A 71061-nucleotide genomic window follows, 5' to 3' on the forward strand; every position below is an offset into this window, starting at 1 on the left:
ATCCTCCCAACTCAAGGAGTCAAGGCTGGCTCTGCACCTGAGCGGGGCCTTGAGGAAGGTATAGGCTTTGATTAGCAGAAACTGGGGATTAGAGGTAGGAGAGAGGAAAAGGACATTCCAAACAGAGGGACAGATTTCAGAAGCACAGAGTCAGGGAAGTCCCCGGCCCGTCTGGGTGATTATTGGTAATTTCGGGTCACTAGATCTGAGGTTGGCAGGAGGAGTGGTGGAAAATCCAACAGGAAAGGTGGGTTGAAACCTGAACACACAGCTCCGAAGGGCATCCTCGGGGTCTGAAACCTGATTCTGTCATCAGCAAGGAGTGACACGTCACATCTCTGCCCTTGTTAAGCGGAACCTGGGCTGACTGCGTCCTTGCTTTGTGCCCATGCAGAGGATTAACTCAAGTCAGGGGACACTGAGGCAGGAGGCAATAGCAGCCGTGCAAGAGAGGTGCTAGGGTGAGCCCAGCAAGGGAAGGATGGAGATTTGAGAGCCAGGTTAGACTCCATTGGCCTTGAGTAATTGAAGAGAGGGGGCAGAGGAAAGGGAGATTCAAAGCTTCGCTGCTCGCTGAACCTCTAGGACAGAAAGCTGGCCAGCATATGTGTGATGAAGACTGAGGACTCAGATATTCACCCACCTGGACTTATGTCCCACTTCCAGTTTCCTACCTGCCAGAAGCCAAGATCTCAACCTTTCTCCCATCTGCAAAATGGAAATAATAATAGCATCTTCCTGAAAGGATAATAGTGTGGCTTAAATGAATTAATCCATATAAATACTAACCATAGGGCCTGACACATAGGAAACACAGCACAGATGTCTGTGAGTCTTGTTGATGGTTTTGATGATGATGACATTGAGTGAGAAAGAGGTCTCAAAAGATGTTTTCATTCTGGAATTGTATATAGATTGACTTGTAGTTATAAGGTCATTTGAGGAAATGACTTTTGACTATTTAATATTCCCAGCTGCTTCAAAAACATTTATGTAGAATAAAACAAAAACCTATTAATATTCTTCAAGACATATCAGGCCCTGTGGTTAGTATTGCTATATGAATCGATTCATTTAAGCCAGGCTATTATCCTATCAGGAAGATGCTATTATTAGAGAACTGTTTCCTGCCTTAAGATAGCATGCATACTCTATACCCTTGTCTATTATGTGTACTTAAAAAATTATTTTAATTGGAGGATAATTACTTTACAATATTGTGATGGTTTTTGCCATACATCAACGTGAATTGGCCACAGCTATACATGTGTGCCCCCCCCATCGTGAACCTCCCCCTCACTTCCCTCCCCACCCTATCCCTTTGGGTTGTCCCAGAGCACCGGCTTTGGGAGCCCTGCCTCATGCATGGAACTTGCCCTGGCCATCTACCAAACACTACTATTTATTGGGAAGAAATTTTTCTAGATGGGGTGGTTGCTGTAGACTCTAAGGTGATGGTGCAGTGAAGAAAATGAACTAATAGACTTTCATCAAGCGGAAATTCAAAGAACTAGTCACAGATACTCAAAACGGTATTAGCAGTATGGCCAATATAGAAAGATGACTTGGAATTTCAATGTGGTTGGAGGGCTGCCTTCACAAGAAGACCTTTGTGTCTTGGACTCTTTAAAATTCTTCGAGAGAATTGCTTAGCCTTCTGGATAAAAAATACCATCACTGGACTCACCCCTATGGGGCAGCATCCAGATCTCCTGAGTTTAGGTCAATGACCTTGATGTTCAGCCAGCTCTGGAGCAGAGATGTGATCGAGACTTGTGAATGTCCTTAAGAAAACATCACAGGGAAGCGGGCAGAGTTGATATAGACGTCTTTCGAGGTATGTCTGAAGTGGAAACTTAAGCAAACTGTTAAAAACCCTCAAAAGTCACTCCCCACGATCAAGTACTGAAGAAAGAGTTGCGATTGCTGCAACTCTAGGTAGAAAATTCAAGTGCAGATTAAGAGACGTGTGGGAGTGTGGTCCTGCAGCAGTTAAACCCCATGTATATTAAGTTACACAAACTTACGAACATGTGGAATGAAAAACCAGTGTTCTCTATAAAACACTTTCTCTTATGTGCCATCATCTTTAGCAAAATGGAAAGTGTCCTGCATTTGGAAGGCAGTTTCTTCTATGTGAAGAATGGAAGTTTTCTGATATATAAGAAAACATTATTGTATTCTCTCGAGTTAAAAAATGTTTGAGGGGCTTCCCTGGGGGGATTTGCTTCCCTGAAGCAAAATTATTTGGGGGGACTATGACTACAGAGTAGTAATGGCAAGCATATAATATAATGTTATATTTCCTCATGGACCCCTGTATTTTGGAGGAAATGTGTTCTTCAGTGGCTTTAATATTAGAGAGTCCAATTAACTCAGACTTGTCTCAGCTCAAATAAGGTAAAACCCAAATGTTTTTTGAAACTTTGTGGTATAGGAATTATTTTCAGGAACCTAAAGCCATTGATTATACAGTGGAAGTGAGAAATAGATTTAAGGGCCTAGATCTGATAGAGTGCCTGATGAACTATGGAATGAGGTTCGTGACATTGTACAGGAGACAGGGATCAAGACCATTCCCATAGAAAAGAAATGCAAAAAGGCAAAATGGCTGTCTGGGGAGGCCTTACAAATAGCTGTGAAAAGAAGAGAAGCGAAAAGCAAAGGAGAAAAGGAAAGATATAAACATCTGAATGCAGAGTTCCAAAGAATAGCAAGAATAGATAAGAAAGCCTTCTTCAGCGATCAATGCAAAGAAATAGAGGAAAACAACAGAATGGGAAAGACTAGGGATCTCTTCAAAAAAATCAGAGATACCAAAGGAACATTTCATGCAAAGATGAGCTTGATAAAGGACAGAAATGGTATGGACCTAACAGAAGCAGAAGATATTAAGAAGAGATGGCAAGAATACACAGAAGAACTGTACAAAAAAGATCTTCACGACCCAGATAATCACAATGGTGTGATCACTGACCTAGAGCCAGACATCCTGGAATGTGAAGTCAAGTGGGCCTTAGAAAGCATCACTATGAACAAAGCTAGTGGAGGTGATGGAATTCCAGTTGAGCTATTCCAAATCCTGAAAGATGATGCTATGAAAGTGCTGCACTCAATATGTCAGCAAATTTGGAACACTTTGCCAGCAGTGGCCACAGGACTGGAAAAGGTCAGTTTTCATTGCAATCCCAAAGAAAGGCAATGCCAAAGAATGCTCAAACTACCGCACAATTGCACTCATTTCACACGCTAGTAAAGTAATGCTCAAAATTCTCCAAGCCAGGCTTCAGCAATATGTGAACCGTGAACTTCCGGATGTTCAAGCTGGTTTTAGAAAAGGCAGAGGAACCAGAGATCAAATTGCCAACATCCGCTGGATCATGGAAAAAGCAAGAGAGTTCCAGAAAAACATCTATTTCTGCTTTGTTGACTATGCCAAAGCCTTTGACTGTGTGGATCACAATAAACTGTGGGAAATTCTGAAAGAGATGGGAATACCAGACCACCTGACCTGCCTCTTGAGAAATCTGTATGCAGGTCAGGAAGCAACAGTTAGAACCGGACATAGAACAACAGACTGGTTCCAAATAGGAAAAGGAGTTCATCAAGGCTGTATATTGTCATCCTGCTTATTTTACTTATATGCAGAGTACATCATGAGAAACGCCGGACTGGAAGAAACACAAGCTGGAATCAAGATTGCCGGGAGAAATATCAATAACCTCAGATATGCAGATGACACCACCCTTATGGCAGAAAGTGAAGAGGAACTCAGAAGCCTCTTGATGAAAGTGAAAGAAGAGAGTGAAAAAGTTGGCTTAAAGCTCAACATTCAGAAAACGAAGATCATGGCATCCGGTCCCACCACTTCATGGGAAATAGATGGGGAAACAGTGGAAACAGTGTCAGACTTTATTTTTCTGGGCTCCAAAATCACTACAGATGGTGACTGCAGCCATGAAATTAAAAGACGCTTACTCCTTGGAAGGAAAGTTATGACCAACCTAGATAGCATATTCAAAAGCAGAGACATTACTTTGCCAACAAACATTCATCTAGTCAAGGCTATGGTTTTTCCTGTGGTCATGTATGGATGTGAGAATTGGACTGTGAAGAAGGCTGAGCACCGAAGAATTGATGCTTTTGAACTGTGGTGTTGGAGAAGACTCTTGAGAGTCCCTTGGACTGCAAGGAGATCCAACCAGTCCATTCTGAAGGAGATCAGCCCTGGGATTCTTTGGAAGGAATGATGCTAAAGCTGAAACTCCAATACTTTGGCCACCTCATGCGAAGAGTCGACTCATTGGAAAAAACTCTGATGCTGGGAGGGATTGGGGGCAGGAGGAGAAGGGGACGACAGAGGATGAGATGGCTGGATGTCATCACTGACTCGATGGACATGAGTCTCAGTGAACTCCAGGAGTTGGTGATGGACAGGGAGGCCTGGTGTGCTGTGATTCATGGGGTCGCAAAGAGTTGGACATGACTGAGCGACTGATCTGATCTGATCTGAAAGCCATCAGAAGAAAAGTTATGTTCAACAAGCACTTGGAACATTTAACCTTGTATTAAATAATATTCTACACAGATGCATGAATATTAAGCTAGACAAATCGCTGCAAAGTTAAATAGTCTATCTTTTTTTCTATTTTTTGCCACATGGCTTGCCTTGCAGGATCTTAGTTCCCTGAATAGGGATTGAATGCAGGCCATGGCAATGAAAGCCTGGAGTCCTAACCACTGAACCCCGGGGGATTTCCAGTAGTGTATCTTTGAATAAGCTTTGTCTATGTATGGAAAGTTAAGTCAAGACCTGTACCAATGATCCAGTTGAAATAAGCTGCACTCTCCTTTCCTTCCCTTTTATCTGAAATATCCATGCAAATTTTCTTTTGGTTTTCAGTTTGCTTCTTTACTATATTTTGCCTGTATAGATAGAACCCAAAAGATGATTAGAGGTTTACATTATTAAAATTAATATGGAAGCACATACGTGCAAGCCAACCAGGAAAAAATCATTTTACCCTTTAAAGCTTCAAGCCTATTTACATAACATCTAATTTGAAAATATTGCAGATAATGGGATTAGTGTACTTAATTTTAAAAACAAATCTCTAATCTTAACAAGAAATCTCAGTAATGAAAAGGAAATATAAAGAAAGCTTCAAATAAATGAAGACACTGTTTCTGAGAAGGATGGTTAATGGCCATGAGTAATGAAACTTACTTCTTCTTAAATTAGATCATTTATTTAAGGCGATTTAAGGTCTGTTTTTCAGGATCTTGAGGAAGTAACACTAAAGTTTTATCTGAAAGGGATAAAAAGGCAGATATTGTCAAGCCAGTGATTGGAGATCCCATATAAAAGCATGTGTTAAAGCTATGCTATTTGAAACAGAGTGGTTAAGGCATTCAAATAGATGAGTGTAGCAGAACAGCTAGCTACATGATTGTAATTGTACTTGAAAACAACATTTGATAAGAGAAGCATCATGGATCAATAGGTATAAGAAGAATAATTCAATATGTGGTTTGAAAAAGTTGACAGGCTATTTGCAGAAATAGCAAAGGAAAATATAGATTCTCCTTCTCTACCAAAACTTTATGTATAAATTTCAGATAAATTTAGAATTAAATATTTAAGAAAATTAAGTAATACTATTTGAAAAAAATTGATAAATATGTAACTGATCACTAGAAGAAAAGACCATTTGCTAAACATAATGAAAAATCACAAGGGAAAATATCAGTATTTTTGAGTTTATAAATTTTTATCTCTATGCTTAAGAAATGATAAAATACTAAAAGTAAGCAAAATGTATGAAAAAATATGACTTTCAAATATGACTTTAAATTATAAAATGTTCATACATTAGAATCTTGATAAATTCATGGCTAAAGAACAAGAATAGATAATATGAAAAAATAAAAGTAAAAAATAAATTTGTGAAAAAATTCAGACTCATCTGTAATGAAATGTCAATCAAAACAGCCATGAGATACCATTTTGCTGATGAAATTATGAAAGATTGAAAATCAGTGATGTTATTGAGGCTTCAATTAAGATTGGGGCTTCCCTGGTGGCTCAGAGGGTAAAGCATCTGCCTGCCATGTGGAAGACCCAGTTTCCATCCCCAGGTCAGGAAGTTCCCCTGGAGAAGGAAATGGCAACGACTCCAGTACTCTTATCTAGAAAATTCCATGGACGGAAGAACCTGGTAAGCTACAGTCCATGGGATTGCCGAGTCTCACAAGACTGAGCAGCTTCACTTAAGATTGGGGCTTTCATAATGGCTGGTAGGAAGTGAATTGGTACAAATAATCTGGAAAAGGATTTGGCAATGTGAACCCAGAGTAGGATTACTGACAAATTATCCAAAATTCAGTCAGAAATACAGGGTTGTTCGCTGCAGTATTATCATTATTGTTGTCATAGCAGCAAGTGTCGTGATTTGGTTTATTAGAAATACAGCACATTATATTTGCATTTTACCAAATGCCAAATATAAAAAAACTGAAATTGTCGTGGACAATGAAATTTCAATAGAATTATATGTACTGAGTTTAATCATCAGAAGCAACTGGGTAAGATTTTTTTTCAATTGAGATATAATTGACATAGAATGTTGTGTAAATTTAAGGTACAAGATGCATTGATTTCATCCATTTATATATTGTAACATGATTGCCATTGTAGCTTCAACTAAACATCTCCATCACATTACGTAATTATCATTTTTTGTGGGGAGAGAACATTTAAGATCTAGCTTCTTAGCAGCCCTGAAGAATGCTAAATCATTGGAAAGGACCCTGATGCTGGGAAAGACTGAAGGCAGGAGAAGGGGATGACAGAGGATGAGATGGTTGGATGGCATCACTGACTTGATGGACATGAGTTTGAGTAAACTCTGAGAGTTGGTGATGGACAGGGAGGCCTGGTGTGCTGCAGTCCATGGGTTGCAAAGTGTTGGACATGAATGAGCAACTGAAATGAACTGAACTGAACTGATAATTATAATACTGTGTCCCAGAAGTTATTCCTCTTATATTTGGAAGTTTGTGTCTTTGAACCACATCTCCTCAATTCCCCCACACCACCTTCAGCTCCTGGTAGCACCATTCTACTCTGTTCCTATAAGTTTGGCTTTTTTAGATTCCAAAAATTTAGATTTTTATAAGATCTCCACATATAAGGGAGATCATACAATATTTGTCTTTCTCAGCCTGACTTAACTCACTTAACATAATGCCCTCAACACGCATCCATGTTTTTGCAAATGGCAGCCTACTCTTCTTTTTCATGAATGAATAATATTCCATTGTACATATTATCAGAACTTCCCAGGTGGCATTGGTGGTAAAGAACCTGCCTGCCAATGAAGAAGACATAAGAGGTGCAGGCTTGATTCCTGGGTTGGGAAGATCCCCTGGAGGAGGGCATGACAACCCACTCCAGTGTTCTTGCCTGGAGAATTCCATGGACAAGAAAGCCTTATGGGCTACAGTCTACAGGGTCGCAAAGAGTCAGACACCACTGAAGCGACCTAGCACGCACACACACATATGTGTATCCTGTCTTCTTTATTCATCTGTTTTATTCATCTTCTTTATTTGTCTGTTGACGGACACTTCAGTCGTTTCCATATCTTGGCTGTTGTGAATAAAGTGGCAATAAACATGGGAGTGCAGATATCTTTTCTATATCCTGTTATCATTTCCCTTGGCTATATACCCAGGGTGAGACTTTGGATCATATGGTGGTTCTATTTTTAGTTTTTTGAAGAACCTTCATACTGTTTTCCATGGTGGCTGGACTAGGGAAGTTTTGTGATGGACTGAAGACATTAAGGACCAGAATAGGGGCATCTGATGCAGCCTGGTTGGAAGCAGAGGCTGGAGAAAAAACAATTTCTCTCCGTGACCTACGAGTAGGGACTATTTCATCATCAGTGACTCATGTATCACACCCCTCCCCCAGATTTTAAGGAGCTTGAGGGCAGGGGGTGATTCTAATGCTTTTGAAGCAGCCAGAGGCCAGCTCTGTGCTGGACATAGAAGAGGACCTTCAGACATGTGCTTTCTGGAGGAGAGTTTCTCCAGCTGGCTTCTGCCCACCTACTTTCTGGGCTGTATTTAATTTCTACTTAGTCTGCTGCTGATGCAGGTTTTGTTCGTTCGTTTTAAACTAGGGTCTGATTTCTGAGGTGGGGGAGGTTATTATAAAACAAATACATCTCTCAGCTAAGCTATTTACAGTACCCAACACTGGCAACAACAACAAGAAGTAAGCTACTCTATAATTTTAGAAGGTTATGTTTGACTCAGAGTCTTGTCATCTCTGAGCCCACAGATACTCTGTCACTGGCGCTCCTTGCAGCCATGATAACGGTTAGGGCCCATGGGTGTCAGGTGTTTTTGAATTGCCCCTCTAAGACTGAGCAGTCCTGGAGGCCCTTTTTCCCCCTCTTTTAAATCATGTATTTATTTATTTTTGGCTGTGCTGGTCTTCATGCTCAGGCTTTCTCTAGTAGCAGTGAGCGGGGGCCACTCTCCCTGTGGTGCACGGGCCTCTCCTTGCGGTGGCTTCCCTTGTTGCATGGGTTTTAGAGTGCAGGCCCAGCAGCTATGGCTAACTGGCTTAGTGGCTCAGAGGCATGTGGGATCTTCTCAGACCAGGGATCGAACCCGTGTCTCCTGCATTGATAGTCAGATTTTTAGCCACTGTGTTGCCAGGGAAATCCTCTGGAAGTCTTATTAATCTCTTCAACCAACCAACCTCTCTATTTAGAATGCTGAAAGGGATTGCAAGGTGGAAAGGTCCTTATTATTGAGTGGATAGTGCAATTACACACCCTGAAATCATTATTCTGAAGAATAAATTAGATGAAACCATGAAAGACAGTTTACTGCCTCAACTCTCCTGTGTGCTCAGTCACTCAGTGGTGTCCGACTCTTTGCAACCCCATGGACTGTAGCCCTCCAGGCTCCTCAGTCCTTGGGACTTTTCCTGGCAGGAATACCGGAGTGAGTTCCCATGCCCTTCTTCAGGGCATCTTCCCGACCCAGGAATCAAACACGTGTCTGCTGCATTGCAGGCAGATTTTTTACCGAAGAACCATCAGGAAAGCCTTTATTCTGAGACTCTTGGATGTTTTCCTTGGGCATAGGAGGGAGGGACTTCTACACGCTTCCCTCCAAGTCAAAAGAAGAAACAAATGTGCTGTTTTTAGTGCTGAAACTAGTGTTAATACAAACATTTATTCCTTTGTTTACACTTATGACCTAACAAACAATCTGAAAATATGGCCACTGGGAGAAGTGTTGCCAGGAACAACAATAAAGTAGTTTAATATGCAGAAAACTGTTTCTAAGATAGATACTGCTGCTGCTGCTAAGTCACTTCAGTCGTGTCTGACTCTGTGTGACCCCATAGACGGTAACCACCAGGCTCCCCCGTCCCTGGGATTCTCCAGGCAAGAACACTGGAGTGGGTTGCCATTTCCTTCTCCAATGCAGGAAAGTGAAAAGTGAAAGTGAAGTCGCTCAGTCGTGTCCGACTCTTCGCGACCCCATGGACTGCAGCCTACTAGGCTCCTCCATCCATGGGATTTTCCAGGCAAGAGTACTGGAGTGGGGTGCCATTGCCTTCTCCGAAGATAGATACTAGCTGCTGCTTATTGAGGAAAATAATTACTCTTAAGATTGCACCCTGCTTCCTTTCTATATCTTTCTTGATTCTTCAAAAATGTTTATCTTAATGGTATATTTCCCTAGAGTCTTTTTTGTATTCACATTTTTACAAGGCTGTCAATTTTTAATTAATTTAACATCTAGCATAAATATTTCCATGTTATTAATTTTGATGGCCATAATTGTAATTGCTGAAAAATATTTTGTCGGGTAATTTAGTGTAATTTATTAAATATAACCTAATGTAAGGATTTAGACTTGCTTCCAATTTTAATATTATAAAAATGCCACTTTTGCTGTGGTAAAATGTATTTTTGAGACATATCTTTTTATTATTTTAAATTATTTAAAATTAGATTCCCAGAAGTGAAGTTTTGGGTCACAATGTTTGAAGTCTTTTTGTTTTTGTTTTTACTGAAGTATAGTGATTTAAAATATTATATTAGTTTCAGGTATATGACAGTGGTTCAATAGCTTTATAAACTAAAGTCTTTTTGGTTCTTGATAAAATTGCCAAATTTCTTTCCAAAGTGGTTGAATCAGTATATAAGTCTACCATCTACAACCTTCTTTTGTTGGTCTCATGAAAGTCTCCTTTTATTTACTGAGAAAAGAGTGAAAGCAACTTGTTTGATGATATGCATGATACGTCCCCCAGAGAAGCCCCCAAATCAAAGTGGAATTTGTACATATCTGCAGAGAGAAGAAAAGGTGGAGAAGTTTGGTACAGGACCATCACAACAGTGTCCACGTGCGTGCATGGTGGGCAGTGTGGAGAGTTGGGGCTTAATGTACCTAACGAGAGGGTACTCTTCTGCCTGAAGGACAGGCTCAGCTGACCAGATGGTGAGTGAGACGAAGTCACTTTCCTGCCATTTGTGCGCAAGATTTCTAGGTATTTGTCATGACTCTGTCCTTAGCTAGTGAAGTCAATGGCCATGCCTCCCTGCAAATGGCAGGAGGCAAAACCCCATTTCCGCCCTAATTTGTCATCATTTGCCCAAGGCCTATTCATTTAGACTTTTGTTTTTAATACACGTACTCTCCTTTGGCAATGCTATAATGCCTTTCTTCCCCCCTTGGGCTGTCTCTGCCCTAATCACAGTGAACACAAATGTAATGGCGCAGTATTCCTTCATTTGAGTCTCGCTTTTATTCTTGTAATTCTCAACTGCTGCTCTTCCTGAAGAAGGACTGTGTTTCAAAAGAATGGAATTTTCCCGACAATGTTTAGTACATAATAGTTTTAAGAGGCTTCATGTTTGCAAGAGACAAATTAAGCAGCCTCCTCTAATATGTAGACAACATCTGTTACACAAAGTCACCATTAATGATAACACCAGGATCTCCTTTGTAGCTGATTTTCACCCAGCTGCACCGACCCATAAAAGGCGCCAGCAAAGAGGGCTACATATTCATCTCTCAGCTCAGAATGACTTTGGAAAATGGCACATAAACCCAAAGCAAATCTTTGTTAACCTCTGAAGTCGGAGCTCCCATAAATCACTGCTGAGGACAGCTTCTAACCTCCTCACAGCCAACTCATCATGTCTATTTGGTGTTTCATAATTTGCTCCAAATTTCAAATTGATAATCCAGAAGAAAACCATACAAGAAATGGAGCTGTATGGGACCCTCCCGTAAGGGGATCAGCATGCCCCTTGGTCTGTCAGTTACAAGTTGATACCCTAAACCTTTATTCAGACAACATTCCCATTTGTACCAGCAAGTCTATCACTCAATAAAAACCCTGTATAATCCTTGAGAGGGCTAGTCAGCTACAGCTAATAGTTTGATTTAATGAATCGTCGTTATTTTCTTTGATATTAAACTTTGAAATTCTTAAAGGAAAACCATCCAGAAGACTAGTAGGGAGGGTTCCACTTTCTTCATAAGAACAAGTCTATTAACTCTCTCTCTTACAGTTTGGTTGTGGAATGTATTCTGGCATGTTTCCTCTTGGTTTCTCTGTGGATGTGTAACTTACAGGGTAATAGATCAAATTACTCATTTAATGCCGACTGGGTGCTTGCTATCTCAGGCTTGCTGCTGGATGCCAAGAATGCATGGGAAACAGGATAAAGGCTCTGCCCTCTGGTCATCTGACCCCCAGATGGAGAGAGAACGAATGACTAGACTTATAAATAAGGCAGGAGTGATGGAGAGATGGCACTTTAAATGAAGCATTTAGAGACAGACTCTTCAGCATCTTAAATGAAGCAAGGGAGCGCTTCATTTAGTGTGGATCTACAGGAAACACGTGATCCAGGCAGAGGGAACATCAACTGCACAGGCCTCAGACTTGGCAGGTGCAGGAGATAGGATGGAAGGCTGTGTGGCTGGATGTAGGGAGGACAGGAGATGAAGGTGGGGCTGTGAAGTGGGCAGGTATCAGCTCTCAGAGGCCCTGAGGCCCACAGGAATGGGTGGGATTTCACACTCTGTGAAGGAACGCCTCTGGAGGCTTTAAAGCAAATCCAAACAAGTGCACCTATTTTATACCAGCTGAAAGATCTCTCTGAAGCATAAAGAAAGAATGTAACTCAATTTGCCCACCTGTCACAAGAGACGGTTTCCTTAACAAACGACTTAAAACACAATTTTGAATCAGTTCAGTCCAGTCCCTCAGTCGTGTCTGACTCTTTGTGACCCCATGGACTGCAGCACACCAGGCCTCCCTGTCCATCACCAACTCCCGGGGTTTACTCAAACTCATGTCCATCGAGTTGGTGATGCCATCCAACCATCTCATCCTCTGTTGTCCCTTTCTCCTCCTGCTTTCAATCTTTCCCAGCATCAGGGTCTTTTCCAATGAGTCTGTTCTTTGCATCAGGTGGCCAAAGTATTGGAGTTTCAACTTCAGCATCAGTCCTTCCAATGAATATTCAGGACTGATTTCCTTTAGGATTGACTGGTTTGATCTGGTTAAAAACGCAATTTTAACCGAGGCTTATGGATGTCCAGGAGCTTACAGATGGTTTTCAGATAGTCCCCAGAAGGCTTACAAAATGTTATATGTTGTTACACTTGTGTAAGAAGAATCCAGACCCAAAGAATGCTAAGAACCACTGGTTTAGATGACTCTAAATTAATGAAGTTCCAGCTGTACATTACATGACCTTCTAGGTCCTAAATATAGCTACCAGTCTTCTATCAGTAATTTTTTAAAAAACGCGGGACTTCGCTTTTCATTTCCTTTCTTTGTCATTAATCAGGTGTGTCTTTTCCAGTCTCTTTGTCCTCTCTGGTACATTATATTCCTTTCTTTTTCCCCTTTTGTTTCCGTGCTCTTCACCATGTAACTCTGCAGGGCAGGACATACTTCCATGTGTCTTGGCTCTGGGCAGATGACTTGATTTGGCCAATGGGATGTCAGGAGACGTGATACAAGCAAACTCGTGGACAGCACTCATGAGCTCTTGCTCTTTTGCATCCGCCATCATCAGGAGAAGGAACTGCCTAGGCTAACTTGCCAGTCCCTGGGGGGAGAATGAGAGTCCTGTAGGCAGCTGAGTCATCTAGCCACACCCAGGCTAGATTGGTTGATGCAGATTTGTGAGCTAAATGAGTGCTTATTTATGCCACTGGGACTTCCCTGAGAACATTTATTACACAGTAAGAGTTAACGGATATTGCTACCATACTTGCAGTCTCCTTTTAGAAACACCAGATTGGACATCCTGAAAGTCATGTTCATTTGTACCCATTTAGGGTCCCGATTCAAAACCCATTTTCAAATTTCATAACCGTGTTAATCAACCCTGGTTGTTTGCGCTTCCTTCTTGGCACCCTCTCTGGCTTTGCCTTCAAAAACTGGCACAGCTGCTCTCAGAGGCCAAGTACTAGAGGGTTCCACTGGTGGCAGAAGGGTGAAGTTTGCAGCCCTAATCTCATAATACTGTGACACAGCCTGGTGGCGGCGTATGCCACAGCTTCCTAGCCGGGTACAGGATGCTAATGAAGGCTACAAATCCCTCTTCAGAGAGGTGTGTAAGCTGCAGAACCTTGCTAAATGCCTGTCATTAATGTAAACTGCAGCACACCAGCTGAACCTTGGGGTACGCTAAATTGCCCAGGGTGGCTTAAACTTCAGCCCTGCCAGTTGCAGAAGGATTACTTGTCTTTGGTGAACTCAGTTGAGAGTTGAAAGTAAATTTGCTTAAATAGTAGAGTTTAGAAGAGGAATAACATAAATAGGAAGAATCATAAATAACTGCTACTGGAAAGTAAGCTACAGCTAACTCTAACCAAGGGCTGCCTCCCAGAGAAAAGCATCAGAAACTCTTGATTTAGGCTTTTGTTCAACTACCATATGAGTCACAGGAGAAAATGGGTTCTAGTTAAAGTCATGCGTGGGTGTGTGCTAAGCCGCTTCAGTCTTGTCTGACTCTGTGTAACTCTGTGGACTGCAGCCCTCCAGGTTCTTCTGTCCATGGGATTCTCCAGGCAAGAATACTGCAGTGGGTTGTCATGCCCTCCTCCAGAGGGTCTTCCCAACCCAGGGATTGAACCTCTGTCTCTTACATCTCCTGCATTGGCAGGCAGGTTCTTTACCAAGAGTGCCACTTTACCACGAGTGCCACCAGCTAAAGCCATAGTCATGACCAAAGCAATATTACCTTAATCTCAAAGTTACATTTCCCTGCGTGAGCCTTTGACAGTAGAGGGATATAAGGGTTTTGCTGATACTGAGCTTCACTGTTATCAGTACTGTTATGAAGACAATTCCCTGGCTTCAACTCCACAGAATCAGTTTAAGAGCAAAACAATTATAAGCATCTTTTCCAAACAGAGCTGTCATAAAGAGGTTTTTTTAAAAATATATATATATATAACTAATTCTATTAGTATTGATAAATATGTGTTGAGGATAAAATTGTTGTAAACTCTTCATATATGTTGACTTCTGCAGATGGCTGCTGTTTACCTACCAACCACTGACCTCTTCTTTCCTTCCCCCTTTATAATAGAAGTTCAGTTTTACTTAGGACAAATATGTGATCCACTGAAAGGTGATGTTTTTCAGCTTCCCAGATGGGCATGGCCATATGACTTGGTTTGGGCCAATGAGTTGAAAGTAAAAGTGTTGTGTGAGGTCTCTTCAAGAGCAGAGGCACCTCTTTCTCTGTTCCTTACTTTGTCAGTGGGCCTAGAACATGGATGTGATGGATGGCCTTCCAGCAGCCATCTTGGATCATGAGGTCTAGGGTCATTATAGGGACAGAAGGACAGAAAACTCCAGAGAGCCTGGGCTCCCAAGGACTGTGCAGAGCAGCCCTGCCATCATGTACTGTCTGCCTCCAGATTTATTTCATGAGGGAGAAAAAGAAATCTGTATCTGATATAAGCTACTGTCATTTGGAATTTTCTGTGCTTCCCAGACAAACCTACTCTTGGTTGTTATGTTTCCATATTGCTCTGAGCCTCTGAAGCAGCAGCAACAAATATTCTCAAGGCACCTCTTTTGGGCTCAGACAGCATTAGACAGCACGGTCACCTCAGAGCCAACACGACTTACACTCAGAGACTGTGAGGATGAATTTCAGATGGTGGAATAGGGAGTATGAATGAAAATTCCTTTTCTTTTTCCTTTTTGGCCACTTGGCAAATGGCATCGCTGTGTTTGCCCTGCCATTACCAATGGAGGGGTTTGTGAGGCCAGTGCTTTCCTAGTGGGGCTTCCCCAATGGTTCAGTGAGTAAAGAATCTGCAAGCAAAGCAAGAGGCACAGTAGACTCAGGTTCAATCCCTGGGTTGGGAAGAGTCCCTACAGAAGGAAAATGGCAACAGACCCCAGTATTCTTGCCTGGAGAATCCCAAGGGCAGAGGAGCCTAGCAGGTTACAGTCCAAAGGGTTGCAAAGACTTGGACATGACTGAGTGACTAAGCATGCAAAAACAACAACAAAAAAAAGCACAGGCTTTCACAGTAGCTTTATCAGTCTTCAACGTAGTCCCTGTTTCAAGAACTTACTCTGTACTCAGGATGTGGATGGCCGCTCCAGAGGCTGAGCAAGGACTCATTTCTGGGTCTTGCTCATTTATTTTTCCTTTTATCCTTTCTCCCTCCATCTCTCCCTCTGACCCCTTTGCCCCTACGCTGTCCCTGACCTGCTTTATCCATCTCTTTCTTTCTCCATTCCTTCTTTCCTTTCTGGAGCAGAAGTGTTTATTTGTGTGAAATGTAATCTTATTGGAAAAATTGGGGACTTTATTTTCTTAACAGAAAATATCACCTACCTCATAAACATTGCCCCTCATAAATCAACGGGGGTCATTTACCAAAAGGAATATTTAGTGAACATTCTCTGCTCATCTCCCCTTTCCCAGTCCCCACGTTTTCCTTCCCACCGTCCAGTACAGTTATCTGTGTCTTGTGTGGACCTGGTATATTTGTTCAGTCTCTCAGTCGTGCCCAACTCTTTGTGACCCCCTGGGCTGCAGCATGCCAGGCTTCCCTGTCCCTCACCATCTGCTGGCGTTTGCTCAAACTCATGTCCATGGCGTTAGTGATGACCTGATATATAAATTCAAACAAATATTACATCTTCCTTCTGTGGTGTCCTTCAACTTGCATTTTTACACTTCATTGTGTGTCCTACAGATTTTCCATGTTAATTCACAGGGAGCCTCTTCATTCTTATTTTTTAAAGCAGTGTAATAGTCCATTTTAAGGAGCTGTCCAGGGTCCTGCTGGTGAGCACCACGATTGTTCTTACCAGCACTGCTGCTGAGAACAGCCTTACACAGGTGTTGCATTTAGAAGGGAGGTGATGGTATCATCTGCTGGGTGAATGTCTGGAGCTGAGTGGAACTGATGAACCACAACCACGTGTAACTATGTAGATGAAGTTCACAATTACAATCTTTTTTTTTTTTTTTAATCAAACCTGTGCCCCCTGTAGTGAAAGCATGGAGTCCTAACCACTGGATCATCAGGGAATCCCCCACAGTTATAATCTTGAGTGGAAGAAACCAGACACAGGAAAATACATACCATAGAATTCTATTTATATAAAGTACAAAACTGGGCAAGACTAATCTTTGCTGTTAGAGGTCAAGATAGTGGGCACCCTTGCGGCGGTAGTGACTGATAGGGCCCAGGGAGCTTGCAGGGATGCTGGGAATGTTCCCTTTGTTGATTGGATACTGGTTTCATTGATGTGTTCACCTCATAGAAATTCATCAAGTCATACACTTACAATGTGTCTTTTTTATTGTTGAGGAAACCCTGGCTTATATGTTTTACATGTATACATTATATTTGTGCTTCTATAGATGTGGTTTCAATCCCTGGATCAGGAAGATCCCCTGGAGAAGGGAATGGCAACCCACTCCAGTATTCTTGCCTGGGAAATCCCATGGACAGAGGAGCCTGGTGGGCTATATAGTCCATGGGGTCGCAAAAGAGTCCAACATGGCTTAGTGACTAAACAGCAACAATACATTCTAAGGTACTCTCCATCAAAATTTTAGTTTCTGTCCATCACCATGCAATTGACCCCCTTTATTCATTTCACCCTCGTGCACATCTATCCCCCCCGCCCTGGGAGCCACTGCTCTATACTCTATACCTACATATTTGTTTTTGTTTGGCTTGGTTTGTTTTGTTACTTTGCATTCGTTTGTTTTAAAATATTTGTTTATTTATTTGGCTATGCCGAGTCTTAGTTGTGGCATGTGGGATTTAGTTCCCCGACCAGGTATTGAACCTAGGTCCCCTGCATTCAGAGCATGGAGCCACTGGACCACCAGGGAAGTCCCTGTTTGTTTTTCATAGTCCACATAGAGTGAAATCTGGGCTGACAAGGTGGGAAGAAGCCTGTGAAGAGAGGTAGGAACTCAGGGGCTGGAGTGCCAGCGCAGGGCAGGGTCTTGAGAGAACTGGAGTCCTCTCAGTGGTAGGTGTTCTGTCCATGATACGAATTAATTCAATGATACTGCTTTCCTCCTGACATTCAGAGCTGCTACTCTAGGGGAAATAAAACATTTTAGAGGACAACAAGTGGAAATCTAGTTGATGTTTGTTGGACCCTCTGAAGGAGGTGGCAGGCAACCTCTCCCCCCACCTCTTTCCTCCTCTGTTTGCCTCTCCTTTGTCATTCCCCTCCTGCCTCGTCCTCTAGGACACTGAGTCCCAGACTTCAATGCCTTGCAAACTCCAGCGGTTCCTTCTTCAGCAGAGGTCTGTGGGGTTTTCCCTGCCTGGGCTCTCCTCATCCAGAGGGTGAGGGGCCCTCAGGTGGTGGTCCCGGGGCTGGGAGCCTGCCTTGGACACGGCCCTTCCCGTTCTGACTCCCTGACAGCAATGCTGCAGCTGATCTCCAGGATCACCTGCAGGAAAACCCACTTAGCCACAGCCAGGGCTGATTAAATTCCTCCCAGAGACTCCAGACTCATGTAAAGAATGTATGTTCCTTTTGGTAGCATCACTGTAACCCACCCTTATCCACAACTATCCTCCAGAATAATTGCATTAAAAGAACTTTTGCCTGCTTTGAGGTTTGCTTTCATTAGAACGGGCCTTGTGTTAGCTTAGATTGGTTTTGTCTGGAGCCAATCAGGACACTGAGCTGCTGATGACAAATGGATCCTTTCTGGTCCCCACGCTCCCTCCTCCATGGAAGGCGGCAGGGTTGGGGAGGGGGAGGACTGGAGTAGTGTTTCAGGTGAGCCGGCCCAAACGTATGAAATGTATGTTTGCTTCGTGCCTTCAGTGTGGCCTAGAGGAGCCGTCCACCAAGAGGCGTGAAAAGTGTAAGTGTTATTTGCTCAGTCGTGTCCGACTCTTTGTGACCCCATGGACTGCAGCCCACCAGTCTCCTCTGTCCATGGAATTCTTCAGGTAAGAATACTGGAGTGGGTTGCCATGTCCTTCTCCAGGGGGATCTTCCTGACCCAGGGATTGAACCCAGGTCTCCCTTGTTGCAGGCAGATTCTTTACTGTCTGAGCTACCAGGGAAGCCCACCAAGAAGCATGCATGATGCTTCATGTGATACAGTTGTAACAACTTAGGTTGGACTTTTGATTGATAGACGGTACTGGTGGTGATTTTTCTGAGCATCCCTCTCTGACACTTCACATTGTAAAAGATAATATTTGCCTTTTATTTGGTATAACCTGATAAGCCACTTCTTTTGTGGCTAGTAGAGCAGGAAGACTAAGATACCAGCTCTTAGGTTTGAAACCGACATCTGCCATTTACTATGCAATTTCAGGTGAGTAGTTTAAAATTCCCACGATATGGTTTTCCCATCTGTAAACTGGGTGCACTAAGTGGTACCAACCACACAGGGATGTATGTGTGAAGCAAGCTATGTTGCTTCAGTTGTGTCTGGCTCTTTGAGATTCTATGGACTGTAGCCTGCCAGGCTCCTCTGTCCATGGGATTCTCCAGGCAAAAATACTGGAGTGGGTTGCCATGCCCTCCTCCTGGGAGTCTTTCTGACCCAGGGATTGAGCCTGCATCTCTTACATCTTCTGCATTAGCAGGTGGGTTCTTTACCACTAGCACCACCTGGGAAGCCCACATAGGGCTGTAGTAAGGAGTAAATGAATTAATACCTATTAACCACTTGGAACAGTGTCTGAACATAGGAAATACTAAACAAATGTGCAGTATGATTATTAAAATTATTTTTTTTTCAAAGAATGATGAACAGTTGTCATCTAAAATTGACCTGTGACCTCACCACCCTTGTTTACAAACACAGTAAAAGACACAGCCCCCTGCACAATGTAGAAGCTTAAATCAGCACCCATATCACTTCTCTTCTTCAATATCAAGAACTCACCTTGCCAAGGTGAGGATCCCTCTGAAACAACAGGATACTTCAGAATCAGGACTTTGGATTTCAGCTGACCTGGGCAGATCATGTTGTGAATCTTTTCTCAATCTGCTTCATTTCCAAATATCAGCTCATGAAGATCAAAACCATCTTTGCTCTCCCTGTGGGTTTTGAGTAACTTGGATTCTTTCTTATAAAGTTTTGTTATTTCCAGGTGGAAGCTTACTTATACCCTGTGTCCCAAGAAATGACCCTCACCCCTTGGCCACATTTCTCCTGGGAAACTGGAGACAAAGGTCTTCTCCTTGAACGTGAGTATTTGGAGCCATCCTGGAACCTGGGCAGAGCAGAGGTCTGTGGCCACCTTTGGCACATTCTTAGTTGTTTTGAGGACCAGCTGCTATATCCTTTGAAATAAATTTCCAGTCAATAAACACAAAGATAATACCCACAAATTAAGATACAAACAGCATATTTTAAATTTATCTCATTTATCTCATCTCATACGTGTCTCAAAAACGTTTAAAAGCTGGAGGAGGAGGGAAAAGCATTCTGGGGTTGACCCAGCACCCAGCTTTCCACTTCCTTCCAGCCCCTCTCACCGCCATCACGTCACTCTTATAGACTTTCATCTTTGGGGTAGCCTTTAACGTTTGGTTTATCAAGACCAAACTGCCACCGTGAGAGATCACAGGTGAGGAGGGTGAAGGGATACCCAGAGCCGACCCTGGAGGTAATTTTGGAGATCACCCCGAACTCAGTCTCCAAGTGCATGAACTCTGTTCTAAGATATCTGCATATCCATGCAAAGGTGTCCAGGGTGAATGAGAGAAATACGAAATCACCACTAGGCCAACATCGCAGTAAAAGTCTTCATAGGCAAGATCCTTCACTGGATGACAAAATCTGCTGGCAAAAGCTCGAGGAGGATAACTGCCATGTTTACATGCCCCCCTCCAAATAAGATGCTTGTTCATTACCAATGGAAAGATGGTAACCTGGCCATGGAGACACCAGGAGGACCCCACTTCACCCAGATGGTCATCATCAGTGGTGAGACACATCAACTCCATGTCCCCCTGGCCTGACATTCTGAATCGAGGGGAACCCAGCTCCGCTTCTGCCGTGTGCTTCCCAAAGGGCACAATTTCAGTCTCAGGAGAAGATATCAGCTAAACCCAAACCGGAAGACACTCACAGGCAAATGACAAGTACTCTCTCTCTCTCTTTTTTTTTTTAAATTAAATTCTCTAGCTGTGGCATGCAGGCTCAGTTGCCCTGTGACATGTGGGATCTTAGTTCCCCGAGGCTTCCCCCGTGGCTCAGATGGTAAAGAATCTGTCTACAATGCAGGAGACCCAGATTTGATACTTGGGTTGGGAAGGTCCTCTGGAGAAGGAAATGGCAACCCACTCCAGTATTCTTGCCTGGGAAATCTCATGGCCAGAGGAGCCTGACAGGCTACAGTCCATGGGGCTGCGAAGAGTCTGACACGACTGAGTAACACTAACACAAAAGGATCAAACCCACAACCCCTGCATAACAAAGCAGATTCTTAACCTGGACCACCAGGGAAGTCCCTGACCAGAACTCTTAACTAAAAGTTTCAAAGTCATGAAAGACAAAGGCTGAGCAGCTGCTCAGATAGCAGACCTTGCACCTACATGGAAAGTGGGATCCTGGGGTAGGTCTGGGGCCAGAAAAAGGACGTTAGTGGGAAAAGTGGCGAAATCCAAGCAAAGTCTGTAGTTGGGCGTCTGGTTCCGACGTTCATCTCCTGGTGGTGCTGATCACCCTGTGGTGATGGGATAGGTTCGCCTCGGAGGAATCTGGGTCGGGCGCAAATGGAAATGCTCCCAAACTCTCCCTGAAAGTAAGGCCTTTCCTGATGACAAAATGCGTCATTGTTTGATTGGTGGACGTATCCAGACTAGCGGATTGTCAAGTGCATCACAGCAGTGCGGAAAAGAACTCTGTATTTGACAGACGTCTTGTCACAGAATATCCCAAATCTCGTCTTCGGAAAGCACTGTGGAGAACCCAGCAGTGTTTTCTTCCATTAAAGCTGTCTTCACTCCAGAAAACAAGATGAGCAAAGGCTCATCCAACCTGGTTACCAGCTTGAACACCCACTGGGGTACTGACCTTGAGGGACACAGGCAAACGCGTGTGTTTTTACTTATTGGAGTGTAGTTGTTTTACAGTGCTGTGCTAGTTTCTGCTGTAAAACTCTGTGGATCAGCTGTAAGTGTACATATATCCCCTCACTCTCGAGCATCCCTCCCGCCATCCCCCCATCTCGCCTCTTTTGGGTCATCACGGAGCACTGAGCTGAGCTCCCTGTGCCGTACGGCAGCTTCCCACGAGCTATCTACTTTATGCATGGTAATGTATTTATGTCAGTGCTGTTCTCTCCATTTGTCCCACCCTCTCCTTCCCCTCCATGTCCACAATCCTTTTTCTACCTCTGGATCCCTGTTCCTACCCTGTAAACAGGCTCATCTGTACCACTTTTCTATGAATAGATTGCACATATATGTATTAATATAGGATATCTGTTCTTCTCTTTCTGACTCACCTCATTCTGTATGACAGACTCTAGGTCCATCCACATCTCTACAGATGACTCAATTTTGTTCCTTTAATGGCTGGGTAATATTCCATTGTATACATGTACATCTTCTTTATTCATCTATCTGTCCAGGGACATTCAGGTTGTTTCCATGAAACTATTTTGTTTTTTACAAAGTTGGTCCAGAGACTTTTGTAAGATTGCACTTTTCACCCCTAGCGATTCCTGCAGGAGAGCTGAGCACAGTCTCTTCCTCAGGTTCATGGTAAACCAGAGCTCTCACAGTCACATGAGACTCGTTAGGTGACAAAACCAATGGAGGAAGAAGTCTGGGTCCCCCGCAAGAATCCTGGATTCATTGTCAACACACCTCAGAGTTCTTTCGTCACGACAATGGCTAAAGATCTGTGTAAGAGTGACATTAAATGAACACCTTCAATACCCACACTGCTGTGTGGCTTTCACAGCACTTTCTCATTTTATTTCAGCAGCAGCTGCAGACTGTGGAGGGCCTTTGGGGCCCTGACTCCTGCCCTGGGTCACCACCACCCTGGCTGAAGGTGGGATGAGAGCAAAGAAAAGCTGAAATATCCTGGTCCTACTCCTCAAACCTGCCACTTTTGACCCTCTCTGATTTTGGTTCCACATCAAAACTCTTTATTTCCTTAGAAAGGATACATATTGTGAAGCTTAAAAAAAACCTGAATTGTGTGCAAATGGCATATTGTGCTGTTTTACTCAGCGTAAGTGAGACGTCATAGCTTTTAGGATCAGGCTTTATCAAAATTTCAGAAGAATGCTCTACAACGTGGATATTTAATGTAAAACTAGGTTTTTAGCACCTGACACAACCATGAACAGCTTCATCGTGGCCATTACTAAACAGACATTAAAGTATTCATGTAAATTCTATTTGAATAACTTTCATGCCTTGTAAAATCTGAAGAACCTTTGAAATTGATGTGAGAATGTTTAAAGAAATAAATTTGCTTTTAAGACCAGCTTTATCAGAATCCATGAAGGTTATACTGTGGCATCAATGTGCATAGTATAAATGCTGGGGAAACAAAAAGAAAAAAAAACCCAAAGAATGAAAAAATTCCTGTTGGATGTCATGTTCCCTGTTTATTATTCTGCTGCTGCTGCTGCTAAGTCGCTTCAGTCGTGTCCAACTCTGTGCGACCCCATAGACCGCAGCCCACCAGGCTCCCCTGTCCCTGGGATTCTCCAGGCAAGAACACTGGAGTGGGTTGTCATTTCCTTCTCCAATGCATGAAAGTGAAAGTGAAGTTGCTCCCTTGTGTCCGACTCTTAGTGACCCCATGAACTGTGGCCACCAGGCTCCTCTGTCCATGGGATTTTCCAGGCAAGAGTACTGGAGTGGGGTGCCGTTGCCTTCTCCGGTTTATTATTCTGGGATCCTCACAAAAGCACCATTAGCACTGCCGCCTCCCACCTCTCAGCCGCAGGGTTGAACTCTGTCAGAGTCTCTTCCTCCAACTCAGCCATTAGGAGTAAGGATTCTGAGGAGAAAGGGTTGCTTTGTATATGTTGCACCCTCTGCTTTCGACGCTTTAGGTTATTGTTGCAAGATGAATGTTTATCCCATTTCTTCACTGGATTAATTAACCCAGCTTCCGCCTTGGTTTGAGCCCCCACCCCCATTGCCCAAGTCTCCATTAGAGCTTGCACTTCTCCTGTCCAGGTTGGGGGCACTTGACAACAGTGTTCATAATTGCTTTGTCTAATTGCGTGGGATCAGGGTGGTAAACTTTGCAAGGATGTTTGCCTCAAGAGTGCTCTTTCAGTTTGCCTTGTTATTCCCTCCTGTGGCTGATCTCATACCTCATTTCAGCCCACGACATCATGTCCCCTGAGGGAGTGACGCAGAATCGGGAGGGGCTGACAAGGGAGCCCCTCACCCTCCCACACGTCCATCCTGCCAGGGACAGGGCTGTCCCTCTCTGTCACCAGATGCACCTTCCAGGGAAGAAGGCAAATCCTGACTAGTCTCGTCCTGGTTCCCCCTGAGGTGATGAAGGGGACAACTGGTAGGAGAGAAGGGGTGGCTAAGAAAAGGGCTTAAATTACGGAGCTCTTCGTTTGCAGTTCCTCATCCCTGAGAGGTAGAACTGTATTCCAATCTAATTTATTTTACAATCTAAATTCATTCTTCTGAGAAGGGTTCTACAGGATTCTGAAGCCTGTCTAAAGGGCCTTTGGTCTACATGAGGTCAGGAACCTGTGGGCGGGGGCTCCAGCCCACCCTCCAGCCAAGGAAGAATGGGGGCTTCTGAGTGCCCCGTCCTTTCTCACCCGACCGCAGCCCAGCCCAGCCCACCCCAGCCAGATATGTAGTCAGGAATCAGCCAAGACTGTCCTAGTATATATATTTTAAAAACCTCTGTTTTCTTTAATGGAATTTTACCTAGCCTGTAGCATTTGTGACTGAAGGCAGAAAGTGTGTGAAAGGATAAACACACATCCTCAGTCCCACTCCATGCCCACCCCTTCCTCATCCCTTCCCCACCCCTTACTGCCATGGCCATTCATTTCAGAGCAAGAGGAAGGTTTCAGGAGAGCAGAAGTGTTAATTAGCGTTTTATCAAGGGGTAAATGTTTTTCTCTGTACGGCTCCCTCCTAACAGAAGATTGGTGTGGTTCAGATCTTCCTGGTCCTGTACGGAGCCTCTGGCCACATGTGATTAAACTTAAATTGGTAAAAATTAAATAAAATGGAAAACTCAGTTCCGCAGACTCACTAACTTCACTCCCAGGGCTTGACAGCCAACATGTGGCTGGTGACGACCACACTGGAGAACCAGATGGGGGGCACTGCCCTCGCTGCCCACATAGCCCCCCGGACAGAGGGTCTGAATCTTCCCTGCTCACTGCTCATCCGGAGCCCAGCCCAGCCCTGTCCGTCCATTTCGTCCTCTTCTCTCCAAACTCCTTGGTCCTCACTCCTCTGTGTGTTTGACCCTCCCCTCCTGCACCTGGCTGAAGTCCTCTGCATGAAGAGCTGTGTGCGATGGTTCCCATTGGGTGTCCAGCTCTACCGTTTTCAAATGATGTGACCCTCACGGCCTCCTTGTGATGCCCTTTGGATTCAGAAGGGCAGGTCAGCCATAATCAGGGGGGAAACAGGCCCAAGAGAATAACCAACCTGTCCGAAGTTGCACACAGACACAGCCATCTCCTGATTTTGGGTCCAGGCTCCTCACAGTCTGTGTATGCATCACAGTCGCACAGTCCTGGTTTGAAAGACGGGGAGCCCCCTGAGGGCCATGTGGATCGAGGTGGGAAGTGTGTGGGCGCTGCCCCCTGGCTGTGCAACGGGGCAGATGCTTCCCTCCCTGGGCCTTGGCTTCTTATTTGGAAATTCCAGGGAGGGAATTGCTATGAAATGAGGCTAAGATTTCTTCCACTTGGTCTACAGAAACTTTGGATTAACTTTTTACACGTATAGATTACTTTTTACTCTTCTCTCAAATGATTCAAAGACTATTTTTAAGATTTCCTGCCCTCATATTTGGGGTAGCCCCCCCATCCAGTGGTCATGATATTGATAATAGAATAATTGGATAATGGATAATAAATGGATAATGGATAATTGATAGGGGCTTTGGGCTTTCCTGATAGTTCAGCTGTTAAAGAATCCGCCTGCAATGTGGGAGACCTGGGTTCGATCCCTGGGTTGGAAAGATCCCCTGGAGAAGGGAAAGGCTACCCACTCCAGTATTCTGGCCTGGAGAACTCTATGGACTGTATAGTCCATGAGGTCACAAAGAGTTGGACACGACTGAGCTACTTTTTCACTTTTCACCTGGTGACACACTTGGGCTTGTCATCCAGGCCTCCACTTCCTGCAGCAGCAGCTCCAGTCTCCCTCCCCGTGGAGCCTGCCCACCTGCCGAGTCAGAAGCTGCATTTCTCCAAAGTCTCAGAGGATTGGTTTTCTCAAAGTCTGCAGAACTCTCATCCACACCCTGGGATAAGGACAAATGCAACTCAACAGAAACCTGCCTCCAGGGGACCAAGTGGACGCAGGGAGCTTGTCAAATCCTCCCAGTTTGGCTCTGGGGAGCGGGTCAGGTGTGGGGGTTCCCTTGGGGTCTGAGCCCATCTCTGTGCAGGAGTCCACGCCCTCCTACATCCATCCCAAAACGTGAGTGCGTGTTCAGAGAGCACTTTGGGCTCTGGGATCCACTCCCAGCCCCGTTCTTCCATCTAATTAATGCTGCCATGGAAGCTTTCTGGTGGGGGCGGCCTTCCTATGTGCACCCTGAGGCTCTGTGATGCCTGTGAAATTGGGAACAGAAATTGGGTCTGTGGGATACACAGGAATCAGGTGGATGCTGGGCAACGTGGCTGCCAGGCACTAAACGGCCTGAGGAGACACCACCCGTGGGGCCCTCCAGAGACCTAGAGAGACCCACTGTCTCCCATGTGTGGGAAAAAAGAACTGGACAGTTCTAATCCATCAGATTAGAACCTCTGGAAGTGGCTATTTTAGCCTAGAAGACAGGACCAGGTGGGAGTCAGGATAAAAATGTCTAATGAAGCCAGAGTGAAATTCAAAGTGAAAGATGACAAGGCTGAGACTCTGTCTCCACGGATCAGCCACTCGGGCCCCCATGACAACGTCCCACAGACGTGTGTGTTGAACAAGAGAAGTTTGTCTTCTCAGCCCTAGAGGCTAAAGCTCTGAGATCAAGGGGTCCGCAGCGCTGGTTTCTTCCGAGGCCTGTGTCTGCTGCCGTCCTGTCGCGTCCTTCTCACAGTTGTCCCCCTGCACATGTCTGAGTCCTGGTTTCCTCTTCCTATAAGGACAGCAGTCATATTGAACAAACACCCACCCTAACAATCTCATTTTTAAAATGATCTCTTTAAGACCCAGTCTCTAAATAGTCATGCTCTGAGGCCTGGGGGTTGGGACCACGATGTGTGAATCTGGGGACACTATTTGGTCCATCTGCACAGCCGTCTTGTGAATCATGAGCGGCTTCTGCCACATGTGGACATATGGTGTCCTGCGCTCCTGGACCAAGAGTCACTGTGAAGGCTGGAAGCCAACTGCCTCTCGGGTGTTTTAGCCCCAGAACCTGCCCAGTGGGTACCCTGCACACCACAGGGCACTCTCTGACCCCTCTCGGGGTGTGGGGGAGGGGGGAGGCAGAAATGTGGCCTGAGCTCAGAGATGCTGGGAGTCAGGCTTTCTGATGGGTGAGACCAAGTTGCTGGTCTTGAGGATGGGTCCTGAGGGGGACAACCGCCATCATTCTGCTCAGCTGCCCTGGGCTTGGCCTTGAGGAGCCAGAGTGACTGGACAGCTGGTATCTAGTCCCTAGGTCCCTCGTTACACAGTCACCTGGCTCACAGTTTTCTTGCCATCCCAAACTCTAGGGGTGGCATCCTAACAACTAGTTAGGATGGAAAGATGCATGAGTGGTGGTCACCCCAAGGAAGAGGCCACTGAGGTGAGTCAGAGGTCAAGGGTAGTCCCGAGAGGCCAATGCCAGTTCCAGAATGAAGGTACCCTGAGAGCTCAAGTAAGTGTAGTGCAGTGTGAAAGTGAAGTCGCTCAGTCCTGTCTGACTCTTTGTGACCCCATGGACTATAGCCTACCAGGCTTCTCCGTCCATGGGACTTTCCAGGCAAGAGTACCAGAGTGGGTTTCCATTTCCAGGGATTGAACCCAGGTCTTCCGAATTGCAGGCAGATGCTTTACCCTCTGAGCCACCAGGGTAGCACAGAGTGGGGTCCCCTAAATTAGACCCTGAGACAAAGATTCATGTGCAAATAGTTAATAAGGGAGAGGGCCCTGGGAGGACCATCAGGAAGTGGTGGGAGAGATGGAAGGGGGCTGGTTTCTTGTGTGGACCACCACCAAAGGGAGCTGGTGACCCCAGGCCTGCCCGGCATCCTGGGCTCTAGCATCCTCCTGCTCCTCCTGCCACATGACCTGGACGCCTCACCCATGTGACCTGCGGTGCTGGCCCCTGCAGCAGTCCCTGGAGCCACTCCCTCCATCCAAATCCACCACAGTGGGACCTTCAACTGCAGCATTTCAGGTTGGAAGGAGCTGGCTGTATGACTGCTGGAGAAGGGCCAGCTATTTCTGAAAGGTGCTTTCACAGTTGGACTATCTGGTATCTGAAACAAAAATTGGATTTCTTGGGCTTTGCCTTGTATGTCTATCCCTATCCTCCCAACTTTTTATGTTGGTATATGCCAAGGCCATTCCTTTATGTTGCAGCTTGCAGAGTTAAAGAAACATGGAGAGGTCTGGAAGCAAACACTTAAGTAAAATGCCTTTAATACTTCTTGTAAATTTTTCAGGTTAAGACCAGCAGCAGAACCAACAGAACATAACTTATTTTCCATTTCCCACACATCAGGTAAAAGACGGATAATCATTTAAAGATACAAATATGAAAGTGAAAGTTGCTCAGTCCTGCCTGACTCTTTGCAACTCCATGGACTATACAGTCCATGGAATTCTGCAGGCCAGAATACTGGAGTGGGTAGCTCTTCCCTTCTCCAGGAGATCTTCCCAACCCAGGGATGGAACCCAGGTCTCCCACACTGCAGCAGATTCTTTACCAGCTGAGCCACAAGAGAAGCCCAAGAACACGGGACTGGGTAGCCTATCCCTTCTCCAGGGGATTTTCCTGACCCAGGAATCAAACTGGGGTCTCCTACATTGCAGGTGGATTCTTTACCAACTGAGCTATCAGGGAAACCTGAAGATAAGATCCTTCGGTAATTGAAAATCAATTGCTCTTTGTACAGGGCAATTGTCATCAGTCTGGGGGGGGGGGGGCGGTGTGCAGAGGGGAACTGTGTCACCAGAACTGGGGAGATGGCAGGCCACAGGCCTGGAGCTGAGAACAGACTCAGAGGGAGGACCCCCAGCCTGTTCTCCCTCAGTTCTTGGGGTGCACTTGCTGGCCCAGCATGGCCCCAGGGAGGGAGCTGCAGTGTTGGCTTCTCTGAGGGAGTCAAGGGGCTGGGACCTGAGTGCTGGCTGTGGGCTGGAAACCCCAAACTCTGCTCTGTGGAGGAGCTTGCCACCCAGCCATCTTCTGCGGAACAGGAGGGAGCCTCCGGGCACTCCCACCCTGCCCCTCCTCTCCTGAAGTAGCACAGAGCACCTGCTAAACCTCCTTCCACCCTCTGGACCACTTCTTTGCCAGGACACTGCCTGGTTCCTAGGGGTAGGTACTTCTTGGAGACCTAGTTTCCTCATCTGCAGGAGCACAGGTTAGGGGTGATGATCAGATAAGATGATGTAGGAAGAACAGCATAAGATGCATAAGATGAAGTAGGCAGCAGCGGATACTCAGTAAACGGTGGTTGCCACGACCTCCTGGTATGGGGCTGAGGTCAGAGAACCAAGTTTCCCACCATTCACCCTACAAGGTGAAACAGCAGCAAAGGAAGAGGTGGTGGTTTCTTTCACCTAAGCCTTTCAGAAATATCCCAGCAGGAAGGAACACTTTGGGAGTGATGGAAATGTTCTGCGTCCTGATTGTGGAGTAGCGGTGACACCGGGATGGCGTCAGTAGCCCGGGGAAGGGAAAAAGTGCTTGGGCTGGGTGGATATACCTTTAGACTCTTCTATCACAGCTCCAGGCGCCGAGTTCAAGGGCAGAGAGTTTTAACTTCTCTGGAATCAAGGGCAGAAAGTTTCAAAGTTTCTGGAATTAAGCCTGAGCAATCTTTCCTGCCTTCTCCCAAATAAGTGGACACACCCACCCGCACGCCCCAACCTTGGCGTAAAGGACGCCTCACCCACCCAGCTCCTGTCCGCGGGTGTCCAAGCTCCACTGCCCTGACAGTCTGGACGGCGCCCGCCGCCGGCCTTTTCTTATCCAATCGCGCCACCCCGCGGACACCCTGGGCACTGCCGCCTCCCCGACTTGCCACCCCCCTCGCGGCGGGTGTGGAAGGCGGGGGGTTTCAGAAAGTAAAGGCACGCACGTGTGGGAGACTCGCGCTCCTCGGACAGGAGGCAGTTTCACGTCGGGCATTCCCGGGACAATCAACCAAACGCGCTGCAGCTGCGGGCCCTGGGCTCGGCGGGCGGACGTGGCCGCATTGAACCCGTCCAGCCCCCAGCCCGCTGTCCCCCGCACCCAGCTTCTCAGGAGACACCCAGGGGCCGGCGCCCTTCCTACCATCGGCGAATCCGGAGCTCCCACCGGGGCCTCAGCGCCGGGGGCGGCTCTGAACAGGGGTGGGGGGCGCCGTCCTGCCTCCCTCGCTCGGACCCCAGCGTCCGGCGTCGGCACGGCGTCTCCCTCTGGTGGCCGGACGGCGCAACTGCATCACCCACCTTGCGTTCCCCGGAGCGGCCAGCGGCTCGGAGGGCTCACCACCCACCGTGCGCCCCGCGGAGCGGCCCGCCGCACCTGCACCGGATTGGGATCCAGGACCAGCGGCAGTGGCTGCAGCCCCCGACTCGGTGGTGAGCGACAGGTGAGGGTCTCTCCTTCCTAGGACACTGCCCCCCACCCAAGCCCAGCCCTCCAGCGCTCCAGCCCTCCATCCAAATCGGAATTCCCTTTCAGCATCGCTCTTTTATTCCCTGAACCACTTGGAGCCACCATTCGCCCGCCCTTACAGGGACTGACACGTGCGAGAAGTCGTCTCGGGGTGGTGGACCCCACTCCCTGAGGCCCGTCGCGGAGCCCTCCCCGTGGCCAGCGGGCGCCTGGACCGCAGGACGGCTTTGCTGTTTATGCCCAAATGTAATGCAGACTGGGGAGAGGACTGGCACGTCCTTGGAGGGAGAAGGATGGAGGGAAAATTACAATCGAGTAAACGAGTGGTCCGCAAACGTAGGTGGCCCCATCGACGAGCGGCACCTGCCGAGCTCGCCGCCGATTTACACACTCTAATCCGGGTTCGGAGCCGCCGACTCCTCACTGGGCCTGGTTGCGCCTTGGTGGAAAGGCGGTCGGGGACCTCGAGGAGGGGCGTGGCTGCCTCCCGGCGCTCTCCCGGGGCGTGGGGGCGAGGCTGGGCACGCCGAGGGGCTGGAGCGCCTCCTGGCGGCGGCGCGCGGCCCGCGCGGGGGTCTCCTACCCTCTACCCCGGCCCGTGCGTCTCCGGGTTCCCTGCACAGCTGGTGGCCGGCGGGCCTGCATTTCTTGACTTGCTCGGGTGGCGGCGCCGAGGCCTATTCGTCTCTTTATTAATAGTGATGCCCCGGGAGGAAGGGGGAAAAAAAATGAGTCCTTAAAAACCATACAGGATAGATGGGAGAGGAAAGTGTGTGTGCGTGTGTGTGTGTGAGAGAGAGAGAAAATTGGGGCGTTGGTGAAAGCAATAAAACTCAGATCGCTTCCTTGGAGAGATAGCGGTGGCTATAATGCGCTGGGGGATCAGGGGTTTATTTGCAGATCCTGGATAAAAGATGATATATCGACACAGTTTAGAGTGTCATTGCGCTCGGCCTCTCAGGAAGCCACAAGTACATATTTCCTGAAATACCGGCCAACACAATATCTAATCCACACGGCACTTAAGCACGGGAGAGGAACCTCGGCATCTCCAAAGTTCTGGGCCCCGGAGACCCCACCCGGGCTGGATCGGGTGCGCCCGGACCCTCCTCCCCTAGTCTTTGTTTTCAGGCCAAGTATCACTTAGTGTAGGGCTTTAATAAATACGTCTGAGAACTGTCCTTATGCTCGGTAAATATTGGATTAGCTTTTCAATGACCAGGCTCTTGAAAAGGCTGGAGAAATCCACACCAGGTCTCGACTAAGCCCAATAGTCAATAGGTAAGGAAAAGACTGTTTCCTTGGCTGGGGTGGGGAGTGTGGCGATGGGGGGTTCCTACTCTTATCAAGTTAGAGGATTCTACTAAACATGACAGCAGTTGTGGGGGAAAGAAAAACAAAGGGGGTGGTCGCCTGAAATTTGGATGAGCTGGAATTTCTGCCTGGAAACCTTGATGGATTCTATTTCTATTTCCATACAGCGCACAGCCTAAGCAAGAATTCGTTTTGTCTAACACGTTTTTTGTTTGGGGACTCCTTAAGAGAATTTCTGACTTGGCTCTAGGGACAAGGTATGACCCAAAAGCTCTCTGACCGCCCCCACTAACTTTGGAGTGCCTAGGTGAGTCAAGTCCCACTCTGCCTCCGTTTTCCAAAGACAACGATGCAGGAGACATTGAGAATTAAAGAGGAAGTCCCTTTCTCCTCCAGCACGGAGGTGCTGGTCGTTAAAGAAGTTTCTAAACCGGTTTCCAGTGGTAGCACCGAGATGCCAGGAGGGTCCGGTGCATAATTTGAATGACAGGGGGTTGGTCACTGAGGGGTCCCGCAGGGTGAAAGCCGGCTCAGACCGGCTGCAGCGGAAATCCAAGGGTAAAGAGTCCCTTGGCGTCCCTGACCCTCTACGGCAGTGCTAGGAGGGCTGGCTCCGTGCGCCCAGGCGTCAGGACGCGTCCAATTCAGGAACAAGAGACCTGGCTCTTCATCTACCCTAGAGCCAAGAAGCTGGTGGCCTCGGCGCTTCTCCCCGCGCTGGGCACCTCGGTGTCCTCCTGCGCCTGGCACGGTCCACTGGCCTCTACTCCAGGCTCCTAGACAGGAGAGGCCTAGCCGCTAGCTGCGCTCCCCGGAGCCCTCAAAGCGCGCGCAAGGAGCCCCGACCCTGAACGCGGACGTACACAGACTCGAGCCCCAGCTTAGCGCCAGTATTTGCTAGAGGGACCGAGGCAGAGACAGAGAAAGAGAGAGATCTCCAGCTCTCAGAGTGTCACGGGGCCTAGGCGGGGCAAGCGCCCTCTGAGGCCATCAAAGACAGGGGTGGCTGTTTCCCCCTCCTCCAGCCTCCTCCCCAATAGATATAGCACGAATTTTTAATGCGTCTTCCTTTCACAGACAACAATACAGGGTTTGAAAGCCGGACACAATTTGGGTTTTGTGCGGGTCCCTCCTCGCGCTCCCTTGGCCCAGCTGGCCATATGGAATCCAGCATGGAGCCCGAGGATGACAAAGGGACCCAGTGACGGGCCCAACAAAACCCCAAGGAGACTTCTGCCTGACTCTGGGATTCACTGCCCGCGATAAGCGCGCTGAATGGTGCGGGGTGGAGGGGCGGAGGGTGGGCCCCTTCTCCCTCTTCCCCTCTCTGTCCCCTGCGATCCTTTCTCTGTCCCTTTTTAATATGCACGCCTCTAACATCCCCGGCTCCCAGCTCTCCCATTGTGCCGTTTTGTGCGGCCCCGCTGTAGATTGGGCGAAGATAGACTGCTGAAGCGAACCCGGCGCCGGGTGCGCTCCCAGGGCGCTGGGGTTAGGGCCACACAGGCTCTGCGGGCGCTTTTATTGACTCCGTGGGGACCCGAGGACAGAGAGAGGCGGGCGTCGGGCCCACCTCCCGGGCTCCGAGCCGCTGGAGCGCACACCCAGACAGCAGGCCCGAGGCCTGGCCACCGCCCCAAATGTGCCCTCAAAGCGCACACGTGGAAGCCTGCAAGAACTTGGCCCTTCCACGCTGCCTCCTTCCTCGCTGGAGGCCTGGCGGGGGCGGGGGGCAGGCGCCTACGATCATTTTTGGCTTCCAGAAGTTTGGGTCCTGAAACAGTCAAAAGCAGCCAAGTCTTGGGGCTGTGCCTCGGGTCTCCTGACAACCCTACTCCAACAGGCTGAGAACTCTCACTTTCCCGGCGGGCGGATGGGGTTATAGGGAGGTTACTAGAGGAATGTTGAGTGGTTGGTTGGTAGTTGGGCAAGCTGGGCATTGGCACACACGATTTGGGAATTCTCCTAGCTTTTTCAAAGAGCAAAATATAAAACTTCAAACGTTTCCACGCTAGGGTGGGGAACAAAGGCAGACTTTCCAGCATTTAGGAAAACCTGGAAGAACCCAGTCGAACCTGGAGAGGAGAAAGGACATTTAGGAGGATATTCGCAAGACTCCAGCGCCCTCAATTATCCAGGGGTGGCTGCACAACGCGGGAAGAGCGTGTAATCACGTCCCGGGCGGGTGGCGTTGAGTGCTATTGACGCGCCGATTTGGTCACACGGATAATCATGTTTGCTTTAGATATTGAATTAAATCTGATCATCAACTACAGGCAGCGAGTAAGTCAGCTGGGACCGGCTCCTTTTGCTCTGCCCCTTCGCCCCGCGTCCGCCCCCCCCTCTCCCCCAGCCACGAAGGTGGAGCTCGAGAAAAAAAAAATTGCTTCCGAAAGGGGCCGACTTCCAATATCCCGAGGCGTCTCCCAGCTCTGGCTGGGCTCTGAGCTTCGGAGCCTCGAGCGTTTAAGGAAATCAGCGAGATAACAGGAGATAGGAGGCCCTATCCCCGAGTCCTCGGGGCCCTCTGCGATGCTCCCCGGGTATGCGCCGGCGTCCTTCAGGGAGCTCTCCCGGCGACAAGGGTGGGATGGAATCTGACCTCTAACGAGGGAAGGACTGAGGCGCCCTCCCCCGGGCGAACTTGGGCTGTGTGCTCACCTCCCGCTCCCCTCACCGTAGCTCAGGAGGCCGGGGCGCACCACCCCACCCCAGATCCCTACTTTCTAGCGAGCAATTCGCTCAGCTTCACGCCAGAGAGCTGGTCTTTGGGGGTACCGCGCACAGCCGAATGCTACTAAGGGATGAGGCCCGGCATCCAGTCCGGGGAGACAGGCAGGAGACGCGGAAAGAGGGGATGCAAGGAAGGCTCCGGTTAGCAGGGATCGCCTCCGGCTCCCTCTGCCTGGCTCTCCCCGGGCTAGAAGCCTGGCGAGGCCACCGCACACCCCTGTCGCCCGCGCCCCGGTCCCTGCGTCCCTCCTTGTAGCCTAAGCCTGGAGCGCCCCGAAACCCATCCCACGCCTCCGCGCCCAGGTCTGGGAGCCTCCTCTTAGGCCACCTCCCGACCCCGGGCAAGGGGGTTGTGGATTGGAGAGAAGACGACCGGTCTCAACCTCAGCGCTCCCTCCCCTTCTTCGCACGAGCTAAATCAAATGCAACAAAGTGAAAGTCACGAGTGTAGTGGCATCAACAGCTCCCCAGGCTGAAGGAGCCACTCGTAGATTTGGGCAACCGAGGAAGGTTTGCTCTTCTCGCCTTCGAGTTTTCCAAAGTCATTCTTCCTCCCGCGCCAGGACGCAGCCGCCCGGAGGCAGACCGGGGGCGAGGCCGAGAGAAGCCGGGCGACCCCGGGCGGCCGCTCGGCCGCTCACAGGCCCGAGGCCCGGCGCTCCCGCCTGAGGTCTGGTGTCCCAGGGCCGAGGCGCGGTGCCTGACACGCCCGCCCGGGTGAGGCCTGTTCCCGCTGCCTCTGCCGCGCCCCGGGTGCCCCGGCCTCCAAAGGATGATGGGGGGCGCGCGGCCCGCGCGGCCTGGCCCGGCTCCTTGCCCGAGGCCTCAGGCCCGGCTCGGGGCGACAAAGTAAGACAGAACCGGAGGGCCGGGCTTGGTTTTTTTTAAACACAGGATTTTTATTAAAATTCTTATTTAAAAAAATTGAAAGCTTTCAGCGCCCGGCGCTCTTGGGGAACCGCACGGAACCGCTGAACTCCAATTTCCGGGGCTCAGGCCCCAGAGGATGGGGCAGGGGGGCTTCTCGCTCGCCTACATCATGTTTTCCTTTTGTCATATTTGAGAAATGTTTGCACTGAACAAAATTTAAAAATATATAAAGAAAAGAAAGCAGGAGTAACCAAACAGAAGCAAACCAAAACAAACCACAAAGAAAGGAGTTGGGCCCGGAGGGGTACGGGCCCTTCCTGAAGGTCATTTTGGCAACAATCACCACTGATATTTACAACGAAAAGCGAAATCTGCCACCAGTTGTCAGAACGTTTACATGGCCATAAATATTTAGCATTTTCTTAAAAAAAAAAAAAGGAGAAAAAATCCTCTATATTTTTAAAGTGTTTTCCACTTGCTTTAGAAGAAGACGCTGACAATATCGCTACTCACACAAACGTATTTTACAAAATTCACAAAAGCAGGGCGCGGGGGTGGGGGGTCTTTTTCTCCTTCTCGAGTGAGGAAGTTAACGTTGGGACCATTAGGTCCCCGGGGAGAAGCAGAGAAGCGAAGCTGCGCAAACATTCTGTAAACACGGCTTAGGGTTCAGCCATCTCCAATGGTTCAAACGGAGAGAGGGGTGAGGCGGAGCTGGGTGGGTGGAACTGCCTCTCCAAGGAGGTGCAGGCCAACTCTTGGCGCCTCTCCGACGAAGCCGAGAGTCAACTCGACTCCATAATAATAATTATAATAATATAATCACCACCGTACGGGCCGAGAGTCCTCCGCGCCTCCGCCGCCGGGGTGGGGCCTGGGCCTGGGGCCTCGAGTCTGGGAGGGGCGGGCGCTCACCAAGTCCACGGCTGGGCCTGGACCAGGGGGTGTGCTGTCGGGTACTGGGGGGCGCCGGCCGAGCTGTACTGGGCGTTGTACTGCATGTGTTGCAGAGACTGCGCGCTGTAGGCCGAAAAGGGGATGCCCGCCTGGAAGGTGGCTGCTGCCAGGTCCTGGGCTTTGAGCGCGTGGCACGGCTTGCCGTCCCTGACCAAAACGGGCACGGCCACCCGGCGCGGTGAGGGCAGGGGCGTCACCTCCATACCTTTCTCGGCCCGGGCGCGCTTCATCTTGTAGCGGTGGTTCTGGAACCAGATCTTCACCTGCGTGGGCGTCAGGCGGATAAGGCTGGCCAGGTGCTCGCGCTCGGGCGCCGACAGGTACCGCTGCTGCCGGAAGCGCCGCTCCAGCTCGTAGGTCTGCGCTTTGGAGAAGAGCACCCGCCGCTTCCGCTTCTTGCCGGCGTCCCCCCCGCCGCCGGGGGTCTCCTTGTCATTGTCCGGTGACTCGTCGGCCGATGGCTCCGGGGACTTGGAACTTGAATCTTGGGGCGCCGCGCCGGCCGCCAGCCCGTGCACTGGAAGAGAGGGAAGTCTATCAGGCGCCTGTAGGCCCCTTGCGCCCTGGATCCTCCGCGCGCCCTCTGCCCCGTGCGCCCTGCAGGCCGGCCCGGCTGCCTTCGCCCAGACCCTCGCCCTGCTCCACACCGGATGGAACTGTCGGCGTCTCCCCGCTTCCCTGGGGGAAAGAGAAGAGGCAGGAGTAGGGGCTCGGGGCTCTGGTTTCTAGGGGTTCCCCCAGGATGGGTGCGTATTTGGGGGGGGCGGGGAGGAGTGGCGCGCAGAAGAGATCACCGCGGGTTATGGGCTCCGGCCCCCTTAAGCAGTTTCCTCTCCGGAGAGACGTGGGCAGATTTTTAAAAGAAAAAACCCACAATCCCGGCATTGATCGGGTCGGCCATTTAAGGCAGGTTTTTGGGGGCTTTCGTTTCTGCTTTCCGACTTTCTGGACACCCTCCGCACCGCACAAAGCAGCCTCTATGAAACGTGGAGGGGGGGTAGGGTGAGCTATTTATACCCGGGCCACCCTCTCCCCGTACCCCGAGGCAGGCTAGCCCGCTCCAGGCTGGTCATCCCCGGCAGTCGGAATGGGGGAGGGGGCCCCGGCCCGAGCCGTCAGTCCCGGTTGACGTCTGTAACCGGCCCTTGGGAGGTACTCCCCTCCCCCCCCTTCCTCCTAATTTCTCTTTGGAAAGAACTTGAGACCAAGTGTCTCCCCCTCACTCCCATCCAAGGGGCGTCTGGCGAGGCGGGAAGAGAACAGGGCATCCCAAACAAGCGTTAGGCATCTTTCCGGAGGCGCAGGGTGAGGGATCCGGCTCACGGGGCCCCTTCCCCTTCCTCTCCCTGCGTCCGGTCCGGGCTGCGGTCACCAGCCGCGGCAGCCCAGCTGCGCTACTTACGCGAGTACTGAAGGCCCTCGGTGCTGGCCAGCCAGCGCGTGTACGGGTTGTCGCTGCTGTCGTAGAAGGGGTTCTTCAAGGGCAGGCTCTGCACTGTGTCCAGGGCGCCCTGCCCCAGCGGCCCGGCCCTCTTGGCGGGCTCCGGCCCCTCGTTCTCCTCCTCCGGCCCTTCGGCCACCGAGCCCTCCTCATCGTTGGTGTCCGGCAGGTCCAAGATGTCCTTGACCGAAAACCCCGTCTTTGTGTTGGTCAGCGACATGGCCCGGACCCCGCAATTTATGCCGCAAAGTTGTAGCTTCACTTGATCAATTCGTGGCGCTCCCAGTAGGGGAGGGGGAGGGGGTATGGGGAGAGGGGTTGGGGGAGGGGAGGGGGGATGGGCTTTAATTAGAGAGATTATTATGTTTAAGAAAGAGAAAGAAACTCTCGGAGAGGGGAGAGGGGGGAAAAAAGCCCCAGGCGTTGTCGGTGTCTTCTCTACAGGCACGCGGAAATGGACGCGGGGTGCCGGGCGGCCTGCGCGCCAGCGCCGCGGGCCGGGCCCGAGTTTGTAACTCCAGGAGGGGTGCCAAGGCGGCGTCAGCTCCGGCGGCCGCTCGGCGCGCGGTGGCGGCTGGTGGCGAGGAAAAAATGGGCCATTGCCCGAGCGATCAGTCCATATAAGGCTGGGCTCCACTCACGAACCTGGGGAGAGGGGGGGAAGAGGGGGAGAAAGAGAGGGAGGGAAAGAGAGACTGAGGGAGGGAGGGGGAGCGAGAGAGGGAGCGAGAGAAGGGTGAAAAAAAGGAGGGGGGAGACATTAAAACGCAAAGGTTGGACACGTGTGGGCGGGTCTTGGAAGTCAAGTGGATGAAGACTGTATTTGCAGATGTGAAATTGTGGGTTTTGGGGAGCTCCGCGCTCCCAGCCAACAGCCCTCTAGAGCAAGATGAGAGGTGTAACGTGTCAATTAATTGCAAAGACTGGGCAAGCCTTTTTTTTTTTTAACCCAGTATTTACATACAAAGGACCACCGCGTCGCTCGCGAGTCCACACTCTTGAAAGTGCCGTTTTAACAAATTGCATCTTAAAAAAAAAAAAAAGCGAGGGAGGAGGAAAGAAAACAAAACAGAAAGCCGGAGGAGGAGGGAAAAGAAAAAAAAAGTCCTCCTTAACATTCACGGGTTCCTGCCTCCCCGCCCCCGCGCGCCCGCCCCCAGCAAGCCGGAAAATTGGCGATTTGTGGCGCCTTTGGAAAAGGGGGAGGGGGCGCAGGCTGAGTCGCGGAAATCTCTCCTTCCCATCGCTGGCGGTTCCCTAAACAAGATCCGGTTCAAATGGCAAGAGCCCAACTTCTGTAAGCCTCCTAGGTCAATATTTTGGTTGAGGCTTAAGGATGAGTACCAGAAATGACAAGGCAAGTAATTGATTCTAGTTAACGCCGAAAGAGCCCGAAATCCAGAAGGATCGGCTCGAGGCCGGCCGGAGCCACCACCCAGCGACACCCGCACAACTCCCCCCACCCCGGCCCGCCACCCTTTATTTGCTAAAGACATTTATTTCCGTCTCCCCGCCTCCCCTCTCCCCCTCCAGCTCCGTGCAGCCGAGCAGGACAGCACCGTTCACTTGGCCCTGTGCGGACGCCCGGGGAGGGGCGGGGGAGGGGGGAGCGCGTACGTCTTCCCCGAGCCTCGATCGGCCCCGGCCCCACCACCTCCGGGCCCGCGGGCCGCGCCCTCCGTGTGGAGGGAAGGGCAGACGGCCCCGCGCCCTCCCTGCCCCCTATTATGCCTCCCTCTGCAGCCTCCAGCGGGGGCGGAGAGAGGGGAGGGGTGGCGGGGCGCGGGCGCGGTCTCCAGGGGGGTGAGGACCCCAAAACGGCGGGGGAGAGGGTCGCAGGGCGGGAGGTGCTGCTGATTTCTCTGTGGAGTTTTCTTCTCCGCAGAGAGTCCTTTCGGATGCCTCAGGGGCGTGTTGCGAGGACACGCCGCAGGCTCCCAGCTTGCGTGAGGTTGGTACTGAACTTTCCCGGGAAGGCACCTTCTGTCCGGGGCCGGCGAGGAAAAGTCCTCGCCGCAGCCCCGCCCCTCCTTCCAGTTTTGTATTTTTGGCGGGGGGGGGGGGGAGGGGGGGCAGGTTCGCTACCTGATGCTTGTCCACCCCAGAGGAGCGTCTGAACTGTGCTTTGCCCGGGGAGCGGGGAACGGAGAAGGCCGCGGCGGGGGTCCAGGTCTGGCCGCCTCCTCGCCGCGAGCGCAGCGCGGGCGCCCGGCCTCCCCGTGCGCAGCTGCGGCCTCCGAGCCCCGGCCGCCCCCGAGTTGCCAGCGCCCGGCGAGGGCGCCTCTCCCCGAGCCGCTCGGCGGCTTTCTGCAGCCCTCGCTGCCTCGCCCCCAGTATGTGACGTGGGTGACAATGCCCCAGGTTAGAGCGAGCCCCTCGTCGGCGCGTCCTGGGTGGTCGGACCCGGGCAAACACAAATACAAACCGATTGCTAAGCTGCGGACAATGAGCGAAATGTAGACAAATGTCCCGCTCCCGTTGGAAGCCTTTGTCCCGGCTCGGTTTTTGCATTTATTTCAGTGGCGAAATAATACATGATTGACGCTCTCTTTCAATGTGTCCTAACTGTTTGGAATAAATCTAAGGTTGTTCCTAGTTGTCATGGCATTCAACCCTTTTCAATGGACTATCTCTTCATTCATTTCTGAATCCGTCCACAATATTAAGGAAACCCCTTCATGTCGACGCTCCCCATTCCTCTCTTTTTCCTCCTACTTTTCCCTTTCTCCTTTCTTCTCCCCCGCCCCCGTAAGAATTAGAAACTGGTTTGAATCCTGTTCCTCGAACCCATTACTTTTCGTGCTTTTTTCCCCCTTTCTCTTTCCAGTCTGCCTTTCCCAGCCTACCCCCGCCTTGCCTCCCCTCCCCCCTCACTCGGGAGCTCCCTGCCCCGTCCAGTCAGAGGAGGGAAGTTGGGTCTGCAGGCGTCGGGGAGGCCCAGAGTTTGGAAACAAGGGCTCCTGGGCCTGCCCCGGCCATTGTTACTCAGCTGCTAAATAAATAACTGGCGAGGAAAAGTTCCTCAACCCAAGCTTTGCAGAAAAAAATCGTCCTGACCCTTCCTTGGCTTCATCTGTCCTAAGGGGAGGGGGGTTGTCTTTTCGGGACCAGGGTAAGCATCAGGAAGGTCAGAAATGAGTCTGGTTGGACCAGGCCAACTGCTGGGTTGGGTGAGAAATGTCCCTTTTGGCAAGAAGTGTGTCCCTTTGGCTTATGTCCTGAACCATCTTTGGGAGGGGTGCCCCCAGACACCACCCTCGCCCCCCTCCCCCCGCCCCGCCCCCCGCACCCAGCCTGCTCAGTCCCTCACTTGGGAACCACCTAGTTCCACTTCGCTCCCAACTTCTCCCTTCCGTCCTTACGGTGGCCTCTCCCAGGATCCCATCAGCGCTGCCACTGTGGATCACATCCCCTCCCTGGGCCCACCCCCCAGGTCTGCACAGGGCACAGAGCACCTGGGAGACCACCTTCCTGGAAACTGATGCTGGAGAAGGAGCACTGACGGGCAGCACCCTGAGAAACAAGGCCCCCTCACCTCACCCCGGGACCCTGGGCCCAGTTCACGGAGAGGGCCCCCCCGCCAGCCCAGGGCCCTCGGCCTCAATAGGGGGAGTTCTCCCACACCTCGGGTCTCAGGGGCCCCTTTCTGCAGCTTTTGCGGGGGTGGGGGGGCCCACACCCCCGTCTGCACAGGGCGCGGTCTGGGTCTCTGCTCCCCGCTCCACCCTCACCCCTGGTAGTTTTTCCTGCCCCATCCGCTGCGCTGTCTCCCTCCTGGGACCTCACGAATCCATTTTGCCCAGCGCTCTGTTGCCGGTGAGGTTCCCGCGTCCGCTTCCAAAGCACTGACATTTGCAATTGAAAAGGCCCAGGGAGACCGCTGGGAGGCCTGTAATTGAAGGGGAGAAACTCAGCTAGTTAGAGGAAGATCATAAAATTCAAGTCCCCCAGGAGTGGCCTGCGGATGCTGGGAGGCCGGCTGGGGAGCAGCTGGCGGCCGGGGGACAGGTCTGATGCCCAGGGTCTCTTGTATCTCCTGCAGCCTGAAGAGCGGGGCGCCAGGCACTAAACCACACCTCTGCACAGAAATTAGGTGATTGCATCCGAAGGGTTCCCCAAGGGGTCTCGCTGGGAGCTGCACAGCCCGGACTTTTTGAGCCAGGGGTCTCCTGCCTGGTGGGATATGGCCCACCCAGAAGGCCGAACCCTGCGCCCCTGACCCTTTCAGAGTCTTCACAAATACCCCCATCTTTCCACTTAGTCGGCTCTGAACATCCTAGGTCCTCTGGTCAACCAGCTCTGCTTGGATGTGCTGGTCTCTCCATCCTGGGATTCTTGAGTACCTTCTTTCCGGGTGACGTCGCGCACACCCAGGAGAGGACTGTGTCCTGGGTCCCCTCTTGTTTGGGTTTGGGCTCTGGGTTCTGCCAGGCTTCCCAGGGAAGCTCCTGAGCTGTTCAGCCTTGGGCCGTCTGCTGCGAACTTAGGGAGAAACTGAGAGGTGCTGGAAGATTGATGGCAGCTGTCCTGGGCCAGAGGGGGACAGGGCTTAGCTCTCTGGTGTGCGACCACCACCTCGGACCCCTGCAGGGTCACCTGAGCAGCCAGAGGCCCCCCACCCTGGGTCATTAGGCTTGGGTGTTGGGGCTCCAACTTCCTTACATATCTTGAGTTCTGCCTCCCCTTGCTCAAAGGGTGTTACAGGCTCCAAGGGGAGGCGAGGGGAGCGGACGGAGAGGATCTTTCTCCCTGGATGCTGGAAGGCATCTTCTTAGAAGACTTCTCAGGCCGCTCAGCTCTGGTGTCTGAGGGATGGAGGGGCAGGCTCTGCAGAGGGCATGTGGGGAGCTGAACCACCGCTGGAGGCCCGGGCGGGAGGCAAATGTACACAGGCTAAGTGTCCCCACTCCAGGACAAGTGGTCCTCCAAGTCGGCCCAGTGTTTACCTGTTTACTTTCCCAGGTAGCTCAAACACAAGCGCCTTTTCTGAGCTGCCGAGCTAGGGGGGCCACCCTGGCTCACCCTGACCCCCAGCGCCCTGTGCCTGCACTGTGCACGGCTGGACGCCCCCTGTTGGGGGAGGGGTGCGCTCTGAACAGCCGCAAACCAAGACGGGAAGGTCCTTTGGGAAAGTGAAGTGAGACCTGGTCACACCCACGTGTGGAAGCTTGGCTTGGTGTGCCTGGACGAGGTGGGCGGGGCAGCACCCAGTGCCCCGACTCCGTGTGCTTCCCTCTCGCTGACGGCCTCTTGGCTTGAAGGTCTCTTGGGAGGTGCTCTGCACTCCTCCTACCCTTTTCAGGCCGGTGAGAGCTTGTTGGGTAGGTGCCTCCTCCAGAGGAGTTCAGGGCAGAAAAAGTCCGGGGTGGGGGTACCTTGAAGTCCTACTCTAAAAAGGGAGGGCGACCTTGAGGACCCCAAAGCCTTGAAGCTCCAGGCTGCACCCCTCGCCCTCCCCAGTCCACAAAAGCCCATCCAGTCATTAAAAATACAAGGTCTTTCCCATTATTTGTAAATACTAATTTGACTTTTCTTTTTTTGGAATGAAAAAACGTTGAAAGAAACTCTGTCTCTGGTACAGTACGTGGCTGATCTCTCCGGCACCTGGCACATCCCATCTCAGATAACAGCCTTCAAGTGGATTATTGTCTGGTTAGCGCCAAGGTGCTAAGTGCTTGTCTTCATTCACTCCAGAAACAAAGCGCGTGGCACCTTCCTTCCCCCCTCACAGGATTAGCCACAGGGACACAAAGGTTTTGTGGGAGGGGTGAGGTTTATTTTAGCTCAGGTTGGAGACTCAGAGCATGGTGTGCACTCAAAATCAGCGGGGACAGGAAATACCTTCCAATCTGGTTCCCAAGCCTGGCAACCAAGATGCCCACCGTTAAGATGCATTCCTCCAAGGTGGCTTGTGGCGGCTTCCACTCCAGGTAGGGGAATGGGGCCGGGGGTGGGGGGTGCTGCAGAGAGCAGGGGTGTCAGCTCTGGCCGCCAGAGGAAGGAAGTCCAGGAGTGCAGCCCCAGGGTACCAACCCCAAGCAGGACCTTTCCCAACCAGAAAACTGAAAAGTAGGCTCATCTGCATTGGGTCCTAGCACCAACCGGTGTTACGTTATGCCCCTGGAGAAGGAAGCAAGGTCCCTGGAAGTCCCTGCAGCTTGCGGGGGTGGGGGTGGTGAAGGTAGGTGTGGGGTGTGTGGGTGGAGGTGGGGGTGTGGGGGTGTGGGATAGGAGGTTGGGGGGCACTACAGCCCTGTCAGTGAGGCCAGATCAGGACAGGTGCTAATCTCTAGCAGGAGAGACCCACAGTCATCGGACAGTGGGACCAGAAAGCAGGGACTAGTGTGAAGGAAAGGAAATCCGAGTCCACTTTGGGTTCAAGTCAAAGGTGAAGTTTTTTTCTTTCTTTGATCTATATTGTGTTAACTCGTACCACAGGAGGGGAAGAATGAGGGCGCCTTCCAGGGCAGTCCTTTAAAGAAGATGTTGGGCAGAGAAGATTTCTAGGCCCAGAGACAGGGCTCAGATTCTATATCTGAACCCCCCTCCCTACCTCTTCCTGGAGCCCCAAGAACTCTATAAAGACCTGGAGAGAGCTTATCTTTGGGACCTAGAGCCTGGAGTCCCTCCTGCAATTAATCGTGGGTGTAGGGTGCAGGTATCGGCTAGAGCTGATCCCTTCCTCCACCCCCTTCTACAAGGTGAAAGACATCACTTTCCCAATTATCTGCCTCAGAAAAAAAAAAAAAAAAAAAAGCAGACATTTCCCGAGGACATAAACTGTAATAGAAATTAGGATTTCTCTTTCTATTAATCAGCCTCATTGTGTGGGCGTAAGACCCGGCGGACATATGTTAGGACTTTGATAAATGTGCTTTAATGAGATCTTTGAAAATGCATCCAATAAAATAAAAGGCGAGAAAAGCCGTTTAACTTTCATGGATGTTAAATTGAACAGGAAATGTGGCTCGGGGCGCGCTGCAAAATGGAACGGGCCTTCCTCCAATATTTTCTTTAAAAACGTAGCTCTAAGCCCCCTTTAGGCCAAATGAGCCCATCTCAGCCAATCCATTGTCACCGGTTTATTGGGGAACCAAACGCCACGTCCCCCCGGGCTCACCCCTTTGCTCTATTCGTTCGCGCTTCTCTAATGATTAAATATGTTACAATGAGATTACGCAGCGTCAGTGTTGCCTTCAGGAACGTTCTTCCAGCCAAGCTCGACCTCCCCCCGCCATAAGGGTGATTTCAATGCAGGAGATTTGGGTTTCTCTAGAAAACACGACGCCGAAAGCACGTTCTTATCTGAATTTACTTCTTAACACGTGACAAAATCATTCCCAGAAGACTTCGAAAAGCCAGCGGCCTCTCCAAACGGGTTAGTACTCGGCACTTGGAGCTGCGCTGAAGGCTCGGCGCCTTGTTGCCCTCGCCGGCACGGGGAGGCCGCGCTTCCAGCCAGCGCAGAGCCTGCGAGTTCGGCCTGGAAAGCGGGGAACCAACTCTCGAGGGCCCTCCGGCACCAGAGAGAAGGGAGTCCTGGGGCTCTCTCATTTCACCAGTCTGAGCCCCCGAGGTCCACAGACCTCCGCTGGATGCAACGCCGCCTTTCCATCCCCGAGCGCCACCGAGATCGAGAAGGTGCGAGAGGCGCGCCAAAGGGCCTCCTCGCAGTGTGTGTGTGTTTGGGGAGGGGGTCGCAGGGGGGCGCAGAGGGGGCGCCCCTAGGAGACCAGGGCCTCAGCAGAGCCCACTGAGGCGCATTTCTGATCCTCTGGCGATCTCTACTGACACAAACGAGAACTGTCTGGCGCCTGGCGCGACCCCTCAAAGTCCTGGCTGGAGCCGCCTCCGCAAAGACCCCCCCTGACCCCTGCTCGGTCCCCCATCCCTGGTCCTTCCTGCTGGTGACTCCCGCCCCTCACTCTCTTCCTCCTCACCCCCCACCCCACCTCGTGGCCCAGTTCCGCCCGAAGAGCACCTCTTTCTCCGAGAGGCGCCATCTCCAAATTGCCTGGGGGATATCGCCTCCGCCCTACGCGCACCGGGGAGACTTACCCGCGAAGGTAGGGCAGAGGCGCGCCGTTCCCGGCTGGGGCTGGGGCGGCCCGGGAACCTTCCGAGCCGGCGATGGGGAGGGGCCCGAGGCGCGCTGCGCGCCCGCTCCGCCTCCCACTCCCGGCGCCGCGGCGACAGCCCGGCCGAATCTCCTGGCGAGCCTTTATCTAGTCCCCCCCCCCACCTACCCGGGACCCCCCTCCTCGGCGCCCCTCCCCCGTCGCGCCCTCCCGGGCGGGGCTCCGAGCCCCGCCGCGCCGCTCCTCCCCGCGTTCCCCGGCGCCCGCACCTGCGGGCCTCCGGAGGTCCCGCTCTCCGGCGGGCTGGAAAGTGCGCCGCGGTCGGAACACCTGGCCTTGGCGGCAGGTAAAACTTTTCCCTACCGGGGGGCGCGGCGGGCGGGGCTCAGTCCCTCCCCGAGCGCCCCCCTCGTGACCCGCGGAGCCGGCGAAGGACCCGAGACGCCCGGCACTTGGCCACCTGCTGCTTCCCGACACACCCCACCCCCGAGCCGAGGCGAGAATCGCGAGACGGGGCCGCTCAGGCAGTTGTGCGTGGGACCCCGAGACCCCCCGGGCCCGCGCGTCAGGGTCCCGGCCCCGAGGCGTTCGGGTCCCCGGCGGCGGCGGAGGCCCGGGCTGGCTGCTGGCGCGACAGCTGGGGGCGGGGGTGGGGGCGACCCCGGGCTCCGGTACGGCTCCTCGAGCAGCAGCGCACCCCGAGATCCCGACCACCCCGGACCACGCGCGAGCGGAAGGCTCACCTGGAGCTGCGCCCGGAGCCCCGGCCAGCAGAGCACGCGGATCCCCAGCCGCTCTTTATCCCAAGCCTCAGGCGGCTGCAGAGCCGCGGGCGCACGGGTACTGGCGCGGCGAGCGCTCCCCCTCCCGGCTCCGGCTCCTGGCCCGGCGGCCCCACCCTCCGGGCTCCGGCCCCGCGGCCGCCGCGCAGCCCCAGCGGAGGGGGCCGCTCCCCAGCGCCGCGCGCTCTGTTTGTTTTCCTTGCCCGACTGACGTGAGTCAAAATATTGGCCATATGTTCAGCGGTAATAAATTGGGTATGAGCGCAAACACACTTGGGCTTCGATGGCTCTTTCAGCTGCCACATGGCCGGCTTGGAAGGAGGGGGGCTGCCACCTTGCTGCGACCCCCATCCCCAAACAGGCGGGTGGTCCCTCTCCGGAGCGGCCCCTAGAAGACGGAGACCTGAGACCCCAGGCCTCGCCTCTCCCTCGCCCCTCCTCCGTCCCCAGCGTGGTCTCGGACCCCTCAGCTCCAGGCGAGCCCGGGCTGCTGCCTAACAAGGTCGCCATCTATAAATTGCTCGGTCGCTAAGACGCCATAAAACCGTAGGGCCAGATGTGGCACGTTATTTATGTGTGAAACCGCGTTTACACTAGATAGCCGATCCAAGGCCGATAGCACGGCTCGGCGGGAGGTCACAGACCTCTAGCCCCAGGCTCCTGGCTCCTCCCCCCAGCGCACTCCCCACTCCAGATTGAGGGGTGTAGGTCTTTCTGGGAGAGGGGTTCAGCCCTGCAGCTCAGGAAGAAAGTGATTGCAATGCATTGGTGCCAAGGTGCCACCTGTCCAGGGTTAGACGCCGCCTCTGGAGTTGATTTCTGTAGCTTTCAGCTCCTTTTTTTTTTTTTTCCAATCTGGCCTGGGAGGCTGTTTTATTTTCCAGACGGTTGATACCTCCAGTGGGACTTTAGTCTGAACAGGAGAGGTAGTGTTTGAAAGCTGAAGATGTTCGGGCCCTGCAGGTCGGTGGGATTTGGGGGTGGGGGGTCTCCTGACCCCCTAGGCAGGATGTTTTTGAGGAGGCAGAGATGAAGGTGGAACAGTCCACTGACTGAAGGAGCACCTGAGATTAGTCCTGCCTCAAGCCTGACTGTGGACTGCAGTGTCACGTCAGCCACCGTATTTAAATTAAGTGGCAGCCGAAGCACTCAGACAGAGGCAATTCTGCATTGGACATGAAATCAAAGTGGCCCCGTGTGATTCCGGAAAGGGAGGTCAATACGGTGCAGTAATAGAAAACAATTGTTTCGTTTTTCTCCTCCAGAAGGTGGCCTCTGGACTGCACGTCCCCAAACTGGTCACCTCACACTTTACTCACATGAATTCATTAAGAGTCATCATCTCTCCTGTGCCATTACTTTGCTATTTCTTGAAGGGAACCAAATTCTCTCTGTGGTTAATAAGCACTGCGCTGGGCCCCCTACCTTCCTTTTCATCTTCAAAACACCTGGGGTTCCCTGAATGACATCCTCCATTTGGCCAAGGAAAATCAGAGATGAAAAATGTTGCCCTACTGCAGGGAAAAACATAAGCATTTGACTTCACTATTACAAGTTACCTTGGGTCCGTGTTCACTGGATAACTGTCCTTAGTGGCAGTTAAGGGTAGAAAAATGATGCTGTTGACAGGGGTGGGAGAGAAGGGGAGAAGCGATGTGGGGTGAAGGAGTGGGAGGAACCCATGCAACAGGTGCAAAGAAGAGCTATCAAATGAACCTCTTAACCTTCAACACTAAGCACTACAAAGCCTCTCCGCACTGGCTCTTCCGGGCTTTACAGTGAGCTCCCAGAAACCTTTAGTTACCGCAGAGGACTCTGGGGCTTCACTAAAGCCTGCAGGAGTTGTTAATCTTGGAAAATTACTGCTCCATTTCTTTTTTTTCCCCTTGGATTTTAAGTCTTTATGGTTCAAAACAAAATCTAGAGTGTGTTTTTGGGTTTATGTCACCTCCCAGTGTAAACTCTGTGATCCTGGTAAGTCACTTCTTTGGGTGAAAATACTGCTTCACACCCGAAACTGGATGAGGGGGTTTCCTTCATGTCTGTAGTCTTCACAGGAGGGGCATCTTTGTCTAACAAGAGGCTTGTGTGTTTTTTCCTTGTTCTTCTTCCTGATAACCACTATGTAGTGAACAGGGACACAGACAATGAGCTTGGAAAGCCAGTGTTTGGTGGCCTCGGGTGGAAAACTGAGAGACATGAAGCAGAGGGTACATCACATCAGTCTTTTTATGATTCCCTTTTGGGGAAAAACTCATTAAAAATAGCACATGTACTGGGGCATGAACTAGGCAATTGATAATAAAAATCCATTACAAAGGAAATGCAGTGGGGAGCAGGGTTGTAATAAAATACAACTGTTGAGGTAAACCCATGCATTCTCTCCTTGGGCTTAACTAGCAACCCAGTACGGAACTTGGCAGACTTAATTGTCCTCAGCCCTAAACAGATTTTATGCAGTGTCTTTTCTTAGTTCCATTGTGTTTTTATGTTGTTACTACTTCAGAGACATTTCTGTTCTACCCACGGACTCAGAATTCATGGACTTATTCACAGGAAAAAAACCTTCCTCTACAGTGTTCCCCAAAGGCATCATCAGTTGCCGGATGATGCTTTGGGAATGAACAGTTCCTGGTGCTTACAAGTAAAAATCAACCAAAGCAAAAACCTTATAGTGCTTTGAACCCAGCCAGGAAGGATATAATTGCATTGTCTTGAGAAGAACTACACAGTGGCTCCCTCAGAGACAGTTACTTGCCCCTTAGAGCTGCTTCATCTGCTACCAAGTCTAGACAGTCTAGGAAGGCAGGTGTCTTGTTTATACCTTATGTTGGCATCCTGCATGGTGAGCAGGGTAGCTCCATGAAGGTGAGAGCTGAGATGGACTCGGAGGAAAGTCCGTGTCCACCACCCCTGACAATGGGGGGCTGTCAGGAAGTTTGGTGCATTTGCAAATATCATCATTGTGCAAAATAGGGTGAGCAGGAGACTGCAGATGGATCCTCAGCCAGAGAAAGTATCAACTGAGTTCATCTGACATGAAATCCCAGTCCACTTTATCTGAAAGCAGACCCGTTTCTTTTCCTCAGGAACTTCCCTCTGTAGAGCCAGAAGTCATGGTCTGATGAGGTTCTTGGGCCATCAGAGGCTGGAAATGATACCAACTCCCCCTCATGTCCTATACAGAACCAAGCATGAGCAAACACAGTGGATATAGACCATCGTGTTAAAGCACTGGAAGCAGCCAAGACGTTGGATACCATGTGTCAGATCCTCAAAGAGTAAGAGTCAAATTCATCTAGACAGAAGCTAAACTAGTGGTTGCCTAAGGCTAGGGTCAGGCAGCATGAGGAGACTGGGGAGTGATGGATAAGGGGTGGGTTCTTGGGGCGGGTAATGAAAAAGTTCTATGAATGATGGGGGTGTTGGTCAGACAACTCAGTGACTATAACTAAAAATCATTGGATTGTGCACATTAAATTGGCTGAATTGTGTGGTATGTGAAACTACATCTCAAAAAAGCCATTCAAAACATCAAATGTATCTCCTTTTTCATTGGGGCAAGAAAGTAGGAGAGGATGGAATGTGCGCAAGACCAGTGATCCTCAGAGTTGTCTTTTTTTAACTTTCCCAACTTTTATTCTGAGTGTTTTCTCATACACACACACACACCACACACACACACACACACACACACACACACACAACATTGAAAGAATAATAGAGTGAACCTTTGTATACCCTCTACTTGGATTCAACAATAATTTACATTTTGCCACTTAAGCTCATCACTCTATATAAATGCATTTCCTTCTGGTAGAACTATTTGGAATGAAGGTTGTAGATACCACAATACTTCTCCATTAGACATTTCAGTATATATCTTGTAAGAAAAGACATTCTTCAACATAATCACAATATCATTACTAGGCTTTAGAAAATTAGCAATGATTCCATAATTTATCTGATATTTCTTCCTTATTCAAATTTCACCCAAAACAAAGTGTATTTTTATAGCCAGTTCATTTTATCCCCCCAGAACCAGGACCTGTTTAAGGTTCACATGCTGCATTTGATATTTGTAATTTTAGTCTTTTATATTCTCATTCTTTTAATTTACAACAATCTTCATGGTTTCCCTTCTTTCCCTGCGTTCCAGTTTTGGCTTTTGAGAACCCAGATGACTTGTGGAATCCCCCTCCCTCATCCTGGATTTGCCAGGCTATTTTCTCCTGGTGTCCTTTCCTTTGTTCCTCTGTCCCTTGAACAGCCACAAACTGGATGTTAGATCTAGAGTCTGGATTAGGTCCACGATTCACATTTATGGTTGGGGATGTCATGTGGGTGGTATGTCACATTGCATCTCATTACGAAGCAAATCAGGTCCCTGTATTAGTGAAACTGAGTTTGATCACTTGGTTAAGGTGGTGATCACTATATTGTCCCATGTGAATTGACAAGTGGTTAGTAAGTAATCAGTGGTGAGTGATACTCTGGCATTGTTTCAAAACGCTTTGTCACTGTGTAAACATTCCCCATAATCCTCAATAACTTTTCATCCAGTGGTTTTTAGCGTCTGTTGCATGAGTTCTGTTTCTCCTTCTGCATGTACTTGTTGGCATTTTTCTGTAAAGAAGAGTTTCCTTTCCCTCAGCCCCCAATTTGGACTTATGGAGTGAACATTTTAATTTGTTACAAGCAATTAACACTATTCTTTTGATGCTCAAGTTATCCAGATTGTACAGTGCACAGTGATGCACTAGAATGTCTGAGGGAAAAATCGGGCAGAGAAAATGCTGAGAAACTTGGGGGAGATCATGAACCTTTGGGCAACCCAAGTTATCATGGAAGACATCTGTGTATATTTCTGACTAACAATGAATGGTTCATCACCAACAAAAAGAAGCTCCAGTTCTACATTTCCAGGAAGTCCAAACATGTCACAAGGTAAAAGCAACTAATATGTTGAATGTACCTCAGTTAGATGTATCACCATTAAAACACGACAAAAGGAAACATTGATTTTCAAGGAATTCTTCACGTGGTTATAGAGGCTGACAGGGTGGGCTGGCTGGTTTTGATCTAGGAAGAGCTGATGCTGAAGTTCAAGTCTGAAGACTGTCAGGCTAGAGAAGTCCTTCTTGTTTCATGGGGGGGGAGACACAGCTTTCATTCTGTTCAGATCTTCAACTGATTAGATGAGGCCCACCCATGCTATGGAGCACAACCTATTTTACCAGATTCTGCTGTTTTAGTGTTCATCTCATTCAAAGGCACCCTCCCAGGAACATCCAGAATGATGTTTGGCCACATGTCTGGATTTCATGGCCCAGTCAAGTGGACACATAAAATCACCCATCACATCCTCTGATTAACTGATGTTGGCAGTTGCTCCCCAAGATCCAGGAGTGTTTGTGAAAAATCTTGAGCTAAGTTTCTGAGCAGCTGCAGCCATGTGATGCCACGCAATGCTGTGTCCTCCTCTACAAATCTTAACTTTCCTGTTTCCTAGCAACAACCTGGCCTCTCACTGTGGCATTCCTGGTAAATGTTATTGTTGTTGTTCAGATGCTAAGTCGTGTCTGACTCTTTGCAACCCCATGGACTGAAGCACGCCAGGCTTCCCCATTCTTCACCATCTCCTGGAGCTTGCTCAAACTCATGTCCATTGAATCAGTGATGCCATCCAACCATCTCGTCCTCTGTTGCCCCCTTCTCTTCCTGCCCCCAATCTTTCCCAGCATCAGGGTCTTTTCCAGTGAGCTGGCTCTTTGCATCAGGTGGCCAAAGTATTGGAGTTTCAGCTTTAGCATCAGTCCTTCCAATGCATATTCAAGACTGATTTCCTTAAGGATTGACTAGTTTGACCTCCTTGCAGTCCAAAGGGACTGTCAAGAGTTTTCTCCGGCACTACAGTTCAAAAGCATCAATCCTTTGGTGCTCCTGTTAAATACTCGTCGTTATAGCTTGGACTTTTGAACTGGACATCAGATGCAGTTATGGTAAGAGAAATACATGGGACCAGGATACAGTTGTTTGAAGCCCATAAAATTATCCAGTTGTTTGTAGGTAGGAGGAAGATCCAGGAACTTGGTTTGAATTTGGAGGGCCTGTGAGGACTGACGACACAGATGTCTAATTCTATCATCATCCTAGAGTAAACCTAGCCTTTCAGTGTACTTTGGAACAATGTTGATCTCTGTATTGATTTTCTGATCGAATTAGGAGGCCGGGGGCATTTTTAAGGCCACCTGGTTGCCTTCTTTCCCAATAAGGATATTGGATGTCAAGAGCCATGCAAATTTGGGGAAAGCTATTCTTAAGAGTGGGTTAATACTTAAAAGAGAATGATGAGAACTATGAAGTAGAAATCTACTGTAATTTTGGGTCATTGTGAATAGTTAACTATTTAATGTCTGGCTAGTGTAGGGGTTTGGATCCTAACAGCATATATTTTATTGAACGTTTGCTATGTTCCTGGCAGTGTGCTAAGGTCCTTTATGTGTATTGTTTGATTTAATTCTCAAACTAACCACATCAGTTAAGGAGCACCACTTTTTACCTTAGTTTTAAATATAAGGAAACCGATGTTTAAGGAGGCTGGAAACACAGAGACCCTGGAGTCAGAGTGCCTGGCCTGAGTCTCCCCTCTTTCTTATGACCTCCACAGATTACTCAGCCTCTTGGAACCTCATCTCCTGGCCATGTAAAATGGAGCTCATAATAGAACTATTCTGAGTTTGTCATGAGGATGAGCTGAGACCGTGTGTGTAAAGGGGATCTGCTAGTGCCTGGTGTGTTGGTAGATGCCTGGTACTTTCTTGCTTCCATTACCATCATTATAATTTGCTCTGGTTATAGAATATTTGAGATTCCATTCCAGGTCTATCTGACCCCAGAAGCCATGTTCTTGACCATGAGGTCATGACACAACATTTTGTCACCAAGTGACAGCTGTGGAGTTTCCTTACCCAAAACAGAAGTTCCTTATTTTTTTCCCTCATCATTCCCTTTTAATTTATCCCCCCTTGCACCTTGTGTGTTTTCTTTCTCTTTGATTCGTGGCCCATTCTATCGGTGGCATTCGGGACTAAACAAACAGCAGACACACATGGGTTCAGTTGCATTCCAGTAAAAGGTGAGAAACGCGGGGCTGGAGGAAGCACAAGCTGGAATCAAGATTGCCCGGAGAAATACCAGTAGCCTCAGATATGCAGATGACACCACCCTTATGGCAGAAAGTGAAGAAGAACTAAAGAGCTTCTTGATGAAAGTGAAAGAGGAAAGTGAAAAAGTTGGCTTAAAGCTCAACATTCAGAAAATGAAGATCATGGCATCTGGTCCCATCACTTCATGGCAAATAGATGGGGCAACAGTGGAAACAGTGTCAGACTTTATTTTTTGGGGCTCCAAAATCACTGCAGATGGTGATTGCAGCCATGAAATTAAAAGATGCTTACTCTTTGGAAGGAAAGTTATGACCAACTTGGACAGCATATTAAAAAGCAGAGACATTACTTTGCCAACAAAGGTCCATCTAGTCAAGGCTATGGTTTTTCCAGTAGTCATGTATGGATGTGAGGGTTGGACTATAAGGAAAGCTGAGCTCCGAAGAATTGATGCTTTTGAACTGTGGTGTTGGAGAAGACTCTTGAGAGTCCCTTGGACTGCAAGGAGATCCAACCAGTCCATCCTAAAGGAGATCAGTCCTGGGTGTTCATTGGAGGGACTGATGTTGAAGCTGAAACTCCAATACTTTGGCCACCTGATGTGAAGAGCTGACTCATTTGAAAAGACCCTGATGCTGGGAAAGATTGAGGGCAGGAGAAGGGGTCAACAGAGGATGAGATGGTTGGATAGCATCACCGACACAATGGACATGGGTTTGGGTGGACTCCAGGAGTTGGTGATGAACAGGGAGGCCTGGTGTGCTGCGGTTCATGGGGTCGCAGAGTCGGACACAACTGAGCTGAACTGAGGGAGGTATTGCATTTTAAGTGTGAGTTAAGTCTAATTCTTTGGTTTTTGGTTGGAGGGTTTTTCTCCTGGGATCTCTCTCTTGGACGGGAAGCCACTAGGCAGCAGAAGATCTGGGTTGAGTCTTGTGTTTAGGAGGGGCCCAGCTGGTAGGTATGGTGCTTGGCCCTCATCACAGTGGGTGCTCTTTGGGTTAACTCTTTGTGCATGCTAAGTCACTTCATTTGTGTCTGACTCTTTGTGACCCTGTGGATTGTAGCCCACCAGGCTCCTCTGTCCATGGGATTCTCCAGGCAAGAATACTGGAGTGGGAAGCCATTCCCTCCACCAGGGATCTTTCCCACCCAGGGATCGAACCCACGTCTCTCATGTCTCCTGCATTGACAGGTGGGTTCTTTACCACTAGCACCACCTGGGAAGCCCAGGTTAACTCATTTCCCTGCAATGCCCTCATGCTCTCCTTTCTCCTGTATCCCTCCTGGGGGTTCTGAGAGGTCTCTACTATGGAAGGAAGGTTAAGGGAGGGCACATTGCTTGGGCTTATAAAACAGAGAAAAACCAACTGGCTTTGGTTTCCCTAGAAGGCATCTGGCCTCACTGCAGTATTGGGAGCAAACCACCTAGAACAAGACACACAGAGTGACTGAATTGGCATTTCCCCAAATTACTCTGGATTCATAGTCACTGGCTCCCTGACATGTTAACATGGTAGAAATAGGAAAAGGAAGATGGAAAATCATGCTAGGTGACACCTGCCCCATCCTGAACATCTTTCCATCAGTGACGGGCAATCCATTGGCTGAATCACAAGTTTCCTTTTGAGCCCTCTAGGGTTTTCTTGGAGAAGTTAATGCTTATCTGCCCCTGGTGAGTTTCGCTCTTTGGATGATCTTTTGGGGACAAAAGGTATCATGGCTGATATCACCATAAAGTAAGTGATAAGGTCTGAGCAATTACAGCCGTGGAGGGAGAACAAATTACATTCAGACCCAATCACAACATTGTCATCTAGATCACAGCTGTCAAATTTTAACCGGTGCTGATATTGCTGTTGAGGAAAGAAGCAATTCATCATAAATCTACGATTCTTTGACAGTTTTCAATTTCAATGGGCAGCATCATGGGAGTGAATTTGATAAAGGACTTGGCAATGAGGGAAAAGTTTTCCTCTTTTCTCTTGTCAACTTGAAGATCATCTGAGAATTTATAAATCTTGTTAGGCTTAAGGTTTAAAATTGTTTGCATATGCACTTTTTACATCGTGAGGTTTTCACTTCAGAGGAAATGACATGACCATGCTGCCCTTTGGACGGGGAGAAACTTCATTTCTTCTAAAGTTATTCAATCAGCTAATCAATCAATCCATCAATTAACAAGCTCCTTGTTTTTACTTAGACTGCGTGATTTCTTTGTGCATTAGTTAGCTAGGGCTGCAGGAACATGTACTGCAAACTGAGAGAGTTAAACAGTAGACATTTGTTGTCTCACAGTCTGGAGACCAGAAGACTAAAATCAAGGTGTCAGCAGAACTGGTTCCAAGTGAGACCTGAGAGGCAAGGACCTGTCCTCGGCTCCCTCCTTTGCTTGTGAGTGGCCGTCTTCTCGTGCCTCTTCTCATTGTGTTCCCTCTGTGTGTGTCTGTCCCTGTTTCCCAATTTCCCCCCTCTTATAAGAACACCAGTCACATGGATTAGGACCCACCCCAATGACCTCATTTTAGCTTGATTACCTCAGTGAAGACCCTACTCCAAATATGGTCACATTTTGAAGTACTAGGGGCTAGGATTTCACCATATATATATATATATATATATATATATATATATATATATATACACTTTTGGGAAAAGCCAGGATTTAACTAACACTTTGGATGGGTTTAGGGTGGGATTGCTGAGGCTCATGGGATTCCCAAAGCTCCAAACCTTGCCCAAGTGATGCCAGAGTTTAGATCTAGCACCTGCCTCTGAGTATAAGGAGTGTGGACTTGGGTGTGGTGGGCATTCAAAGCATATGACTTGGAAATGGATGAAAGTAAATATGTGAAATAGCAATCCCACTGGGAAAATGGGCATGTATGTGCTGGTAGATTTTATATATTTGAACTCTGCCTACTTGCACTGTGTCATTTTTTTTCTCATCCTTACAGTTTTTTAAAATATCACAGCACCTACCTGTATGTCTCTGATAGACACTTAATTCTCACTGAATTAATGGGAGATTTTAGACCTTTGTAATAACTGCCAGTGAATATTAAGATGTAATTACAATACCTTGATCTTTATATGACTTATGACTTTTAGGAGCTCACATCTCACCAAGTACAACCTCGTTACTGTAATCCTCTTACCGTCACTTGGACCTGACTTGCAGGTCTCACTGTTTCCATCTTGGGGGAGGAAAATCCGAGGAAGAGACTAGGAGGACCTGCTGTTTGACACCATGGAGAGGGCAGCCCTGCCCTGTTCCTTTGTCATCTCCATTGTTCTGGAGAGTTCTCTGTTGAGCTAGATTGTCTTCCAAAGCAGTCCTTCTGCTCTGTTTTAGCATCCCATGTGTACACTGGCTGGTGTCTGGGGCAGAAGCAGTTCTGGATGAATTCAGAAGAAAAACGACAAGACTCCTATTATAATGCACTGTTTATTATTGGATCAATGTGATCGATGTCCACCTGTCAGATCTGTAACATTATCTGGGAACCAGCAGATGGAGCTGTTACAGATAGCATTCAGAGGTCTGTTTATTCTCCTGAGCACGTGCTTCCATCCTGGGGGAAATACCCCTTCATTGTCCGAGCAGTGGGGTTGTTTGTACCCAGATGTTGAACATGCCTTTCTCTGGGCCCATGTCTGCAGAACCGGAAGGTCATTTAGGTGGGGAGGGGCAAGGTTTTTGTGTGGAAAAGGCCTGATAGCAGTCTTTTTACCTCCTGCAGGCCTCTGCATGGCAGGAATGGACACCTGCCGAGTGCAAGGTGAGTGTTAGACACACTGATTTCTGAGAACTCCACACAGAAGCATTTAAGCCTGGCAGACTAGGGGGAAGAGAGCGACTTTGGGCGATGATGACTCGTTTCATAAACACAGCATCAATATTGATAGACCCCAGGGGATGCATATGTAGAACATCCCTTGGGATGTACAGGGACAGGATGTCCAGGAGAACATGCGGTTCTGTCCGTCCAGGTGGACACAACAGATGCTTCTTTGTGTCATGCAGGGTGGAGGTAGGTTACTCTTTCCATCTTTGGCTTTTGAGGATACTCAGAAAACTTAACCTAGATCCACGTTCTTTTTTACAATGGAGGGTTTCTTTTTCTAGGAGGAGGGGCACGGGGAACTTAGAAGTGATTTTCAAGTAGTGTATGAAAGACCACCCACAGGAAGGATGGGGCTCTTGCTCTGCAACTCTGGTGAGGCCAGAAGGAGAGAAAATCTGTTTGGGCCCAGCATGAAGGACACGGGGTGACGAGATGTTCCAACAGCAAAGGCTGATAAATATTGAAACGTGTCCCCATGGCCTTTTTCTTAAGGGCAGTTAATGAATACTGGTTTGGCAAGCGGATCTCAGACACCGTGAGTGTGAGAGGAGGGAGAAAATGAACACTCTGTGAGATGGTTTATGAATTATTAGTTTTTAAAACCTACGAGGTGACTTTCCTAAAGAAAGATGGTGTGAAGCTCAACAACACGAACTACTTTTTGAAATGTTCAGAGCTTTAAAAACAAAGACATCTTTTTTTCCTTTTTTAACCCAGACTAGAAGCAGTTAGTGGGATTTGTTACCAAATGTTTATTTTTTTCTAACTTACATCCCTTTAAGAGTAAACTTTTAAATCACAATACGTGCTTGAGGAATGAGGTGTTTATGGTTACAATGCTTTTGATTTAATATAGAACTAATATGATTTTTGTTTTGTTTTGTTTTAATGTAATTGGAAGTCTTCTAGAATGTATTTGTCCAAGTTCTTCCAAAGTGATTTTAGTATTCTAAAGGTAATTGAGCATTTTAAGATGTAGTCTAAGATCTCGCAATTTCTGGAGTTTCTGTTCAGTTTTAGAGATGAAAAGAGTCGGTGGTTAGACTGTGTTCTGATCTAGGGACCACCCTGGGCCTCCCCTCCTTGGAACAGGAGAAGTGGATTCTTCATCCCCCCAACAGAGCAGGCCATCCCTCTGATGGACAGTCACCTTTATCTGAGAGATGGCAGCCAAAAACCCGCCTGGTGTTCTGGTTGGTTCAGCTCTGCTCAATTAAGTTCCGCTGGAGCCATGACCCTCATTTCTGATATCACTTCCCAGAGAATCTTGAAAGGAAAATGCATTTTTCTTTTTAGATTTTAAAATTTATTTTGATGTTTTCTCTAATAAATGGAAGTAAAGTACTTTGAAGAAGGATGACTTTTCTAGTTTGCAAAAAAACCCATATAGATAGCACTGGATGTATGTTTACACATATATAATGTACATATATTCACATATAGTCTATCTGTATAATATTTCATGTCTCATATCATATAATATGCCTTTTTCACTTACCAGTATATCTTGAAGATTTTTGCATATCTCTCCCTCTGATTTTTTTCTGGGTTATTATTTTATTGACTATAGTTGCTTTACAATATCCTGTTAATTTCATGTGTACAGCATAATGATTCAATATACACACATATATATTCTTTTCCATATTTTTTTCAGATTGTTAGAAAATATTGAGTAGAGTTCCCTGTGCTGTAGGGTCCTTGTCAGTTGTCATTTACATATAGTAGTGTGTGTATTGATCCCAGTCTCCTAATTTATCCCTTCCCCCCTTGGTGGCTGTCAGTGTGTTTTCTATGTCTGCAGGTCTAGTTCTGTTTTCTAAATAAGTTGATTTGTATCTTTTTTTTTTAAAGATTTCACATGTAAGTGATATCATATTATATTTGTCCTTCTTTGTCTAGCTTACTTCAACTCCTTCATTCTTCTTAATGACTGCATAATATTCCACAATATAAATGCATCCTAATTTATTTAACTTAACTCCTAAATGAGGGGATTCAGTTGTTTCCAGTTTTTCACTGTATTAAATACTGCACAAGGAAATCCTTGAATGTGAATACTCTCCTATTAATTTCAATCTTTGAAGTAATAGGAGAGTATTCATTCAAAATAGTGTTCTAGAAGAATAATTTCCACGTTAAAAGTCTTTAACATTTTTTAAGCATACTGCCAATCTAAGGCATTTGTTTATATGCATCCAGCTGCCAGTCAATAACATAGTTCCTGGAGAAAGTGCATCTTAAGAGAGATGAATAATTAAATCTTCAAGTGTCTGAACATCTCTTCATAGCATTTGAAAAGAACTCTCCTCCTTCCTTCTTATAACACTTTCACTCTCTTCATGGCCTGGACCAGCATTTATTCACCACAGGGAAAGTCCTGGGTGCATTGCAAGTGAAGAAGGTAGTTGTTATCTGCTTTCTACACCTCTGGGCACTTGCCCAGTGACAGCCAATCCTTCTGTATTTTTGCTGGTTTGTATATAAGACAGCAAGAACTTTCACCGCCCCTTCAAAGTCATTTCTTAAATGCTCCCCATAGGAAGAGGATCTGAAGACGGTGGTGGTGGGCCAAGATTCTACTCGGCTTAAGTTCAGGTGAGGAGAGAGTTCTCCAATAGTGGGGAATCGTGGACCAAGAGAGCGCAGGGGGGATGTGACACTGGGGAACCGAGAGAGGTTGGAGACTGAGAAGCCAGGACCAGGCTCACGTATGAGTTGCTGGGAACAGTGACGAACCCAAGGGAGAGGTGTTTGCTGGAAAGCAGAGGGCTTAGAAAATGATATTGTAGGAGCAGTCAGATTGAATAGAAGGCACCAGAAAAAAAATGACAAAGGTAAAGGCAGTGACAATACCAGGAGACAGGATGATGGCAATTCTGTAATTAGGTATGATCTGAGATCAATACGGTCCATTTGGTTTGAGCTCCCTTATCCTTAACTCAAAAGCTACTCCAGTATCATTTATTGGCAGGCTTTTTACCTGGGCACAGATATCATTTATAGCAAGCAGTATGGCATGTGTGTGTGTGTGTGTGTGTGTGTGTGTGTGAGTCCTCACACATACATACATTTTTCTGAAGAGTTGTTTTAATGCAAGATTTGTGAATAAGTCTGGGTTCTCAAAACACAGCAGAGCCCAAATGGAGAAGAGAAATTGCCTGAATGCCAGCTCCCAGGTGCCATGCCGGTTGTCTGCACCAGGGGCCAGGTTTCCAAAAACCCAAAGATATACTTAAGTAGAACATCTTGCCAGTTACACAGTTAGAAACAGGTAAGGGAAGCTCCTCTTTCTCCTTGTGTTAAACTGTTGGTAACATTAATTTTTTTGATATGAAAACTACAGCTCTATTGTGGAGTGCAGGTCAAAATTCATGTGACTTTTTAATAAGCTGTCTGGGAAATTTTGAAGCTGCTGCTGGTTGCCTCAAACTATATTAACCAAATTAACCCGAAAGTTTATTTTTATGTACTTTAATCTCTGTTTTCCATCATTTTTCTTCCATCTGAAATGTCTGATGGGCCATCTAGACTTCCTTTCTTTAAAAATGACACAGTCTATGGAGTGCCTATCTTTGCCATTTAAAAACAAAGACCCAGGCAGGTTTTATGGAATTTCATACTTACCGCACAGCATCTGCTGGCTCAGACATGTTTCTTTAAAGAAAATCAGGAGAAGAGAGCCAGCTTGAGAACCTTGCAGACCAGTTGACTCTTGAATGGTTTCTACAGTTGGCCAGATGTTCACTCTCACCCCTTCTGGTTGCCTAGGTGGGAATGTCCATGAAGGCACCAAACCTAAAGGAAAGGGTATTTTGCCTGGGTCTGGGACTTTCTGGGCACAGAGCTCCTTATGCCAGGAGAGGACACAGCCAGCCCTCGGCCAGGTCTGAGCTCACCTGGATGTAGTTATTTCAGGTAGAAATATGGTGTTTGTCCCAGGCACAAATAGACATAGGCTGCTCGCCATCCAAATGGCCCATGATGGCACAGGGTGCCTGGCAGCAAACTCCACTCCCCAGCCCCTCCGAAGGCACTCTGGACGATGGCAGCCCAGCAGGAGCTGAGACACTAGCTCCCCTCCCCCGCCTTACTCAGCAAGCTCAGCAGAGCCACAGAGCACACACACCTGGATGCAGCAGATGGTGCCTCGGCGCTATTGCTTTTTGCAGCCTGGCTGAATGGCAAGCTGAACGGGCAGGGCCAGCTTGGAGACCACTGCGGTTAAACAGGGCATGGTGTCCCCTCGGAAGGGGCGCCACCATGTTGGTGGAATCGAGGATGGCTCCTCAGAGAGGAAGGGAGGACAGCTGAGATCTTTCAGAAGCACTTTTTATATAATGACCACGAATGGGTGATAGCCAGGGCATGGCCTGCTGGCCGATACTGTTCATGCCTCCTGTTAGCAGCTTCCTGGCGGACCGATGGCTACTGCTCACGGGGATTTTGGGCCTCTGTTGCTTACAGCAGCCAGAGTTGCCATCTGCATGCAGGAACATTATAGATATATAAAAACATATAGAGTTGTTGTTTAGTCACTCAGTCATGTCCGACTCTTTGCGACCCCATGGACTGTAGCCTACCAGGCTCCCCTGTCCGTGGGATTTCCCAGACAAGAATACTGGAGTGGGTTGCCATTTCTTTTTCCAGGGGAATCTTCCCCACCCAGGGATTGAACTCACATCTCCTGCTTGGCAGGCAAATTCTTAACCACTGAGCCACCTGGAAAGCCTATATATATATATATATATATATATATATATACACACACACACACACACACACACACACACACACACACATATAGTTGTTCAATTGCTAAGTCGTTTCTGACTCTTTGCCATCCCATGGACTGCAGCCCACCAGACTTCCCCTTCCTGCGTATATATATATGCATAAATATATATATATACACACGTATATAGAGAGTTGACAAAACTTCTCGGCCAATCCAATACTTAATTTACCACTTCCAAACTATGACTACTCTGCAAAATTATTTAGATGAAATAAGTCTGATTGACAAGCACACAGCCTGTGTGTGAGAACTTCTGAGGCAAGGTGATGAGAAGATCCTGGATGGTTGTACTCATCCTTAACATGCAAAGACAGCCACGTGTTGGAAGCTAATACTCTAGCAAGGCTGAAATCTATTATTATTTCAGAGTATTAGCATTGTTTGGGGTAGAATAACTTAACCGTAATGACACTTTGAGAAATCAATATGACACAAGAGTCAGTGTGCATTTTCTTAAAGATGAACTGGCTGATGGTTTGAGCAAGGTTTTAACAGAAGGAATAAGCAAATTTCAAAAGTAAATGAATCAGAAACTGATAAGCAAGGAATACATTTGTAGCACATAAATGATTTTGGCTTAGCTTGTGATTATCACCATATTGTTCTAGAAATAAATGTTATGCTCCTTTCCTTTGTGTTCAGATTATTCCACATGTCCTATAGTTTCTCACATGTGATATATTTTTAAGAAACTTGTCACTCATCAGCAAGAAAATCAGATGTCCTTATATTAAAAGATGCTCAATTTAGTATTGCTCAACAAGGTAGTATGAAAAGTTGAAGATGGAGAGACAAAAGGATGGATTTTTTAGGATGAAAGAAAAAAAAAAAAACCGGTATCTTCCCTAAGATTCCCTACTCTTTTTCTCAAGGTGAAAATAGCTTAATTTTTTGTTGTTAATTATAAGAAAATTAAATACTTGTTGAAAGTAATTTAACCCATAAAGTAAAAGGTGAAGCACCTCTGTAATTCTACCCTAGAGAGATCAAAACTGTTAGCAATTTGGTACATGTATGTCTCAATTTTAACTGCACAAATATGAGTCACTATGTATAAGTAAAATAAATGGGGTTGTTCACTATTTACTGTTATAAACTGCTTTTCCATCTGACTAGATCTCTAGGATGCCTTTCCATGTCAGTAAATACAGATCTGGCATTAAAAATGATTTTCCCTCATTTATTTCACTAGTTCCCTGCTGACAGATATTTAGTTAGTTCCAATTTCCTACTTTTATAATAAACATTTCAGCCATTATTTTGTATCTACCTTAATGTATATATTTTCAATTATGTTCTTAAGATAAATTACCATGGGAGTTTTGCTGTTTTTTTTCCCTAAAGAATTTTAAAAATACTTAGGTTTTCAGGTATAAACTCTAAACCTCTCTTAACCTTCCACATATGTATGAGTATGTTAAATCGCTTTAGTCATGTCTGACTCTTTGCGGCCCTATAGACTGTACCCTCTAGGCTCCTCTGTCCATGGGGTTCTCCAGGCAAGAATCATCCAGTTGGTGAAGCTGAATTCAGGGCTGAATTTATTCTGTCCTCAGTGGTCATGTAGGCAGAATTCTAAAGTGGCCCCCAAGATGCCAGTCCCTCTGCTGAATGCCCCTGTATGATTCCTGCCATTGAGTGTAGGGCAGAATATGGTGAGACCTCTCTCCCGTGGATGGGTTATTATTCAGTTGATTTTGAGTTTTTCATGGGGAAGATTATGGGTGGACCTAACCTAATCAGGCAAGTATCATTGCTAGAAAGGAAACCAATAGCCATGATGGGAACTGTCCAGGGGCCAAGTGGCAAATGGTCAGGAACCTTGAGTGGCTTCTAGGAGTCGCATTGGGTTCCTGGCCAGAGACATCAGTCCTACAACCACTAGGAACTAAATTATTCCGGTGAATGTAGAAGAAGACCATGAGCCTTGAATGAGAATTTCAGTTCCAGGTTCACATTTGACTTCAGTCTGGTGAGTCCTCAAGCAGAGGGACCCAGCCAACCCATACTTGGCTTAACTTTGTCTCATATAAGTAGCTACGTTTGTGGTAATTTATTACACAGAATTTAAAAAGCTAGTATCACAGCCAATAGAGGCAGGGCATTGCCATTGTGTTCTGGAGTTTTCTTGTGGCCTGGGGACATGAAACCTCCCCAAGTACCCACCCTTTGCACAGATGTGGTGGGCCAGGCTGGTTCAGGTGGGCACTTCTGCTTTCCCTGGACATTGACTGGGACTTCCAGGAGCTATTTAACCGGCAGCTGCTCTGAGATGGAAGGTCCAAGACTCGTCACTCACATGTCTGATGCCCTGGAGAGTGTGGCTGGGACACTGGCCTGACTTTCGGTGCCTCAGGAACTTTCCCCCTGGTCTTTTGAACAAGCAAGTGAACTTCCTGCACGGTAGCTTAGGGTTCCAAGAGTGAGTGCTCCAAGAAGCAGGAAGTAGAATTTTCCCCCTCTCTTGAGGATCAGACTTGAGTCTGGCACTGTGTTACTTTCACCACATTCTGTGGGTCAGTGTGGTTCAGAGCCTACTCACACTCTGGGGGGTTGGGGACCCAGTCCCACCTCCCAGGGGGCGGGGTGTCAAAGAAAGTGTGGCCCAGATGGAGTGTCCCACGGTTCCAACTGCTGAGTGGCAAAACCCCACGAGTATAGTTGCAATTTTCTATTTCTATTCCCTACACAGCCTTCCAAAGAACGTGTCCGGTTTGTATAATTCTTTTATTCTTCCCATGATGTTTGTCTTGATTGTATTTACTGAAATGCCATTTTCTGATTAATCTAAAAATAAAATTTCAACTTGTATTTTGTGTGTCTTTTTAATTTTATTTTTCGATAATTCATTGTTATTGTATTTTACAAAAATACAAAAACGAACAAACAAAAATTTACAAAAATTTTGGTCTGAGGCTGATTGGAAGTTGAAAAAAGAAACCCCTGGTGGTTCCCGTCAGATAGTTTGAGCAGTGCTGGTTCAGGAGACTGAGTTCTGGGGGCCATGTGTGGTATAACTGGGTGGACTTGCAGATGAACTGAGGCAGTGGAGCTGGGTGGTGGGGCTGGGATCCAGGCTGAGCTCTTTAGAACCCGGGTGTCCATTCAGTGAAGGAATAACTTTTTCTTCTCCCAGACAGGAGACTCATGGGCAAACCTGCTGGGCAGTTCTCCCCCAGATGGACAGCGGTCCACTGACAGGTCATGAGCCCAGCCAGAAGGGGAGTCATTTCTGACAGATAAGAAACTCCTGATGGTGAAGCCCCCTAGCTCTTCATCATCAGGACATCAACAAAAAGGATATTTAGAGTTAAATGTGGAGGCTTACTTTGGGGACTTCCCTGGTGATCCAGTGGTTAAGACTCCATGCTCCCAATGCAGGAGGCCCAGGTTCAACCCATGGTCAGGGAACTAGATCCCACATGCTCCAACTAAGAGTTTGCATGCCACAACCAAAGGTCTTGCTACTGCAACTAAGACCTGGTACAGCCAGAAAAAAAAAAAAGAAAATTCCATTCTGGGAGGGGCCGAAACTACAATTAGGTTGCGTGCGTGCATGCTAAGGTGCTCAGTCATGTCCAGCTGTTTGTGATCCCCTGGAGGAGGGCATGGCAACCCACTCCAGTATACTTGGGAAATCCCATGGATAGAGGAGCCTGGTGGGCTACAGTCCATAGGGGTCGCAAAGAGGCGGATACGATTGAATCACTAACACTTGCAAATTGTGTTGACCAGTACAAAAGCCGCTAGCCACATAGCACTATTTAAAATAAACTTAATTACAATTGAGTAAAATAAAAATTCTGTTTCTTATTGTACCAGTCACAGTGCAATGGTCCGTGGCCATAAGTGCCTAGTGGCTGTCGTATTGGACAACTCAGATGCAGGATGGAGCCGTTGACACTGGGACTTCTGTTGGGCAGCCCTGGAAGGGCCCCATCACGGAAGATGCGTGCTCCCACATCTTTGCTTTGTTTAGATTCGAGGGTTGAAATAATGGTGATAAATAGTTGAAAATTTGAGGAGGATAGATTTAGCTTCGTATTAGGAAAATCTTCTGAACAGAAACAGCTGTTCAGATGTGGCTTGTAGGCAGTGAGTCCCCGTGTTATCAGGAGAATTCAACTCTGGGTGAAGGGCTTTGGTTGTCTTTTCTTCTCTGAAGGCTTCTCCATGCTGTGAAATGTATTCTTTATAAAATATATATTTTTTTCTGTTCTAGCTGCTAAGCATTGTACTTTCCTTACATGATCACATTCATCATTTTAACAATTCTGTAAGTCAGGGAACAGCATCTATCCCCTTCTTACAGATGAGGAAACAGAATCAGCCAGGTAAGTTGCCCAAGTTCTGGTAAATACAATGGATCAATGAATTTTGTGGGGTCTGATCCCAAGCTTTTAATAGACTCCCTTTAATCTTTTTTTTTAATAGATCTTTGAAAAATATTTATCTATTTATTTGGCCATGTAGAGTCTACTTTGTGTCTGGTGGGATCTTTTGTTGCGGTGCATGGATTCTCTAGTTGTGCCGCGTGGACTTGGTTACCCTGCGGCATGTGGGGTCTTAGCTCCCAACCAGGGATAGAACCCATGTCTCCTGAATTGCAAGGCACATTCTTAACCACCAGACCACCAGGGAAGCTCCTGCTGTTTAATCTTGAAACTAGCAGATGCCCACTAAATACTGCTTGATTGAACAAACTGCACCAAATATATTAGTTCCTGAGAAACAAACAATATTCTTGGGTGGTTTACATAATATGATCCCAACTGAGTGAAAATAAATTATGTATAGAACAAAGGAATACTAGTGACAAAATATTAATGACAAATATGATGATATATTAATGTAATAGTTAATAGTTCTTGGTAGGATTAGAGTTCATTTTTCCTTTTTGAAAAAATACAATAGATACTGTTATTTACTCAACAAAGCAAACTTTAAAAATATCAGGTGGGCATTAAGAGAATTTAGTGAACACATAGAGTTGTAATTAACTGTGTGTGCCTGCTGTCACTTCAGTTGTGTCCAACTCTCCTCTGTCCATGGGATTCTCCAGGCAAGAGTAGTGGAGTGGGTTGCCCTGCCCTTCTCCAGGGGATGTTCCCCACCCAGGGATCGAATCCGTGTCTTCTGTGGCTCTTTGCATTGGCAAGCGGGTTCTTTACTGCTAGCGCCACCTGGGAAGCCCCCCAGTTAACTGTGGCTGGAGGACAAACCACCTTGAACATAGCAGCTGAGGCAGCAAGTTGTTTCTCATGCTTCTGAGGGTGGGCTGGGTAGTTTCTTGGGTGGTCTCCCTGGGCTCATGTCTGCAGCTGCATTCAGCAGGAGGTGAATGAAAATTTCCCATGGCTCTCATTCAGAGCTCTTGTGCAGAACCCAGCTCCCCCCATGGACTCCTTCTGTGCCTTCAGCTCTGGGAGCCTTGCTTCTTGGTGAGACTGGCATCAGGAGACCCTTTGAAAGAGGAGAGTGGGCAATATCCAGAGTAGGCCGGGTTCCCATCTTAGGGCATCCAGACAGAGCCTATGGGGTTGGATGGGCCCTCCAGTTAGGGGCCACTCTGCGTTGGAGGACTTGTTTTGGTTCAAGCTCATTACAGCGTGGGTGTTCACTGAGCTCAGAGCCTTCAGGTCCACCTGCTGGTCATGAAATTAATACCTTACCGTTGCCAACCATTTTGTCAATTTTTGCCCTGAGCATTTGCAAAGCCTCTTACTTTGGCCCAAAGTTCCAGAGCTGAAGACATAGGGAATTTTCTTATGGAGGTCACCTCACAATGAAAACAATGAATGTTTCTTCACTGGCCTCCTTTTCTGTCTATTGTTGCATAAATAACTTAAGTGTGTTGGCAGTCATGGCCTCTTCCATATCTCACACCTTTGGATTGTGAACTCATTCATCTTGCCTCGTGGTTGCAAAGTGGCTGCTGCTCCCCTCTGTAGGCCTAACATTTGCTTTCCAGGCAAGGAGAAAGGCGGACTCACCAAGGGGCAAAGAAAGTGTATTCATCAGAAAGGTACAACTTTCCTAAAGGCCTCATCTGGTAGACCTCTCACTGGCCAGCATCAGAGCCAAGTCCTCTGACCCTGCCAGCTGCAAAGCAGCTGGGAGGAGAGGGTCCTGGGTGGGCTGGCCCACAATTGGCATGTCCCCCATAGTCAGTTACCTTCTCAAGGTGGTCTATATCCATATAATGGGCACCTTCTGCATACCACTGTCTCCCAGACAATCACAACCAGAGACGGAGCTCTGTCTGATATTAGGGATGCTCGTGGGGCTGCTCCAAGCGAGCCTGCATCTACCATTTGCTCCCCAGGCCCTGCTTATGACAATTACCCTCATTGTCTTTAATTGTCTCTTAAAGACAGAGGACATTTTGGATATCATTCTTTACCCATAGGCTTCCCTCTTGGCTCAGCTGATAGAGAATCTGCTTGCAATGCAGAAGACCTGGGTTTGATCCCTGGGTTGGGAAGATCCCCTGGAGAAGGGAAAGGCTACCCACTCCCATATTCTGGCCTGGAGAATTCCATGGACTATACAAGTCCAGGGGTTCGCAAAGAGTCGGACACAACTGAGTGACTTTCAGTTATTTACCCACAAGCACAACATGGCTTTGCACTTAGTTTGTGCTTAATATGTATTTGTTGATTTTTAGAAATAATTGGATTTCTTTCCTCTCTTGTCTGAAGATCATTCCAGGCTGTTCCAGGGCTGGTCATTGGGAAGAGGCAACAGGACAGCGGTTGCTGGAACACAGGGACATTTGCCTTTTCTTCAATGTGGCCAAGACAGTAGCATCATCTTGATGGAAATTGCTTCCAGAGGCTGATGCTTTGTGCTCACATCTCTCTCTCTCCATCTCTCGCTGGGTCTCTGTCGGCAGGTGCACCCAGATATACTCAGTAGCTGACTTGGTGACAGAATGAAGTAAAAAACAAAAAAACACAAGCTCTGCCTTTCATCTGATGCCCTCTGCATTCACAGGGCTGTTTAAATAGCCGGGGTTATTAGTGTGTATTTGTCCCTTTGTCTCTCATTCTGCTTAATCATTGTCAGGAGGGTCAGAGAATGGTCTGGATGTTGACAAAAGCCTGGAATAACTAACTTAGGGCTAAACTTCTAACCAGGATTGGGAGGAGGGACAGCTGCTTCCCCAGGGTGCTCATGGATCCTAATGAACCCTCAGCAACCCTAAGAGCTGGCTGGCATTGGTGGGCCCCCGGCCGATCTGCTGGGGCAGTTTTGTACCACAGATTGATTTGTATGTTCTCATTGTAACCATTCTGAAGACTCAATTTCCGAGGTCTTCCATGGCACACTATAATTTCAGGATTGACAATGATGCTGACAAGAGTGAAAAGAAAACATATTTAAGGAAACAGGAATTTCTCTCAACCTTTATTTTGACATTCAGCAGTAGATGATGGATGTTTTAAATTACTTCTGATAAGAAGCTATCAGTAGGAGCTATTTTGTTTCACAGATACCTGGCAGGTCAAAAACATACTCAAATTGAACAAATATTCTCAAATTAAGTACGGAGAATAGGGAGGCCAAGTAACTCGTGCTGCCGAAAGAAAGGGAATTCAAAGGGACACAGTTACTGCTGCAGTGAGCCAGACTGCGCAGGGACAGACAACTGGGGTGGCCAAAGTGAAACCAGGCTCTGGCTGGTTTAATCTAGAAAGAGCTGGAGCTGCTTAGGAGGAAGCAGAGACCCAGCTCCCAGGCTGTCAGGAGAGCTGGTTGGCTAGGCTGCATGAACAAGTCATTTTAAGGAGCCTTCAGTCTCACATGTTTTTCCCTAGTCACTAAATCTCTGAGGCCTTTGTTTCCCCATTCGTAGAATGTGATGGTAACATCCTAGTCAAAGAGTGAAGGAGGTATGTGCATGAAGCTGCTTCAACAACTGTGATGCTTCACTTTAGTTAAGGACTATCTGCTCTAATAGTAAAAGCGGTTAGGTGTACCTCCTTTGCAACCCATTTTCAAGCTATTAGAAGTTGTAAATTTTGTATATACACAAAATACAGGTATATGGTATATGCATTATTTTAAATAATTGTCACTGTATCCACATTTATTGAGCACCTACTGTGTACTGGGCACTGAGCTTGGTGCAGGAGAAGAAAACCAGTGAGGAAAAGTTCCCATAATGCTTCTTCGTAGCATCATGACCCATGTTGCCTATTACTGTTCACAAATAATGTTGAGAACTATGGATTTTTTAAATACAAAGAATTTATTTTATTGTTATACTTTATGTAAAGTATACAAAGTATTCCTATTATTGCTGTCTGCTAGTCTCTTGTGTAGTAATTCATGCATATGGGACCAAAGGTTCAAGTGGTAAAGGAAGACAGTCTTTTTGTGAATTCACAGGGCATTCACGGGCATCCAGGAAGCAGATCCTAAAATAAAGATTTGAGTGCAAGATGTTTATATTGGAGAATGGATGTGTGAGCACATGGAAATGACCAGGGGTTGGGGGGTTACCTG

General features: G+C 48.2%; 1 protein-coding gene and 2 long non-coding RNA genes across 4 annotated transcripts; 2 read left to right on the forward strand and 1 right to left on the reverse strand.

Annotated features, from left to right (window-relative positions):
- Window positions 1–17985: 17985 nt before the first annotated feature.
- Window positions 17986–23048, forward strand: LOC129626263 (uncharacterized). Of its 2 annotated transcripts, XR_008701878.1 has the most exons (4): window positions 17986–18098; window positions 18407–18534; window positions 19693–19789; window positions 22539–23048. It is a non-coding gene; the product is annotated as an uncharacterized LOC129626263 (long non-coding RNA). The 2 variants fall into 2 exon arrangements; XR_008701877.1 differs by lacking the exon at window positions 17986–18098 and having other exon boundaries at window positions 18167–18534.
- A 12437-nt stretch (window positions 23049–35485) lies between these two features.
- On the reverse strand, window positions 35486–38095 carry NKX2-2 (NK2 homeobox 2). Its single transcript, XM_055545417.1, has 2 exons — window positions 37837–38095; window positions 35486–36951 (listed from the first exon to the last, which is right to left on the reverse strand). The coding sequence occupies exons 1-2, from the start codon at window positions 38093–38095 to the stop codon at window positions 36389–36391; spliced, it is 822 nt and encodes a 273-aa protein (XP_055401392.1). The 3' UTR covers window positions 35486–36388.
- A 10546-nt stretch (window positions 38096–48641) lies between these two features.
- Window positions 48642–51633, forward strand: LOC129626265 (uncharacterized). The gene is made up of 3 exons (XR_008701879.1): window positions 48642–48709; window positions 49825–50016; window positions 51464–51633. It is a non-coding gene; the product is annotated as an uncharacterized LOC129626265 (long non-coding RNA).
- The last annotated feature ends 19428 nt before the right edge of the window (window positions 51634–71061 follow it).

The sequence above is a fragment of the Bubalus kerabau genome, chromosome 13, assembly GCF_029407905.1.
Source record: "Bubalus kerabau isolate K-KA32 ecotype Philippines breed swamp buffalo chromosome 13, PCC_UOA_SB_1v2, whole genome shotgun sequence".
NCBI lineage: Eukaryota > Metazoa > Chordata > Mammalia > Artiodactyla > Bovidae > Bubalus > Bubalus kerabau.

What these genes read in the sequence shown, in the direction of transcription:
- NKX2-2 (XM_055545417.1), bottom strand. Translation starts at nt 38,095, where the DNA reads ATGTCGCTGACCAACACAAAGACGGGGTTTTCGGTCAAGGACATCTTG. An exon ending in CGAGGGCCTTCAGTACTCGC is followed by an intron (nt 36,952 to 37,836) that starts GTAAGTAGCGCA and finishes CCTCTCTTCCAG; the next exon opens with TGCACGGGCTGGCGGCCGGC.